Source organism: Microcaecilia unicolor, chromosome 11 (genome assembly GCF_901765095.1).
Source record: "Microcaecilia unicolor chromosome 11, aMicUni1.1, whole genome shotgun sequence".
NCBI classification, from domain to species: Eukaryota; Metazoa; Chordata; class Amphibia; order Gymnophiona; family Siphonopidae; genus Microcaecilia; species Microcaecilia unicolor.
The window spans coordinates 29,936,212-30,008,300 of NC_044041.1; the positions used below are offsets into that span (position 1 = coordinate 29,936,212).

Consider the following 72,089-nt stretch of genomic DNA (forward strand, 5'->3'; position numbering starts at 1 on the left):
TTGCTCAAAGCCCACCTCTTCAATGTTGCTTTCGGCACCTAACCTTTATACCTTTCAGGAAATCTAGACTGCCCCTATTTGACTGACTGTACATTTGTCCTTTAGATTGTAAGCTCCTTTGAGCAGGGACTGTCCTTCTATGTTAAATTGTACAGCGCTGCGTAACCCTAGTAGCGCTTTAGAAATGTCAAGTAGTAGTAGTAGTAATTGCTCTAAACGGAGGTTTTCTGACTTACGACGATTCTGCACCTGTTCCTAATAGAGCAGATGATGGTCTGCACAGGACAGGAAGCAGTCTGCTACCAAGGAAATCACAGGGTGAAAGCAGGGAATCTGAAGTCTTTCCTCCATAACTGATGAGAGCGTTCAGCTTGCTTATACTACTTAAAATCCAACAAAAGTACAGAGGAGAAGTATAAAACTGAGCAGACCCTAAAATATCAAGGATTCAAATAAACTTCTTTTTAACTAATTAAAAGAAACAACGGTATCAGATGTTCATAAAAAAAAGCTATGAGACCTTTAATAGCACACAGCTATTCCAGACCAAAGCTTTATAACTTGTGCAGCGCTGCGTATGCCTTGTAGCGCTATAGAAATGCTAAATAGTAGTAGTAGTAGTAGTAGTAGTAGTCCTCAATCACTTGCCGAGTTATCCATTCTTTATTCATCTAAATCTTTTATTTTGTAAGTGAAACAAATAAAAAGGAAAAGAAAGCGACTACTTGTCTTTGATTGGGTCAAACGTGCTCCATGCTAGTAATGGAGAAGGGTAGCAAGTGGGGTTCCCCAGGGGTCTGTGCTGGGACCGCTGCTTTTTCACATGTTTATAAATGATCTACAGATGGGAGTTACTAGTGAGGTAATTAAATTTGCTGACGACACAAAGTTATTCAAAGTTGTTAAATCGGGAGAGGATTGTGAAAAATTACAAGAGGACCTTACGAGACTGGGAGACTGGGCGTTTAAATGGCAGATGACATTTATTGTGAGCAAGTGCAAAGTGATGTATGTGGGGAAAGAGGATCCCGAACTATAGCTACGTAATGCAAGGTTCCACATTAGGAGTCACCGACCAAGAAAGGGATCTTGGCGTCGTTGTTGATTGAAACTTTCTGCTCAGTGTGCTGTGGTGGCTAAGAAAGCAAGTAGAATGTTAAGTATTATTAGGAAAGGAATGGAAAACAAAAGTGAGGATGTTATAATGCCTTTGTATTGGTCCATGGTGCGACCGCACCTCGAATATTGTGTTCAATTCTGGTCACCGCTTCTCAAAAAAGATATAGTGGAATTAGAAAAGGTACAACGAAGGGTGACAAAAATGATAAAGGGGATGGGACAACTTCCCTATGAGGAAAGGCTGAAGCGTCTAGGGCTCTTCAGCTTGGAAAAAAATGGCTGAGGGGAGATATGATAGAGGTCTATAAAATAATGAATGGAGTGGAACGGGTAGACGTGATTCATTTGTTTACTCTTTCCAAAAATACTAGGACTAGGGGGCATGTGATGAAGCTACAAGGTAGTAAATTTAATACGAATCGGAGAAAATGTTTCTTCACTTAACGTGTAATTAAACTCTGGAATTCGTTGCCAGAGAATGTGGTAAAGGCGGTTAGCTTAGCGGGGTTTAAAAAAGGTTTGGACGGCTTCCTAAAGGAGAAGTCCATAGACCATTATTAAAATGACTTGGGGAAAATCCACTGTTTATTTCTGGGATAAGCAGCATAAAATGTATTAAACTATTTCGGGATCTTGCCAGGTATTTGTGACCTGGATTGGCCACTGTTGGAAGCAGGATACTGGGCTAGATGGACTATTGTTTTGACCCAGAATGGCTATTCTTATGTTCTAAGTTGGGAGAGACATTTTGCCACTTACTTGGCTGTCAGTAGACTGAATATATCCACCAACCAGTTAAGCTCCCCCCCCCCCCCCCCCCCACCAGCTCTGCCCCTGGACAGTGCCTGGGGGAGTCACAGACAATATTCAGTGCCACCACCTACTTAACTGCTCCTTAATATTGCTGGATGGCCAGCTCTGTGTAGTTTAACAGGGCAGAAGCCGGTGCACCATAGTGTAAATGTTTCACAGTCATTTGTATCGATGAATTATGAGGCTGGTTTCTTGGTGGTATACACATCGGGCTGGAAAGCATGCCCTGTAGTTATTCAAGAAGTAGCAAATAATTTCGTTTTCTGCACAGAAAGGCTGTTTTCTTCTTGACTGACTGCTCTTTTAATTGTACAGACAGTTTATTCTTTAAGGGGACAACACAGATGCATGCTGTAGCTCCAAATACGCTATTTTGTCAGCAGATTCATTATCAGGTCTACAGGGAAATTATGATAATTGGTAATAACCATTTAGTCATTTCTTCCAGAGAAAATGTGCAGACCTCCCAGGTACTGCAGCTGCATTTCTCCATGGGCCAGCGTTTCCTCTTGCTTCTTTCAGCTTCCAGCTCAGTCAGAACTGAGCCTTCCGACCCAGATTCTTATGGATTTTTCATCTTTTATAAGTACCAAACCCTTCCCATCTATCCCACCGTTGCAGCATTAATCCATTTGCATCTTCATGAGCACCATGTGAACAGACATTGATTTTGGCCACTAGGTGCAGCTGTTTTATGAAGATGGGAAGGCGGTAGAACGAGAGGGCATGAAATGAGATTGAAGGGGGGCAGACTCAAGAAGAATGTCAGGAAGTATTTTTTCACGGAGAGGGTGGTGGATGCTTAGAATGGCCTCCCGCGGGAGGTGGTGGAGATGAAAACAGTAACGGAATTCAAACATGCGTGGGATAAACATAAAGGAATCCTGTTCAGAAGGAATGGATCCTCAGGAGCTTAGCCTAGAATGGGTGGCAGAGCCGGTGGTGGGAGGCGGGGCTAGTGCTGGGCAGACTTCTACGGTCTGTGCCGGGGCTGGTGGTTGGGAGGCGGGGCTAGTGCTGGGCAGACTTATACGGTCTGTGCCGGGGCTGGTGGTTGGGCGGCGGGGATAGTGCTGGGCAGACTTATACGGTCTGTGCCAGAGCTGGTGGTGGGAGGCGGGACTGGTAGTTGGGAGGCGAGGATAGTGCTGGGCAGACTTATACAGTCTGTGCCAGAGCTGGTGGTGGGAGTACTACTACTACTATTTAGCATTTCTATAGCGCTACAAAGCGTACGCAGCGCTTCACAAACATAGAAGAAAGACAGCCCCTGCTCAAAGAGCTTACAATCTAATAGACAAAAATAAAGCAAGCAAATCAATTAATGTGGGGGAGTGGTTACAAGTCAAAAGCAATGTTAAAGAGGTGGGCTTTCAATCTAGATTTAAAAATGGTCAAGGATGGGGCTGTAATATTCCAGTAAGATGTGTAAATAAAAAACTTAAAGCAAGACGGTCAATATATTGTATATGGATTTTCAGAAGGCACTTGGTAACATGAAAGACTCCTCGGGAAAATTTATGATGAAGCCACAACTTAAGTACTGCAAGCAGTTCTGGGTAGCTGCACCTCAAAACAGCAGAATGATGAGAAAAATGATTATAGGGCTGATCAGTCCTCTTATAAAAAGAAAGGCTCAACTGGTCATCGACTATAGAGAGACCCTGTTTTACATAAGGTTTAGGGTGGTAGTGTTTGTCATGTGATAAGATTTCGGTTTTGTATAGATCGTGTGTAGTGTTATTATTTAGTATTTAAGATGGATGTTTATGGTATGCCTTCTTGAAGAGATCTGTTTTCATTAGCCTTCGGAAGATGGTTAGGTCTTGCGTTGTTTTTATGGCCTTCAGTAGTGCGTTCCATGCCTTATATAGAATCCGGAGGTTAGGGGCTGAATATTGGCCCTTAACCAGGTAAGTGCTGGTCATCCACAGATACTTGGATAGTCAATGCTGGTGCCCGGACATGGCCTGACATTGGATATCCGGGCATAAATCTGATGGTACTGAAAAAAAACAACTGTCAGATGGATTATGGACCCTGGTGCTTTTTAGATGTCTGCTGGCTACGTCCACTTATACAGCCAATTCTGAAGTTGTCATCTAAATCAACCGGCTCACCTTTATCCACGTTGGTTTGCAACGTGAAAAACAATCTAATAAATTGGTAAAGTGAGACGTCCTTTTTCCACATTCAAATAGAAAACCGTCTAGGTTGCCAATTACATGATATAAAGTTGAATAGCATATATTTCTAAATGTTGGGATTGGGTATTGGTTAAAGATGGGGAAGCTAATGGGGGGGGGGGGGGAGAGGGAGGATAGGAATGAGAACATTATGTACATAATGAGCCTAATTTTAACTTACATTTCGGAATCAGATCAGTTCTGAGCTCTTGTAATGTTTGTTGAATGTTGATATTGTTATTTCTGTTCATTGAATTAATACCTGGAAATTTGTCAGTGGTAGTAACACAGTGTATCTGTACTTTACAATGAATAATATTAAAGAGCTTTAAACATAAATTTATCTTTACCCTTTTAACTTTAGGATAGGTATTCACCTCCACTAATGAACTTTAGCAGGATAGCACCCTATATCGATGCTATGTGGTTAAATTATAAATAGGGCGGTATATGGGGGCTTATTTTCAAAGCACTTAGACTTAAAAAAGTTCCATAGGTTACCATGGAACTTTATAAGTCTAAGTGCTTTTAAAAATAGTCCTCCACTTAACTTTGTAAGTCTAAGTGCTTTTAAAATATGCTGCCAAATGTTTTCAACTATTAAACTGTTCACTCAGCATATCCCTCACCCCTCCTCCTTTCACTTGGTTAACATTATGCCGAACATTGAATTGACTGGTCTGCAGGCCTGAGATTTGAAAAGTGGATATTTGTCTGGTTCACTCCCAATGTTACCTAGTCAAATTCTGTGAATATCGGCCCTATAAGTGTTTGGAAGGAACAGGCTGGACGTGTCTCTATTTTAACTGAGTAGTAAATGTGGTTTTGATAGGGACATCACACAGAATTCACATACTCTTTCTTTTTAAAACTCCTTTTCAAGTGCTTTGAAGTCAAGTTATAAAATATAAAACATGCCTTCCATAAATGAAAAAAGGATCAAAGATTTTGCCGAGGCACTGAAGTTTCCAGAGCACCCTACCTTTGAGTGTTCAAAGGCTGAAGACCAGATGTATGTATTAAATATTGCTAGAATCAGATAAAAATATTTAATGCCAAATCCTTGGCGAAAGCCCTATACTTTGGACTGTGCTGACAGTGGTCTATATTTATACATATATGTCTGAAAATTGGTGGAGCTTTCTCCTTCAGTAGTCATAGCTACTTTGACACATTTATTGTAACATTGCATTACAATATTCCATTATGTGCTTTGCAAGGTGTTGTCATTCCACATTGAAGATCTTTTTATGTTTCTTCAGAAATATATCTGTCACTCGGTTACCAGTACATCAAGCAGATTAACAAAGTCTTCAGGCTTTTGTAAATACTTTCCCAAGCTGCAGATACATTTCTTCATGCCGTTCAGGCACACCGTTTTAAGCAAAACCCAGCAGCAACTTTTTGAAGCTTTCATTCCCAATGATAAATTGAGTTATACAAGGAGAAATCACAAGACGTTGATACAGCAATGAACGCTTTCAAAAGCAACAAGACCAGATTCCAGAAGAACTGATGGTGGTATTGGGATGGTAATGGAACTAACAAGACTGTTGAACTCATGTAGGCAAAATAGTGGAAACTATTATCCTATATAATAATTCTCACCTCCAACAGGATGTGCCTGGGACCGTGCTTGCCAGAAGTGGTCTGCTAGGCAGGCAGGCACTGACCTCAGTGACATCAGTGACAGACAATTTGGCAAAGCAAAACAATCTGAGTGCTGGCCATTAGGACACAGGGTTGATAGGAGAGTTTTAAAAGACTGAAGGAACCGAAAGTGTTAAATGGGGGGAGGGGGGGAGTTCTGAACCACTGAAAGATATGAACATTTGGGAAAGGAAAACAATCTGAATGCTGGCCATTAGGACACAGGGTAGATAGGAGAGTTTTAAAAGACTGAAGGAACCGAAAGTGTTAAATGGGGGGAGAGGGGGAGTTCTGAACGACTGAAAGACATGAACATTTGGGAAAGGAAAACAATCTCAATGCTGGCCATTAGGACACAGGGTAGATAGGAGAGTTTTAAAAGACTGAAGGAACCGAAAGTGTTAAATGGGGGGAGGGGGGAGTTCTGAACGACTGAAAGACATGAACATTTGGGAAAGGAAAACAATCTCAATGCTGGCCATTAGGACACAGGGTAGATAGGAGAGTTTTAAAAGACTGAAGGAAACGAAAGTGTTAAACTGGAGAAGGGGGAGGGGGGAGTTGTGAATGACTGAAAGACATGCAAATTTGGGACAGGAAAACAATCTCAATGCTGGCCATTAGCACACAGGGTACATAGGAGAGTTTTAAAAGACTGAAGGAACCAAAAGTGTTCGGGGGGGGGGGGGGGCAAGTTCTGAATGAATGAAAGAAATGAAAATTTACGAGAGGAACACAATCTGAATGCCGGGCATTTGTACACAGGGTAGATAGGACACTTTTTAAAAAAAAATGAAGGACGTGAAAGTATTACATCTTGGGGGAGGGGTGAGGAGGAAAGCGGTGGGGTATCCGGATACTGGGCGTTAGGGCCACGGGGGTACATAGACTTTTGAAAGCCTTAAGGAACCCAAAGTGTGGGAAGCAGGAGGAAAAGGAGGGGAGGGAACGGGGTGAGGGGCATTAGGAACAGGGGAGGGGGCCCTGTCACAAACTCTCATTCTCACACACACACTGTCACACAGACAGTCTCACTCTGTCACACACCCGCACATTCACTCTGGCTCTCTCTCTCTCAAACATACACACTCCCAGGAAAACCTTGCTAGCGCCCGTTTCATTCGTTTCAGAAATGGGCCTTTTTTACTAGTAAAGAATAAAATTATGGCACACATAAATAAACATGGTTTAATGGGACAGAGTCGGCATGGGATTGGCCAAGGGAAGCATTGCCTCACCAATTTGCTTCATTTCTTTGAAGGCGTGAATAAACATGTGGATAAAGGTGAGCCGGTTGACGTAGTGTACCTAGATTTTCAGAAAGATTTTGACAAAGTTCCTCATGAGAGATTCCTCAGAAAATTAAAGAAAGATTGGTATGAAAGGGGAGGTGCTACTGTTGGGAGATTTCAATTTGTCTGACGTGGATTGGAATGTCCCGTCTGCGGAATCGGAAAGAAGTAGGGAGATTGTGGATGCCTGTCAAAGTGCCTTGCTCAGACAAATTGTGACGGAACCCACGAGGGAAGGGTCGATGCGGATCTAGTGCTCACTAATGGAGGTAGTGTTTCCAATATCTGAGTGGGTGCCCACCTATGTAATAGTGATCATCACACCGTATGGTTTGATATAAGGAAGAAGGTGGAGTGCGGATGCACAAAACTCAAAGTACTGGATTTCAGACGTACTGATTTTGATAAAATGGGGGAATACCTGAAGAAGGAACTATTGGCGTGGGAAGGAGTAGGAAAAGTGGAAAAACTGTGGTCCAAGCTAAAGGCTGCTATAAATATGGCAACTGATATTTACACGAGGAAAGTAAACAAAAACAAGAGGCGCAGGAAGCTTATATGGTTCTCCAAACAAGTAGCTGAAAAAATAAGAGCAAAAGAGGCTTTGTTCAAGAAATACAAAAGAACGCAACGAGAGGATCATGGAAAAGATTATCTGATTAAACTCAAAGAGCCGAAGAGGGAAATACGGCTAGCGAAAGCACGAGCGGAAGAAAAAAGGGCTAAAGATGTAAAGAGAGGTGACAAGACCTTTTTCAGATTTATTGGAGAAAGGAGAAGAGGTAGGAATGGAATTGCAAGACTGTAAGATAATAAGAATGGCTATGTGGAGAGTGATGAAGATAAAGCGAACGTGCTAAACAATTATTTCTCTCTGGTGTTAACGGAGGAAAATCCTGGAGAAGGACCGCGGTCGGCTGCCAAGGGAATGTATGGGAATGGAGTGGATACTGCGCCGTTTACGGAAGAAAGAGTTTATAAACAGCTGGAGAATCTGAAGGTGGACAAAGCTATGGGATGCATCCCAGGATACTGAAGGAGCTCAGAGAGGTCCTAGTGGGACCGCTTAAAGATTTAATAGATCTTTAGAGACTGGAGAGGTTTCACGAGATTGGAGAGGAGCGGACGTGGTCCCTCTTCACAAAAGTGGAGACAGGGAAGAAGTGTGAAACCCAGGTACACACAGTGGATCCAAAAAAGAGTCCTCTCTCATGTAATGTCTTCCCAAACAATGTCTTTATTAAATTCAATAAAAACCCGACACGAATCGTGTTTCAGCCACACCGGCCTGCATCAGGGGTTTATCAGCTTTGGTTGGAGCAGATGAAACAGCTGAATTACAATGAAATTGTAAAGAACAAGGACTTCCTTGTCCTAGGAAGCTGACCCCTAGGAACTGACCCCCAGGAACAAGACATCCTTCTTTACAATTTCTCCTGTGGAGAGATCACCTTCTGTGGTTGTTTCGCTTTATAAGAAGTGTGAAACTACAGACTGGTAAGTCTCACGTCGGTGGTAGGAAAAACAATGGAGTCGCTGCTGAAAGAAAGAATAGCTAACTTTCTAGAAGCCGACAGGATACAGGACCCGAGGCAACGTGGCTTTACCAAAGGAAAATCCTGCCAAATGAATCTTATTGACTTCTTTTACTGGGTGACCAAAGAATTTAATTTTTAATTTTTGTTACACTGGACGAGGGGCGTGTGCTAGATGTAATCTACTTGGACTTCAGCAAAGCCTTTGATACGGTCCCCCACCAAAGACTCGTGAATAAGCTGAAAGGGTTGAACTTAGGACCGAATGTGGTGAACTGGATAAGAAACTGGCTGACCGACAGGTGGCAGAGGGTGGTGGTAAATGGAATCCGCTCGTAGGAAAGGAAGGTGAGCAGTGGAGTTCCTCAGGTTGGTGCTGGGGCCTATTCTGTTTAATATATTTGTGGGAGATATTGCTGAAGGGTTGGAAGGAAAGGTGTGCCTTTTTGCGGATGACACGAAAATAGCCAATAGAGTAGATACCCTGGAGGGAGTAGAAATGATGAGAAGGGATCTCCGAACATTAGAAGAATGGTCAAGGGTCTGGCAGTTAAAATTTAATATACTGAAGAATTTGGGATCACTTGAATTTGAACTGATGTGGGATAATAGATATCATATAACAATTCCACCAGTACTACCTCTGTTAGTAAATAATATTTTTATTATATTTTATATACGCAGTGCTCAGAACTTGTTAGTGTACCCTATACCATATGCCATGGAGTGGGCCAGCAGCAAAAAACCATCATTGCACTAGTCCTGCCTGCCTCCTATCTTCTATTATTGTCTACAGCTCAATTGCAGTTACGTTGGAAAATCTCTTTAAACGAGAGAATAAATAACAGGATAAATCCCTCCTCTCAGTACCCTTCTCCACCACCGCCAACTCCAGGCTCCGCTCATTCTGCCTCGCCTCACCCTATGCTTGGAACAACCTTCCTGAGCCCTTACGCCAAGCCCCCTCCCTGCCCATCTTCAAGTCTTTGCTTAAAGCCCACCTCTTCAATGCTGCGTTCGGCACCTAACTCCTAGCGTTCAGTAAATCCAGACTGCCCCAATTTGACTGCCCCTATCGGACCGACCGTTCACTTGTCTATTAGATTGTAAGCTCTTTGAGCAGGGACTGTCTCTCTTTGTTAAATTGTACAGCGCTCTAGAAATATTAAGTAGTAGTAGTAGTAGTAGTAGTAACTTATCTTTCTGGAGGTCAGAATAGTTGTATATATCAGGGCTAGCGTTGTAGCTGCTGGTCTCCTTCACCCTCATGTGCTTCCATGATTAAAATTGTGGTTCAGTCTTTATTCCCAACATGGAGCCACGTTTCACCGTCATGGCGTTCTCAAGGGAATGTATTTCTCAAATGTTGAAAAAAGCTAAAAACACATGATATAAAGCTTTGAAATACTACCTCATCGTATTTCCAAAATTTTTTTTTTAGAAAATATCAATTTAACAATCATTTAAATAAGTTCTCAATTTCATTGTTTATAGGCTTATTGGGAGCGATCTCGAACCAGACACCTCCCAACTTCCACTGACCCCGCGCCGGTAAGGCGCTCAATTTATACGTATGGACCCAGCTGTTAGCAGTAATTGATTTGTCAGTTATGCATGCTACGTTGTCAACCATTCAATTTCTTTATTAAGACCCTTCGGTTGAACTGTATCCCATAGATAAATGAATTTTTGTTCCTGCTGTATTAAAATGGCGGAAATCTCTCCCCCCCCCTCCCCATCGTAAATGTATCTGCGTAAGAACTACATATTTCAGATCTAATTCCTGATGACCCTCTGCCTGCCAATGAGCTACTAATGGAGTCTCTTTTTTATTTAATCTAATGTTACTCAAATGTTCACCTATGAGTTGCTTGATCTTACGCTTAGTCTGCCCTATGTACCACTTGGAACATGGGCAGCATATGGCATATATAACCCGGGCACTATTACAATTTGTTTTCGATCTTAATTCAAATCGTTTCCCTTCAGTTGTTAGTGTGTCTGGATTTAAAAAAAGATTTGGATACGTTCCTGGAAGAAAAGTCCATAATCTGTTATTGAGATGGACATAGGGGAAGCCAATGCTTGCCCTGGGATTGTAGCATGGAATGTTGCTACTAACTGGATTTCTGCCAGGTACTTGTGTCCTGGTTTGGCCACTGTTGGAAGCAGGATACTGGACTGGATGGACCATTGGTCTGATCCAGTATGGCTATTCTTATGTTCCTTAAATACTGCTGTATTAAGCAGGGGCGTAGCCAGACAACAGATTTTGGCTGGGCCTGGGCAAGAAGTGGGTGGGCACCAAGTGTTTTCCCTCCCCCCCCCCCCCCCCCCCCACCACTACCACCATGAAAAAAATATCTCAGCTGGCAGGAAAACACTTCTTTCTACCTTGGCCGTCTGCAGCAGGCTTACACTGAAAACTGAGCATGTGCAGGTGCAGGTATCATGGAGAATAGCGTTTTCATTACCATCAGGGGGAAGTCTTCAGCTGACGGAGCTTGGGATCTCCACCAGCTACTGCTAAACATGTGCTACTGATGGGTGGGCCTGAGCCCTAAATGGGTGGGCCCCGGCCCACCCAGGCCCACCTGTGGCTACGCCACTGGTATTAAGTCATCTGCCTTAAGAAAAGAGTGAACTTGGTTCCAGATCACCAGTCCTGCCAATGAAAATGTTGAATTAGTAGAACCTAAAAAAATCCTTCTGTACTATATATATTTATCAATTAAATCATACCACCTATTGTATATTCAGCTTAAGAAAAATAAAACAATCAGATTCATAGATAAAATCTCTGTAAATGTGCTGTGCAATGGAAAAATGTGTGTTGAATTAGTGGAACCTGAAAAATCCTTCTGTACTATACACATTTATCAATTGGAATGAAAAGATGAATTAATTTTGTAACCCCATGAATCAGCTTGACGCGGCACCACAGACTTGCCGTGGTGATATGGTAGAATACTGTCTTTCCTGTTGTTACAAGGGCAATTAGCTGATTAATTACACTTCTGATTATGTGCATGGTGCATTCCGTGCTACTGCGTTAGGGCTGAGCCTGAGCTAGTGAAGAATTATACATTTTCAAAATCTGATCTGTTTTCATCCTCTTCGCCCTTTCTCCGCAACATGATGGAACGATCCAACATCTGGAAATAATAAATCATTATTATCGTATGCATTCCTGCTGATGTCATAGTTTGGTTAAATGTATATGTGACCATTTCTGGTGACTAGTAGACCCTTTAAGGTCACCAGAAACAAAAAAAAAAATGAGGTTTTATTGAGTTTTGTTAGAGGAATTTGTAATAAAACAGATCAAACACCATCCTTTTACGTGAAAAAACAAATTACAGAAGTTCAAACATGTAACATTTGCAGACGTATGGACCCATGAAATGAAAAATCAGTCACTCTCAATATTTCGGATCTGCTACTTTACCCCCCTGTTTACAAAGCCGTGCTAGTGGCTGCCATGCGACAATGCTGACACAACCTATTCAATTTGAATGGGCTGTCGGCATTAGCGCGCAGCTTTGTAAACGGGAGTTAGTCACCTTTTCCCAGCTGGCAGGAAACATATAATATAGACCATAATATTTTACCATTTCAGCTTTTAAAATATTACATATTTGTGCTTGAAAGGGAACCTTGCAAAAATATTATAGGGGTCCATTTAATAAGCTAAGTACATAAGTGTTGCCATACTGGGACAGACCGAAAGTCCATCAAGCCCAGTATGTTGTTTCCAACAGTGGCCAATCCAGGTCACAAGTATCTGGCAAGATCCCAAAACAGTACAATACATTTTATGCTGCTTATCCCAGAAATAAGCAGTGGATTTTTCTTTTAGGAAGCTATTCAAACCTTTTTTAAACCCCGCTAAGCTAACTGCTAGAAAATAGTCAGCTATTTTCCCTAGTGCGGCAAATGGCATGTGCTGGGCTGGAACCTACTGCCGCTGCTCACGTTGGGATGGCGGAGGTTCCAGATTAGCATGTGCTCAGCCTGCACTGGGCTTACCTCCGCTTCGTAAAAGGGACCCTACGTGCCCAAAATACAGTAGCTATGTCGATTGATTGAAAACGGCTCCGTGATTTGAATTTGCAACTAGTTCTTAGACTGCCATTGCAGTGCTGGAAGTTCACGATGTTTTGGATGTAAACCTACTTTAGAAGATAAGAGCGCGTTTGAAGCTTTATAGAGTTATTTGATTGAGATAATATGCATTTGATATTATTTGATATAACTATGGATTGAAGATTAACAGTTCTTTTTGTTTGGACTTTTGAAAGAGCACTTTTTACATTAATGTGCAAGTAAATGGTCCTAACACAGGTCTTTCCTGCACACTAAAAAAATCAGTGCTAAAATCAGTGCCGACTAAGCGTATTCTATAATCAGCAACTAGATGTAGGCACCGAATATAGAATATGCTTAGTTGATATTTCAGCACCAATATCTGTGCGCATCCATTTACGCCAAGGAAAACCTGGTGTAAATCTCAGCGTGTAGATTTAGGCGCAGTGGGCATATTGTGCAACTAGGTGCGTACATTTTGGAGCGCCCATGAAACACCCATTTCTCTGCCCATAACCACGTCCCTTTTTTGCCTGTGTGCATTTGAAGTCCGATGCACATTGTTACAGAATACGCTTAGCGAGTTGTGCGCCTAAATTCTAATCAGTGCCAATTAGTGCTCATTATTGCTTGTTAAGTGCTGTTATCAGCGCTCGTTAGCTTGTTAAGCCAATTAAGTTATGCACGGTGTTATAGAATCCATGCTGATTTTGGCGCCTAAATCTAAACGCACTGTATAGAATCCAGGGGCAAGCCCATTTCCGACATGGTAATAAAAGAGGCGCTTTTCTATTTGTTGAGCTTCTGGCCATGCGCTAATGTTAGCATTAACATGTGGCCTTTTCAAAAAAATAAGGGGCCCTTTTACTAAGCCGTGATAGGCCTATTGCACGCTAAAAGATCACTATTGTGGGAAATGTTCTGTCCTTTGACAGCCTCGCACTAGTTTATAATGTGATCCTAAAATGTGTGTAATGCTTTTACTGATATTCTCAGTTCTAAGGACTATCATTGCTGCAGTTCTCACTCTGCAAAGGTACGTGAGCAAAGCACTGTGTGTAATGTAGTTCATAAGCAATGCAACCACACTTGCTTGGCTGTGTAAGAACTGTTACCACTGGTTGTGAGGCTGCCCAGACCTCCTCTCTCTCTCTGCCAAGCTTGGCTCTTTTGTCTTCCTGCTATCATTTCCTGGTCATTCTCACTATCTCTGTCCTGGGAGGTCAGCAAGGCATGACCTTTCCCTCCAATCGAGGGCTGTCCTCTAGCACCTCCCCTGCCACCCAGTGGCAGGCTCTATCCCCATTGGTCTCTATCTGCTCCTCCCTGAGCCTGTGTGAAGCAACACCCCTTTGTCCCTTCAGTCATGAGGCATTCACCATCTTGGCCCAGACAGTCCTGCTGGAACTCCCTGCAATGAACTTGGGTTTTTACCTTGAAAATATCTCTCCCTTAAAGAGATATCGCACATTCCAGTCACCCAGCTTTGAACCACTTCTATCTACTCAACTATTTCTCAACTGCAATAAGCTACCTCTCTTCAGATCTCACCTCCAACCACTGAAACAGCTCCCAGAACTGTGGAGTCTCTGTGCCCTGGGGCAGCACTTCTGAACATCTGTGAGTAAATTATCTGTGATTTATTCAATAAAAGAGACTTCATAAAAATAATAGAGACTTCATAAAAATAATAGAGACTTCAGGTGATTGGTGTGCCAAGGTTATACTCCAAGATATTGAGGTCTCAAGTTAATAAGCCTAAAGAGTCTTGATAGGAAATGCTGAGGTGTCTCGTGGTAGTGTTCCACTTAGCATGTGCTAATCTCACACTGGAAAATATTTTTTATTTTCCTGCATGGGAGACATGTCTGGGGCGGAGAGTAGGCATGCCTATGCTAATCGGGTAGCTAATCGGGCATATTACCACCTACTACCCGATTAGCGCAGGAGTATCATGGGAGCCCTTACCTCCACCTAAATAGGCTATTAAAAAAAAAAAAAAAACCAACCGGCCATGGCCATTTTTCACTGCGCTAGAAAGTGGCTGGAGCTTAGGGCAAACCCACACACTAGTCGCAGTTCCAGCCATTTTCTAGTGTGGCTTAGTAAACGGAACCCTTAATGTGGGAGCACTTATTGTCTCCTATTTAGGAGGTGCTAAGGGCTCCTGCATTATGGATGTGCTAACCCAGCCATTCCCAATCCAACCCAGTCCTCGGGGCACACCTAGTCCTGTCAGGTTTTCAGGATATCCACAATGAATATGCATGAGATAGATTTACATGCATGGCCTCAATTACATGCAAATCTATCTCATGAATATTCATTGTGGATATCCTGAAAACCTGATGGGACTAGATGCAGGGCGGCTGAGAGACTAGGACGGGCCCAGGGCAAGGCCGCCCCGCCGTCGTTCCCCCTGCCACTGCTGCCCCCTGTTGCTCCCCTTGCCGCTGCCGTCCTCCGTCGCTGCAATCCCCGGTCTCACCTGCCTGCCTCCACGGCTCCGGGCCCCCTGCATTCGAAGCGGCAGTCGCAGATTGCCTCTCTTCTGGCCTTCCCTCCCTGTGTCCTGCCCTCGTCTGATGTAACTTCCGGTTTCCGTGAGGGTAGAACACAGGGAGGGAAGGCCCGAAGAGAGGCGATCTGTGACTGTCGTTTTGAATGCAGGGGGGCAGGTGAGACCGGGGACTGCAGCGCTGACAGCCTGACCCCGGTGCTGGGCCCCCCTTGGAGGCCCGAGGAGTTTTGTCCCCCCTGCCCCCTCCCTCTTGGCAGCCCTGACTAGATATGCTCTGAGGACTGGGTTGAGAATGGCTGCGCTAACCAGCATCTGGTCAATCACAAAACAGCGAAATTGTGAAAATTCATGTTTAGTAACACTGCAGTGTGCTGTTAAAGGGGGAACCCAGCTGTTTGCGTTTCAGGCAAGATTTGTGTTCTATCATCCGAGTATGTAATTGCCGAGTGGTTTTTCCTTATGTAGAACTTGTGCCAAGGACACTGTATCACGTAGACCACATGGTCAGAACGACAACTGATGTAAGAATTAATCAAATACCTCTTAAGATCTACTGGATTAATGAATTCTTTGGGATTCCAGAATCTTGTTACTTTTTGGGGTTCTGGAATGTTGCTACTATTTGGGTTTCTGCCAGGTACTTGTACCCTGACTTTGCCACTGTTGGAAGCAGGACACTGGGGTAGATGGACCATTGGTTTGACGCAGTATGACTATTCTTATGTTCCAATGTTCTTATGTCATGAAGGGAGGGAGGATTGTGCTGGCTGATCATGCTTGGGGACTTCATTTAGAAAACCTCATGCCTGGTTTCAGCTGCAGAATTTGTCGCTGCTTGAAAATAGTTGCAAAGTCCACTGGTACCAATATATCCATGGCTCTGAATTTTCAAAGAGAAATTCCTTGGGGAGCTTCCCTCTGAAAATGTGTTTGCCGGCCCTGCTTGGGGTTTCAGAATTGCCTCATTGATGCCTTACGTACAGGGCTTTTAATGGCCATTTCATCAAATATTCTACCTTTTAAACTACATGTCAACATATGTTAAAGAAACAGATATTTCTCCTGGGAGAAGATCCTGATCTGTGAACACTTTTGCAAGTCTGTGGTCACTGGCAGGGTGAGCATTCATTCCAGTGAATTCATCTGCTCCAACTAGACTCCCTCAACTCTTACACCTATCAAGCTAGCTTCTGATCGAGGCATCTCTCCATGGGTTGCACACATCTAAGATCCTTTTCTGAGATGCATTTTTTAAAACCTCTTTGGAGAATATCTCTGCGGCAGTTTCTGCCTCCACGGGCCTGCTTGCATATTGATATAAATGTTGTTTTTGTGTTCTGCACATTTCACTATGAGCCCACTCAACAATATTAAACAGTAATTTGTCTTTGCTGTAGCAGAGGACAAATTTTGAAGATAAAGTGCCGAACTGCCAGAGTCTGCAGGAATGAGATATGTAAAATGGGAATAGGGAAACACGATTACCCCATTTAAAATTCCTCAGGAATCTGTATACAGCATTGGAATGTGCTGTCAGACTGAATCATGGTCTTGCAGTATGAGGCATGCAGTGTGGGGGATTCGGGTAAAATAGTAGCTCAACTTTGAAATGACACTCAAGTTAATTGATGAGAAGCATAAAACTGCTGTAATCTGATTTTGATTTTGTTCGGCATGGGAGATGCTAAGCTTATACAGGAAGAAACCAGTGAATGAGGGTGTTCACAAGTCAAGTCACTTTAGCATAGCATAAAATCATTCATAGAGAGGCCCCATCATATATGTCAGACCTAATTGACTTACCAACACGAAATACCAAAAGTTCATCACATACTTTCCTAAACCTCCACTACCCCAATTGCAGAGGTGTGGCCTAGTGGTTAGGGTGGTGGACTTTGGTCCTGGGGAACTGAGGAACTGAGTTTGATTCCCACTTCAGGCACAGGCAGCTCCTTGTGACTCTGGGCAAGTCACTTAACCCTCCATTGCAAATAAGTACCTGTATATAATATGTAAGCCACATTGAGCCTGCCATGAGTGGGAAAGCGCAGGGTACAAATGTAACAAAAATAAAATAGATACTATTGGAGATTCTACATGGAATGTTGCTATTCCACTAGCAACATTCCATGTAGAAGGCTGCGCAGGCTTCTGTTTCTGACTCACAGAAGCAGAAGCCTGCGCGGCCACATTGGTGATCTGCAAGGGCCGACTTCTACGTGGAATGTTGCTAGTGAATCTCAAATAGTAGCAACAGTGGAGGAGTGGCCTAGTGGTTAGGGTGGTGGACTTTGGTCCTGGGGAACTGAGGAACTGAGTTCGATTCCCACTTCAGGCACAGGCAGCTCCTTGTGACTCTGGGCAAGTCACTCAACCCTCCATTGCCCCATGTAAGCCGCATTGAGCCTGCCATGAGTGGGAAAGTGCAGGGTACAAATGTAACAAAAATAAAATAGATACTATTGGAGATTCTACATGGAATGTTGCTAAACATTCCATGTAGAAGGCTGCGCAGGCTTCTGCTTCTGTGAGTCTGATGTCCTGCACATACGTGCAGGACGTCAGACTCACAGAAGCAGAAGCCTGCGCGGCCACATTGGTGATCTGCAAGGGCCGACTTCTACATGGAATAGCAACATTCCATGTAGAATCTCAAATAGTAGCAACAGTGGAGGAGTGGCCTAGTGGTTAGGGTGGTGGACTTTGGTCCTGGGGAACTGAGGAACTGAGTTGGATTCCCGGCACAGGCAGCTCCTTGTGACACTTAACCCTCCATTGCCCCATGTAAGCCGCATTGAGCCTGCCATGAGTGGGAAAGCACAGGGTACAAATGTAACAAAAAAAAATCAATACATGCATGTAGCTTCGCCTACCTCTGCACACAATTAATGGAATAAACTACTGAATACTATAAGAACTATGCATGACTTGACAACCTTCCAGAAGTTACTGAAGACGTACCTGTTCAAAGAGACTTACAAAAAGAATCCTCCTTAATGACTTGTTTCCTAATCTATACCAGAACCCACCAATATTGATCCCTTCTGATTTGATTATTTTATCATATTATCATTATTGAACATTACATTTTTTCCTACTCTACTACTACTACTACTACTACTGTTTAGCATTTCTATAGCGCTACAAGGCATACGCAGCGCTGCACAAACATAGAAGAAAGACAGTCCCTGCTCAAAGAGCTTACAATCTAATAGACAAAAAAAAAAAATAAAGTAAGCAAATCAAATCAATTAATGTGAATGGGAAGGAAGAGAGGAGGGTAGGTGGAGGCGAGTGGTTACAAGTGGTTACGAGTCAAAAGCAATGTTAAAGAGGTGGGCTTTCAGTCTAGATTTAAAGGTGGCCAAGGATGGGGCAAAACGTAGGGGCTCAGGAAGTTTATTCCAGGCGTAGGGTGCAGCGAGACAGAAGGCGCGAAGTCTGGAGTCGGCAGTAGTGGAGAAGGGAACAGATAAGAAGGATTTATCCATGGAGCGGAGTGCACAGGAAGGGGTGTAGGGAAGGACGAGTGTGGAGAGATACTGGGGAGCAACAGAGTGAGTACGTTTATAGGTTAGTAGAAGAAGTTTGAACAGGATGCGAAAACGGATAGGGAGCCAGTGAAGGGTCTTGAGGAGAGGGGTAGTATGAGTAAAGCGACCCTGAACCTCTTACTCTGTTAATGGTGATGCCATTGCTATATAATGTAAGCCACATTGAGCCTGCAAATAGGTGGGAAAATGTGGGATACAAATGCAGCAAAATAGATAAATAAGAGACAAGTCTCCTGCTCATATAACCTCATGGTGTCAGCCATTGAAAACACCATCCAAATGTAAGAGTTATTGTGTGCCCTTGGCAGGGCCGTGCCTTGGGTCTCTGGTGCCCCCCTGCAGACTATCAGTTGGCGCCCCCCCCCCCCTTGTGTGGCACAAGATGCAAAGGAAATAGGAGCTGAAAGATGGAGTGCATCTTTGTGGGATTGCTGAACAAATAGAGGGTTTACAACCACTTAGCTTTTCGCGCTTTCATGTTCACGAAATTAGTAATTAAATCTTTGATATCTAACTGGGCACATATATCATTCTCAATAGCAATCGTGGCAAGGCTTACAAGCCTTTCTTGTGAAATACTTGATCGCAAATAATTTTTTATGATTTTTAACCGTGAAAATGATCGCGCACCACTTGCCACACTGACAAGAATTGTCAGCAATATTCTTAGAAACAAATTGCTATACATTGCAAAATAAGATAGCAGATGTAAATTCTCAAAGTGGACATATTCCAAACACTAAAATGAAAATAAAATGATTTTTTTTCTACCTTTGTTGTCTGGTGACTTTCTTTTTCTGATCATGCTGGCCCAGTATCTGATTCTGCTGCTATCTGTCCTCTTAACTCCGTTTCCAGGGCTTCCTTTCCATTTATTTCTTTACTTTCCTCCTTTCGTCTTCATTTCTTGCTCTATATCCATAAGTAAAAGCTGGGTCCTCCGCAGACTTGACTGTCCAGTGGATCCAGCTTCTGCCTATTTTCTCCATCCATGTGCAGTTTTTCTCCTCTCTTCCTTTTCCCTCATCTCATCTCCTTCCTCTCTCTTCCCTCCCCTCCATCCATGCCCACCATTTCTTCTCTCTCCCTTCCCCTCCATCCATGTGCATCTCCTTCCTCTGTCTTCCCTTCCCTCCCCTCCATCTATATCCAGCAATTCTCCTCTCTCCCCTCCCCTCCATTTCCAGCAATTTCTCCTCTCTGCCTGGGCCCTGCCCTCCCATCCTTGTCCCTCTCTGCCCTTCCCTCCTCCATCCATATCCAGCAATTCTCCTCTCTCCCCTCCATTTCCAGCAATTTCTCCTCTCCCTGGGCCCTCCCATCCATGTCCATCTTTCATTTAAATTTACCTCCAACCTTCCCTTCGCGCTCATTCATTCCCTCAGTGTCCCGCCTTCTTCTGACGTCATTTCCTTGCGAGGGTGGGACACTGAGGGAACAAACGAGCGCGAAGGGAAGGCTGAAGACGTCAGCAGCGCTTTCACTGACACTGCTCAGCTGCTGCGATGTCGGAGGTAAATTTAGATAACAGATTTAAAGCCCCCAGGGCGGCGCGGAACTGGGGTAAGCGGCAAGGGTAAGCACCGCGGTGGCGCCCTCCAGAGGTCGGCGCCCCCCTGCGGTGCTTACCCTGCTTACTGTGTTGGCACGGCCCTGGCCCTTGGACTTTCCATTGTTTCTTGTGATTACATTTTAAAGTGTACCGAATGTTTGTACCTGTTTGTGATGAAAATAAAGATGTTTTATTTTTTTTTAAATGTGTAAAGGCACTAAAAAAAGTGACATCAAATAGGAATGTAAGCAAATATAGTAACGTGGAGGGGCATTTTCAATATGACGTCTAAGCCCAACTTTGGATGCTTTGCATTTACTAAGCCGCCATATGGGCGACTCTAGTGTTTAGCGCACATGAAAAATGCTAGCGCACCTTAGTTAACAGAGCCATTGGTGTTTAGGAGGGAGTTAATTAGATTATAAAGTTTTTAAAAGACATTTATAGACTATGCCAGCAATTAGAAATACACTGCTGCAGGCAGAGCCTGGATATCCCTACACCCTCCCCCCTAATTCTTTATATGGCGCTCAAAATTGTGCATGCAAATTTAGGTGCACACTCGATTTGCACATGTAAGTTAATTGCATAGTGAGTCAATCAGTGCCAATAATTGGGCGCTATCAATCAATTATTGGGGCAAATTTGCAACAATTTGAATTTACAAAATTGTAAGTTTTATACTTTATAGAATAAGCCTAAATTTCTATGTGGTTTATAGAATATGCTGAACGCCCATCCATGTGACTAAATTTAGTCATGGGGCAGTCGCACAAAGTAAAACTTGGTGTAAATGCTGATGCTTAAATTAGATGTGGACTGGGTGTATTCTATAATCACGCTCATAGATTATAGAAATGCCCAACACCAGCTCATTCCACGCATCATGTTATAGAATACGCTTAGACGGTTCTGTGCGTAAATTCTGTGGGGGGACCAACAAGCAGGAAACAGACCTGTGTCTAAATTTGTGGTAAATACACGCCTTGATACAGAGATTTTTTGCGAAACTGAGGCCTGAGTCGGTGTGTTTGGAACCCATGACACTTCTTCATCTATACCTGCATGCTTAAATGTTAAGTTCAACTTGTTATTATTAGTTCTTTTCATATGGATCCCCCCCTTTTTTTGGGGATTCTGTGGATTCTTTTAGTATCCTTTACCTTTTGAAACACAAGGGTTTTTCTGTCTGTGATGAGAACCCCCTCCAATGTTAGAAGAGTACTATGGCTCTCAATGTGAAGCCTTGTATATATATAGGCTGGAGGTTGGGGAATTCTGAGGCTTTCCCCTTGTATTTTCAAAATTAGAACAGATACACTCCACAGAATCTTTAGTGGGGATGATTTGAGTACTTTTTTCTGTGCCACAGCTATTATGAGAGCTTTTTTTGATTACTTTTGTGATAAATTCTAATTAATGCCAATTAGTATCAATAATTGCTTGTTAATTGGCAGTTATCAGCACTGATTGGCTTCTTAACTAATTAAGTTAAATGCACAAATACAGAATACGACTGTATTTACATGCACAACTTTAAATCACACTATATAGAATCCAGGGGTTAACGTCAGGCCAGTGGCGTAGCAAGGGCGAGGCGGTGGGGGCGGTCCGCCCTGGGTGCACGTCGCTGGGGGGGGGGTGTCAGCTCCGCGGGTTCCCTGCTTCCTCTGCCCCGGAACAGGTTACTTCCTGTTCCGGGGCAGAGGGAGCAGGGAACCAGTGGAACCGACATCCCCCCAGCGGCGTGCACAAGGCAGGCAAGAATGCACGGGGGGCATGGGTGATGCGCGGGGGGGGGGGGGGGTTGATGCGCCGAGGGGGGTGTCATGCTGCACCTGAGGGGTGTGCAATGGCAAACCGCCCCAGGTGGCAGCCGCCCTCGCTACGCCACTGCGTCAGGCATACTAACTGCATTGTGTTATCTGACAATGCAGTTCATGTGTGGTAAGGAAAATGTCTGTTTGTTAATATCATGGGAAGATGGCGGGAATATCTTCAACAATTAATGCACTGGCTTTACATTTACCACATGGCAATTCGGGCAGTTATTACATGGTAACTGCAAATCCCTAGTGAAAGTCTGCCGAAGCAGAGGAACACTAAAATCCCACGATAACAGACAGACAAAAAAGGATAGTGGGAAGTAGACCAGGCTGCCCAGGAACAAACGTGGAGACTTCTAAAGACGGTAAAATATTTATTGGCGAAGACTCGACACAGACATGTGTTTCAGGCAGTTAGCCTGCTTCAGGAGTCTTCATATAATATTTGTAAAACACCAACAGGTGAATGGTGGTTGATAAAAGTACATAAGAAAATCTAGTCTTAAAAAAGACTTTTATAGAGAAAACGGGATTTGTGGCATCAGCAAGCTATCTCTGCTCTCAAAGCTTCCTACCACACTTTAGTAAATACTGTTTCATTATTTATATGTTTATTTTATTCTTATTATATGTGCTATAACATGTATGTTACATATTGCCTGGAGCAGTTTTGGGACTTGGGCAATCTATGCATCTCAATAAATAAAAAAAATAATTTTTGGCATAAATACTGAAATATTGAATATTTTTTTCATTTGAATAAGGTGTTAATCAAGACTATGGTGTTTTCCTAATTATCAGTTCAGTGTACAGCTTCCCTTACTCTTTATGGTTTACTAGTAAAAAAGGCTCGTTTCTGTTTGAAAGGAACGGGCGCTAGCAAGGTTTTCCTCAGAGTGTGTGTGTTTTACAGAGTGTGTGTGAGAGTGAGTGTGTGATAGAGAGTGAATTTGTGAGTGTGTGTGACAGAGAGATTGAGACTGGGTGCGAGAGTGTGTGTGTGAGAATGAGAGTGTGTGCCAGGCCCTCCCCTCCCCTCCCTCCCTCCCTTCCAGTTCCAGGGTCCTCATCCTCCCTCCCTCCCTGGGTCCTCATCCTCCCTCACTCCTTGGGTCCTCAGCCCCGCTCCCTCCCAGGGTCCTCATCCCCCCTCCCAGTTCCATTCCTTCCAAGCATGGTTGCATAGCTGTACAGAGACATGCATCATCTTTCACTTTTGCTTACCCACATCGCTGTAGCGCACCCGTTTCCGATGGAAATGAAACGGGAGGCAGGCAGGCACAACTGAGGCTCCTAGGGGTGGCGGTTTTTTCGTCAGCTGGGGGGAGTTTCGGGAGGGTGGCAGCGTTTTGGGAGAGGAGAGGTAGGGAGGCGGCGGTTTTTTTAGGGCGGTTGGCAGGGAGAGGAGTAGAGAAACACGCTCCGCGTGTTTCCCTACTCCTCCCCCTGCTTGGGTCGCGGTTTGTTGCTGTGCGTTGGGCTGGTGATGTCATCCGAGACGCAGCCAATTTGTGGGATGATCTACTCCATCTACCAGACCACCTTTGAGAGATCCACGGTTCCAGGCAGCCTCAGAACATTGGAGGTGAGAATTATTATATAGGATGTGGATTTTCATACAGTGCTTTTTGAGGTCTGTAAAAAAGGTTGCTCCATCATCTGGGTCAGCTGAAGAGGCTGCTTCAGTTCTAGTTTATCGCGTTGCTTGCGTGGAAGTGTGGTCCTACTTAGTGAAACCAGAACTGCGGTTCTACAAAAGCAGTGTGGCCAAACCAGGACTGGAGCAGCTTCTTTAGGTAGACTTTAAGGTGTCAGCTCTCTCTGTGAAAAAGGTAACTTAGGGGTCCTTTTACTAAAGTGCGCTGAAAAATGGTCTGCAGTAGTGTGGACGCATGTTTTGGGGGCGCACAGAATCATTTTTCTGCACACCTGTAAAAAAAGGTCTTTTTAACATTTCTGCCAAAAATGGACATGCAGCAAAATGAAAATTGCCGTGTGTCCATTTTGGGTCTGAGACCTTATCGCCAGCCATTGACCTAGTGATAAAGACTCACACGGTAACCAGGAGGTAATGACCTACACGTGACAAATGCCACTTGGCGCGCGCCCAATACATGCGTCAGAAAATAAAAATTCTTTTTCAGACGCGTGTATTGGATGCGCGCCAAAAATGAAATTAACGCAAGAGTCATGTGGTACCCGGGCGGTAACTCCATTTTGGCGTACATTGGGCGCGCGTAGACGCTTATGCGGCTTAGTAAAAGGGCACCTTAGGATCTAGAGGTCTTTATCCATTTACACCAGGGGGCAGCTAGAGGTGCGCTTATTAAATCTGGGCTTATCACTTGTCATTCCAACTTTTTGCCTCTAGAGGATGCTAGAGTCTATTCATCCAGTGGGGTTCCTGAATTTGTATGGCTTGGTTATTTAAGCACTAACTGATTTTTCTCTCTCTAAAACTGCCTCAGACTCCCAGAAAAGGAAATTAGTATCTCTCTCAATACCTGGTACCATCCTCTGTTTGATGGTTTAGCATATAAAGCACGATTTGTCAATAGAACTTCCTAATTTCGTTCTGTTATAGCTCATGCAAACACCTGCACATGGACTGTGAAGTGTTCATCTGGGAACAAAACCTAAATTATTTTTGATAATTACGGATGCATTATTCATTCTTTGCAGACAGATTGAATGCCATATTTCTGCAGCCTTGTTTTGTTCCCAAAATGAAACAAATTAAAGCCCACCTTAGCCACTTAAGAAACGTGTCTAGCTACAGTACAATTAATGAGAGCTGGATGCCTTATGACAAATGAAAAGATGTCCATCATTCTCCTTGCACATTTGTCAAAAGTGAATATTTTTTAAAGGCAGGTTTGTGCTTTGCCACCCAAGTTCATGCTTTTTTCCCCTTTTTTGTTGCTAGGATGAGTGTATGATGTTTATTTATAGGAATGAGGACTTGATATACCACCTTTCTGTGGTTTTTGTGACTACATTCAAAGTGGTTTATATACTATTTTTATTACCTTCTTACCCCACACTTTCCCACTCATGGCAGGCTCAATGCGGTAGGCAATGGAGAGTTAAGTGACTTGCCCAGAGTCAGAAGGAGCTGCAGTGGGAATTGAACCCAGTTCCCCAGGATCAAAGTCCACTGCACTAACCACTAGGCTACTCCTCCGCTAGCAACATTCCATGTAGAAGCCTGCCCTTGCAGATCAGCAATGCGGCCGCGCAGGCTTCTACATGGAATGTTGCTAGTGGAATAGCAACATTCCATGTAGAATCTCAAACAGTAGCAACCGAATCTCCAATAGTAGCAACATTCCATGTAGAATCTCAAATAGGGAAAGGGAAATGGGACTGGGACTTGATATACCACCTTTCTGTGGTTTTTGTGACTACATTCAAAGTGGTTTATATATTATATATAGGTAATTATGTTGCACCCGGGGCAATGGAGGGTTAAGTGACTTCCCCAGAGCCACAGGGAGCTGCAGTGGGAACCGAACCCAGTTCCACAGAATCAAGGTCCATTGCACTAACCACTAGGCTACTCCTCCGTTCTGTACGGCCAGTCTTTTATTGCTGTTGTAGGCCTAGGCAATCGGTGGCTGGGCTGTTTGGGGAGGCTAAAGCGGGTGGGGCCAGGCCTGAGTCCTTAATTGCCTCAAAGCATACAGAAAGGTCTGTAAAATAGTGGCAGATAATACCTTCTGTTAAATTTAGATATTAGGATACATATCAAATGCCAGAGAATAAAGTGGTAAAGAAAATTAAACAGTGCACGCTTCAGTAGCTATATATAAAGGTCTTATAAGCAACCGAATTAAAGTGGATTTTTAAAAAAAGTGTCAGTAGCTGATACCTACATCTCTATGGAGGTCGGCAGTCCATCTGCCCCCTCTTTCTCTCTCTCACATCCCACTTTTCCACAGCCAGTCTGCCTCTCTCTCACACACATATCGCCCCGTTCCGCCTTCACAGAGCTTGTTTAATTTTATTTATTTTATTTGCTACATTTGTAGCCCACATTTTCCCACCTAATTGCAGGCTCAATGTGGCTTACAGAGTACCGTAAAGGCGATCGCCAGTTCGGTATGAACAAATACAAAGTAACATAGTAACATAGTAGATGACGGCAGAAAAAGACCTGCATGGTCCATCCAGTCTGCCCAAGACAAACTCATATGTGTATTTTTTCACGGAGAGAGTAGTGGATGCTTGGAATGCCCTCCCGCGGGAGGTGGTGGAAATGAAAACGGTAACGGAATTCAAACATGCGTGGGATAAGCATAAAGGAATCCTGTGCCAAAGGAATGGATCCTCAGGAGCTTAGTCAAGATCGGGAGGCGGGGCTGGTGGTTGGGAGGCGGGGATAGTGCTGGACAGACTTGTACGGTCTGTGCCAGAGCCGGGGTTGGGAGGCAGGGCTGGGGAGGTGAGGATAGTGCTGGGCAGACGTATACGGTCTGTGCCTGTGCCAGAGCGGGACTGGTGGTTGGGAGGCGGGGATAGTGCTGGACAGACTTGTACGGTCTGTGCCAGAGCCGGGGTTGGGAGGCAGGGCTGGGGAGGTGAGGATAGTGCTGGGCAGACTTATACGGTCTGTGCCTGTGCCAGAGCCGGTGGTTGGGAGGTGGGGCTGGTGGTTGGGAGGCGGGGATAGTGCGGGGCAGACTTATACGGTCTGTGCCCTGAAGACCATAGGTACAAATCAAAGTAGGGTATACACAAAAAGCAGCAAATATGAGTTATCTTGTTGGGCAGACTGGATGGACCGTGCAGGCCTTTTTCTGCCGTCATCTACTATGTTACTATGTTACTATACCTTACCTTGAATTTGTACCTGTCCTTTTCAGGGCACAGACCGTATAAGTCTGCCCAGCAATATTTCCCGCCTCCCAACCACCAGTCCCGTCTCCCATCACCGGCTCTGGTACAGACCGTATAAGTCTGCCCTCCCCTATCCTAGCCTCCCAACCACCAACCCCTCTTCCCCCCACCTGCTCTGCCACCCAATTTCAGCTAAGCTTCTGATGTAATGGTAGGCTACAGTTAGTGTAACAGACACATTAGGGAATCATATAGGGGAAGAGTTAATTTATGTTTGAATCAGGTCACCATTTAAGACTCTACACATCTGTTAAAACAAGGCTGGGTAGTCAACATCCTATAATTGTGTCGGAGTTCATCAAACGGATCCATTCTGACTTGGTTGATGCCATACTATATGGTAAGGGTATCTGGTCTGCGACCTTAAAGCTCACCCTAGATAAGGTACACCGAGGCTCTACCTCCTGCACGTCGCAATTTCCCAGCCATCATTCACTCCTCCTTCATTGCTGCACGTTTAGCCTTGTGGATGAAGCTAATGGTGCTGGATTTAAAATCAGAGTACCGGAGCTCAGGCTCAAGCTGCCATTTGGCTCAGCGACATCAGCGCCAGTGGCGTAGCCACGAGTGAGCCTAGGCCCACTCACTTTGGGCTCAGGCCCACCCAGATGTCGCAGACCTATGATGTGGTTGACAGGGATCGCAGCATCCCTCCTGTTGTGTACCTTTTAAAATGTCACTTCTTCGCCAGCAGCGAGCAGCGCCTGATGCACACTGCTCAGCACCAGCTCACAGCCTTCCCTCTGACGTAGGCCCGCCTATGCAGAAACAGAAGTTGCTTCAGAGGGAAGGCTGTGAGCCAGCGCCGAGCAGCCTGCATCAGACGTGCTCACTGCTGGTGAAAAAGTGACGTTCAAAAGATATGTGGGGGGTGGGAGGGGAGAGGGAATTGAGAGCCCAGAGATTGGAAGCTTCAAGGTCAACAGGTTCTTCATGAACCTCAAGATGCTCAAATATGTCTGAGAGCTCCATGGCTGCACAGTGTACTACTACTACTACTTAACATTTCTAGAGCGCTACAAGGGTTACGCAGCGCTGTACAATTTAACAAAGAAGGACGGTCCCTGCTCAGATGAGCTTACAATCTAAAGGACAAAATGTCAAGTTGGTGTAGTCTAGATTTCTGAGTATAGGTGTGGTGGTTAGGTGCCGAAGGCGACATTGAAGAGGTGGGCTTTGAGCAGTGATTTGAAGATGGGCAGGGAGGGGGCTTGGCGTATGGGCTCAGGGAGTTTGTTCCACGCTTGAGGTGAGGCGAGGCGGAAAGGGCGGAGCCTGGAGTTGGCGGTGGTGGAGAAGGGTACTGAAAGGAGGGATCTGTCTAGAGAGCGGAGGTTACGGGTAGGAACGTAAGGGGAGATGAGGGTAGAGAGGTAAGGAGGGGCTGTAGATCGAGTGCATTTGTAGGTTAGTAGGAGAAGCTTGAACTGTATGCGGTACCTGATCGGAAGCCAGTGAAGTGATTTGAGGAGAGTGGTGATATGAGTATATCGGTCCAGGCGGAAGATAAGACGTGCAGCCGAGTTCTGAATGGACTGAAGGGGGGATAGATGGCTAAGTGGGAGGCCAGTGAGGAGTAGGTTGCAGTAGTCAAGGCGAGAGGTAGTAGTTGGGAGTTGGTGGGGAGGGTAGGGAGGAAACTGCTGGACATGGGGTAGTGAAGGGAAAAGGGAAGGAATATACTGGACCAGAATGTAGAGATGCCAACACTCTGCAGTGGCGTAGCCAGAAGGCAATTTTTGGGTGGGCCCACAGGTTGGATGGGTGGGCACTAGAGTTGCCAACTTTTTTGAAAGAGAAAAAACAGCAACCTAATGCACCCATGCTCTGTCCCTACCCCACTCCCCCAGAAGGCAATTTTTGGGTGGGCTAACAGGTTGGATGGGTGGGCACTAGAGTTGCCAACTTTTTTGAAAGGGAAAAAAACAGCAACCTGATGCACCCATGCTCTGTCCCTACCCCACTCCCCATAACTTCAATGAGGGTTGCAGTGCAGGCTTCACTGGCTGCAGGCCAATTGAGACCTAAGGGAAGTACAATAGACTGAACTATTCAGCCCCATTGAGCCATGGTCCTCCAACACATATATGGTATTGAAGCCAAACACATTCTGCATCCAGAGAATCTCCTGGCCCTCCACCAACAATGGATACAGAGCACAACAAGGACAATTCTCCATAAAACTCATCATACAAAGAAATCTCGTTTTCTAGTGTAATCTCAATTACAGACATATTATAAATTAACTTTAAAAAAATCTATAAAACAAAAGTCACTCAGAACCTAGAGCAAATCTACCATGCCAACACTAACTTCCAAAAACAAAGATCCTAACTATGAAAAAGAAGTGCCTTAAATATTATAGTAGGGCCCTAAAATACAAATACATTTATCAGGAAAGCTGAACAAGCCAAAATACTACAGAATGCTACATGGAAACTTCATGCTAACAGAATACCTCAGTCACACACACAAGACACAAATGCCAAATACAGAATAAGTGACCACAAACTCTAGAAATAGAAATTAAACGGAAACCCCAAGAAACTAGACCTTGCATGTAGTACAACACCAGAGAAACAAGAAAGAAAGGCATTTGCTCCTGTGCAAAATATAAAGATGGCACATGCCAGGGATGGTGTTAGGGGATGGAACTAGGGCAATTGTGCTTGGTTCCTTGGCCAGAGAAAGCCTGCATGCTGGAAGCTGAAGGCGCAGCCTGGTAATGGACTTTGGGGTCCTTTCCTAGATTTCTGTGCTGGACCCCAGCCATGTTTAACATCAACTTTGGCAAGATGTACATTCCAAATCCAACATATTATATTCACAACATTGAAAATAAAATATTTTTTTTTATACCTTTTTGTTGTCTGGTCATTTTTTCTCAAATCATATTGGTCCCAGTCTCTGGTTTCTGCTTCCCTCTGTCTTCTCTAACTCACTTGCCAGGGTCTCCTATTTGACATTTCTTCTTTCTCCATGTCCATCATCCATCTCCCATCTCTGTTTTCCTATATTTCCTTGTCCAGTATCTCCCCTGTGTTCATATCCCCTCATCCATCATCATTCCTCTGTGCACCTATGCATCCCATGCCTAACATATCCCTTCTGTGTTCCTATTCTCCCCCTTCTCTGGTATCTCTCCCCCCCTCCGTGTCCATATACCCCTTCTCCAGTGTCCAGCATTTTATCTCTATTCCATATCCCTGTTCCCCCCCCCCCCCCCCCCCTTGTCAGGCATTACCCCTCTGTGCCCATGTGCCATCCCCATACAGTATCTCACATTTGTGTCCCTGTCCCCATGCTCCCACCTAATGCCCATCATCTCCTTTTTGTATCTGTATACTTCCCTATGTCCCCTTTCTCCCTCCTCCACACCAATGTGTCCCTCTCCTCTCTGATCCCCCCCCCCCCCCCCAACCAGCTTCTCTTCCTCTCTTTCCTTCCCCTTATGCATCTGGCTCTTTCTCCTTGCACCTCTTCCCTTCCCTACAATCTCCCCTCTGCAAATCCAAAACCTCTCCCCTTCCTTCCAACCTCCCTTCTGCAAATCCAAAACCTCTCCCCTTCCCTCCAACCTCCCCTCTGAAAATCCACAACCTCTCTCCCTTCTCTCCAACCCTCTGCCCCTGGCAAGTCCAGCACCCTTCTGTTCCCTTTAGGCCCCTCCCCTCCCAGCCTCCCCTTACTGGGCCAGCACCCCACTGACTTCCTCACCCTCTCCCACCCCTGCCGCAGTGCTTCATTTAATGCTGTCGGCGCTGCTGTTGCACCTCACAGTCTCCCACCCCCGCGGCAGCGCTTACACTTTGCTATGGCGCTGCCTGACATCAACGCTACAGATGCGGCACCGACGTCTGATGTCCTGCTCCGGGGCCTTCCGCGTCTCGCCTCAGTAAACAGGAAGTTACATCAGCGCGGCAGAGGGAAGGCCCTGGAGCAGGACATCGGTGCCGCATCTGTAGCATTGCTGTCAGGCAGCGCCATAGCAAAGTGTAAGCGCTGCTGCGGGGGTGGGAGACTGTGCAACAGCATCGCCGACAGCATTAAATGAAGCGCTGCGGCAGGGGTGGGAGAGGGTAAGGATCTGCTTCTGGGTGGGTGAGTGGGCGGGCCTGAGGCTAAACTGGGTGGGCCTGGGCCCATCTAGGGCCACCCATAGCTACGCCCCTGGTTAAGACAAATAAAGTTTTGATGCCACTTCAGTAAGGCCTTATAATAGTACTGAGATGCCTATGTGCTACCAAACTTATGTTTGAAAAAAAATATATATATTTTATTTCAAAGACCTCAATTCAACGGTGAGGTGGAGCTGTGTATTTTCTCAGCTGCCACCCTTCCTGTCTTCACCATCTTCTTTATTATAATGTTTTGCTACCTTTCAAGTGCTAATTTAGATTTTCTTCAATATGCGTTTTCCTTATATCACATTTACTTCTTTACAGTTAATATTGTATAGTTCACTTATCTTAATATTAGAAGGTGCTTTCCACGGGGAATCTTATTCGACATGGCGTCACGTTTCACCCGATGGCTTTTTCAAGAATTTTCCCCTGAAAGAAATCATCATGTTAGATGTATTCAAGTAATATCGCTCTCTATATCTATTCTTTTTGTATACATTGTTACCATGAAATAATGTTGCCATCCGTGTTGGCAATGCGTTCTCTTTTGTCCAACAAGATGGCCGTGGCTTTTTTGAACAGCTGTTTTATATTGTTATGATTGGACAGATCACCAATCAGGGTCCATGGTCAGATCAACGTCATCCACTCTATTTCGGCATTCAGCTCGTGTGGTGTGATGGTATTAAGTGTAAATATCCAAAATTGTTCTTTATAGTTTAATCATTGCTCTTGATTTCCTCCCTCCCACCCCTCGTGTGTTGTATCAATGATGCACCACTTTATTTCGTTCCATCTGTGGCCATGCTCCTTCCAATGGTTTACAAGAGGAGCTTGTAAATTCTCCGTTGTAATCCTTGACTTATGCTCATTAAGTCTTACCTTCACAGGTCTGCTACTTCGTCCTAAGTAAAACATGCCACAAGGGCACTCAATCATTTAAACTTCAGTAAGGCCAACACAATTCCTTGCAGGACGTCCAGGCGAAGGGGTGGGAAAACCATATTATCGAAATAAGATGGGCGTCCATCTTTCGTTTCGATAATACGGTCGGGGACTCCCAAATCTTGACATTTAGGTCATCCCTAGAGATGGTCATCCTTAGACTTGGTCGTTTCTGGTTTTCGGCGATAATGGAAACTAAGGATGTCCATCTCAGAAACGACCAAATGCAAGCCCTTTAGTCATGGGAGGAGCCAGAATTCGTAGTGCACTGGTCCCCCTCACATGCCAGAACACCAACTGGGCACCCTAGGGGGCACTGCAGTGGACTTCAGAAAAAGTTCCCAGGTACATAGCTCCCTTGCCTTGTGTGCTCAGCCCCCCAAAACCCACTACCCACAACTGTACACCACTACCATAGCCCTTATGGGTGAAGGGGGGCACCTAGATGTGGGTACAGTGGGTTTCTGATGGGTTTTTTGAGGGCTCACATTTACCACCACAAGTGTAACAGGTGAGGGGGGGTGGGCCTGGGTCCGCCTGCCTGAAGTGCACTGCACCCACTAAAACTGCTCCAGGGACCTGCATACTGCTGCGATGGACCTGAGTATGATATTTGAGGCTGGCATAGAGGCTGGTACAAAATATTTTTTAAGTTCTTTTTTGAGGGTGGGAGGGGGTTAGTGACCACTGGGGGAGTAAGGGGATGTCACCCCCGATTCCCTCCGGTGATCATCTGGTCAGTTCGGGCACCTTTTTGTGCCTTGATCGTAAGAAAAACTGGACCAGGTAAAGTCATCCAAATGCTCATCAGGGACGCCCTTTTTTTTCCATTATGGGTTGAGGACGCCCATGTGATAGGCATGCCCAAGTCCCGCTTTCGCTACGCCTCCAATACACCCCCAGGAACTTTGATCATCCCCGCGACGGAAAGCAGTTGGGGACGCCCAAAATCGGCTTTCGATTATGCCGATTTGGGCGACCCTGTGAGAAGGACGCCTATCTTCCAATTTGTGTCGAAAGATGGGCGTCCTTCTCTTTCGAAAATAAGCCTGATAGTGTGTGTGCATTATTAACCCCAGCTTTATTTATTACTTTTAATAATTCTTCCCAAAGTATTTAAATGTCAATCATTTTCTCTGCCTTTTCTCCCAGTGAGTAATTAGCATATTGTGACTCACTGTGCTGCTCACCTCTACCCTTAGCTCAATGATGTAACAGTTTTCAAATGGTTACATAAGTACATAAGTAATGCCATACTGGGAAAAGACCAAAGGCCCATCAAGCCCAGCATCCTGTCCCCGACAGCGGCCAATCCAGGTCAAGGGCACCTGGCAGCTTCCCAAACGTACAAACATTCTATACATGTTATTCCAGAAATTGTGGATTTTTCCCAAGTCCATTTAGTAGCGGTCTATGGACTTGTGATAAGAGCGTGGATGAGGGTTCTGGTAGTGTGCTCAGAAAGGAAAGGGCGAATTTTGCTGATATTATAGAGAAAGAAACGACAGGTTTTAGCAGTCTGCTGAATATGTGCAGAGAAGAAGAGAGAGGAATCAACGATGACTCCAAGGTTACGAGCTGAGGAGACAGGGAGGATGTGAGAGCCATTAACAGAGATAGAGAATGGGGGAAGAGGGGAGGTGGATTTAGGGGGAAAAATGAGAAGTTCAGTTTTAGTCATGTTTAGCTTCAGATGGCGTTGAGACATCCAAGCAGCAATGTCAGATAAGCAGGATTAAATTTTGTCCTGGATTACGGTTGAGATTTCAGGGGTGGAGATGTAGATCTGAGAGTCATCTGCATAAAGATGGTATTGAAAGCCATGAGATGAAATCAAGGTACCAAGGGAAGAGGTATAGATGGAGAAAAGGAGGGGTCCAAGGACAGAACCGTGGGGGACACCAACTGAAAGCGGGATGGAAGTTGAAGAGGAACCGCCAGAGTGAACACTGAAAGTGCGAAGTGAGAGGTAAGAGGAGAACCAGGAAAGAACAGGGCCCTGGAATCCAATCAAGGATAGCGTATCAAGGAGTATGGTTTGGTCAACAGTGTCAAAAGCAGCAGATAGGTCAAGAAGGATAAGGATAGAATAGAGACCTCTGGATTTAGCCAGAAGCAGGTCATTAGAGACTTTGGTAAGTGTAGTTTCAGTAGAGTGAAGAGGGAGGAAACCAGATTGGAGTGGATCAAGAATAGGTTGAGAAGAAAGGAAGTCAAGACAGCGGCAGTGAACAGCGTGTTCAAGTAATTTGGAGAGGAAAGGAAGAAGGGAGATGGGGCGATAGTTGGAGGGACAGGTAGGATCAAATGAGGGTTTTTTTTAAGGAGTACAGTGACAACAGCATGTTTGAAGGCCATAGGAACAGTTGCAGTGGAGAGTGAGAGATTAAGGATGTGACGGATGACAGGGATGACAGTAGGAGAGATAGTGCTAAGTAGATGAGTGGGGATGGGGTCAGATGAACAGGTAGTACATTTAGAGGAGGAAAGAAGAAGGGCAGTTTCCTCAGTAGAAACTTTAGAGAAGGAAGAAAAAGAAGGAGAGGAAGGAGAGTAGGGGGTGCGGATTAAGGGAGAGAGAGGTGGGGAGGGTTTGGATGAAAATTCAAGGTTAATCTCACGGATTTTATCATGGAAGTACTCAGCTAGGGTCTGAGGAGAAAGAGAAGGGGGAATTGGGGATGGAGGCACTTTGAGAAGAGAGTTCAGTGTGGCGAAGAGAAGTCGAGGGTTAGAACCAAGGGAATTTGTCAATTGGGCGAAGTAATCTTGTTTGGCCTGCGAAAGGGCAGACTGGAAAGAGTTAAGCATGAATTTGAAATGAATGAAGTCAGCAAGGGTGGGGGATTTAAGCCAAGAACGTTCAGCAGAGCGGGCACAGGAACGAAAGTAGCGGATTTTAGAGGTTAGCCAAGGTTGGGGTTTGGTACACCTAGTAGGACGGGGCATGGGAGAGGCAAGAGTGTCCAGAGCAGAGGAGAGAACAGAACAGTATCATAGGAAGAAACGGCTTCATTAACAGATTTAGATAGAGTGGTGGAAGAGAAAAGGTTAGAGACACAAGAGGACAGAGTAAGGGGGTCAATAGCTTGAAGATTCCTAGATGTGACATTGACACTTAAGAGGAAAAAGAGATTCCTCTTAAAATAGAAATGCTATATATCCAATCCTCCAGTTATCGCTCTGATTTTGCATGTACTGCCAGAACTATTCTTGTCCTACTGGCGTAAATATGACAGTGCCTGAGTGTGCATTTTTTGTAGGAGAAAGGGGAGGGGAGGAGGGTGCGGGGCAGGGGGTTGGGAAAGCAGGTTTAGTATGATTTTGTACTTATATGTATAGAGTGTCCATAAGAATCCAGGACCCCTGTTTTAGTGCGTTGGGATACCGATGGAGGTGTGGGTCTGGGGAAGAATAAATGGAATGTTGATATATATATATTTTTTTTATAATTCTGTTGTTATTTGCAGTTTGGAATTGCATTTGTTTCAATAATAAAAAAAAAGATTTTATGTAAAGCAATTCTGAAAAGAGTGGGCTAAGATTTCTCCACAGTGATGTGAAGTACTAATATCAAATTATAGGATGTGTTTGATAGCAATGAATGCTATTCAAGGGTCCATCCAGTTATTAAATTTATGGGGGCAGTTTCACATGGGTAATATGGGTGTTGGATAACTTTATTCTTTAAATAAATGATGTAATGATTTAAAAAAAAAAAAAGGCTTGGACAAATTCCTGGAAGAAAAGTTCACAAACTGTTATTAAGGTTAGAATGGGGGAAATCCACTGCTTATCCCTGGGGGTTAGTAGCATGGAGCCTTTGCTCTTTTTAGGGATCCTGCCAGGTACATGTGACTTAGATTGGCCACTGTTGGAAGCAGGATGCTGGGCTAGATGGACCTTTGGTCTGACCTAGTACCAGGATTCCTATGTTCTTAGAGATATGCCAAATTAAAGCCACAGAGAATCAATAGCAGCAGTACAGGAGCTGACTCAAGAGGGATGAGTCAATGCTGTTGTTTTCAGTTTTTTCTTTTCTTTGCTGTAGATTTGTTAACACAGGGGGTAATATTCAGAACAGTTGCTGGATTAAGTTAAAAACTGGCCATGGCATTTAACTTCATCCAGATATTCTGTGCTAATATTCACAGAGCTACCAAGTTACCCATTCCAGGAGGAAGACTGTTTGGCCAGTCCTAGATGTCTGCCAATCTCATCCTGGTGCATTATGGGACCTGCAGCACTGATTTCAATGGATAGAATCGTGGACTACAAGTCCCACACTGCTTTGGGATGTAAGTTTAAAACCAGGACCGGCCAAAACGTCTCCCTCCTGGAATGGGTAACTTGGCAGCTCTGTATTCATCTAGGTAGCAGTGCTAAATATATAAATAGTGTTATCACGGGGCTGGCATTATCCATGTAGTTAAGGTCTGCTATAATATTCCCTCAAGTCTGTCTTTTCATGTCTCACTATTGTCCTCTGTAGCTCATACTTGACCTAAAGATGAAGGTTGTGTCTTTGAAAGCTTGTCCAAAAACAAATTGTTAGACCAATAAAAAAAGATATCATCTTATTTTATTTTGTTATATTTCTGTGTGTTGCTATAACACTCTCACCGTCCTTTATGTTTTAATTCCTGGGTGACACCCAGTGTAGCAGACTGAATTAGAGAGCTGCGTGGGGACAGAAATATCACCCATCCCCAATAGAATCTAATCCATACCCACCTGTACCAACTTAGATCCATTCCATCTCCACCCATCCCCACAATTAATCTCCTCCATCCAAACTTGTACCCGCAGAATTCGATGCTATTATTTTATTGCTCACAGCCCTCTGTTTCCTCCCAACCCCAACAGCCTCCTGTGGTTTTTTTTTGGATGGCATTCACTAGTGAACCACCGAGTGTTCCAAGCCTCAGTCTGGTGTTCCAGCTGCCTCTCTGGGCATTCCAAGCCTCATTCCGGTGCTCCACCTGCCTCTCTCTGTATATTCCAAGCCTCATTCTGGTGCTCCAATTGCCTCAATCAGTGCATTCCAAGCCTCATTCTGGAGTCACCAGAGATTTTGACTACACTCCTGTGGGAATCCCACAGCAGCTTCTTCCACCCCTGTGGGAATCTCTTGCAACTTCTCTAGATTGAATAGTGTCTCCTCTTAACATAGAAATTAATTGCAGACTCCTTGTCCTTTTCTTGAGGTCTGAACCCTGAAGATTTACTGCTCCAAACATAGGGAAACACTCCCCTCTCGGTGTCACAAAAGGAACAATAAAGAAGTTACAGTGGCCTATCAAATGTACCATCGCAGAACAATATGTGTTGCACCACCTGCAAGTCAATGTTAGGAACACATGAGACTGGCTTCCACCTTCTCCAGAACACCACATGTTCTACGTCCTGTTGTTATTGGTTCTATTGTTACCACCCCTCTCGGCCGGACTGAAGTGATGTGGTCCCAGATACCTGATTGTTGTAGTCGTGGCGAATATCCAGGGAACACACACTCACAGCCGAGGGAGTGGAACAAATAAACTAACCTCGTCCTTTACTCAAAGAATAAAGGAGGAAAAGAAGCTAAATTTAGGATTTGTTCCTGAACTGGAAGAACCGCACCTCCAGATTTGCAAATTATCTTTTTCTCTATTGAATACAAATGCAAACACATTTTCATTCAAATAAACTCAAATTCACAATTAGTGTGTGGCTTAATAGAACTGCAATAACATATTCAACATTCAAATGTAGTTTTACATGGATACCCTTAACTTTTTATGTTTCTTTCAACAAAATCACCTAAAAAGGCAGAAAAGAACCTTTACAGATAAATACTTAAATTGTCTTTTAATCAAAATCAGATATTTGTTATTATTCTCTTTCCTGATGTAAAAATTGGAGTCTTTGTGTGCACTATTGGTGTTTTTGCAGGGATCTCATGGATTTTTAATATCTGATGTTCTGTTCCTTGGTTTTCCCTTAAGATATTGTAAACCAAAAAAAAAAAACTATATGTCCTTCAACACCCTTTGCCAATGTCACTTAGCTGTGGTTGAATTTATTTAGGTGAGGTCTTTCTTGCGTTGGAGCTCAGCTGGAACCCTTCAGTGGATAATTCACCGATCTCTTCTTCCTAAACCTCACTTATAAAGAAAATAATCAGGGAAACAAAATCTTAAACTCCCTGCTTGTCCAGGAACTGACTCCACTCTGGTGACAATTAATCAGTTCTCAATACTGTGGCCACACTCTCTAATTGAAATAAAGTAAGTTAAAGGCTTTCTCACTACAAAACCTATTTCTCACTGTTGATTCCCTGTTCTAAACGCTCCAGCAGGCTTCAGCACTGCATTCAGAACCATCACACAGTACCCAGTCCCTATTCCAATGATGTTTCAACATTTCATCTCACAAGACCCACTCAAATACATAACATTACTCTGCATAGCTATCAGATCAATCTGGAGCATACAGCACACTCGTACAAAAGCAGAGCTTAATCTGCCACCTCAAACCTTGTTCTGCAATCAGATCATGTGCACAAAACACACCTTCCACACAGACATTGCCTACTAGCAACTTTCTCCAAATATCAGATTTACCTCTCAGTCCTTCCAAAATCCTTACACATTTTTTTCCTGACACCCTTATAGGCTTTCTCGTGTAGTACAATTCCCACCACAAATCAAAGCCTCTCTCACCCTAAAATGGTAAATCACTTATCTCTGGAAATTCAGTGCTATACTGGAACATTCACACTCACCTCAGCTCACTTTCAATATCAAAGTGCCCTTTTTCAATGTCACTTATTTCACTTTAAACTCATAAAATATACTTTTATTTCTTACATTTCACACACTCAGCATACGTTTCTCTCCCAGTCATTCCCTGCTCTCGTCTTCAGTTCACTCAGCAGTCTCCCAACTCACCCCCCTAGAGGAACATCTGACATCCCTCAACCAATCAGCTTGTCAGCTAAAGACTGGTTTTTTTCTTAGATGTATGGTTTAGAATCTTGGCTGTCCCTTCCCCCCATAAAAGTTACTGCAAAACTTCCTACACAGAGAATTTCAAAGTCAATTTTAACCTGACTTGTACCCAAAACAGCAAGGAACATTTTATAGTACAATCCCCACTTAATCATGGTTTATTCCTTGAAAAATAAAACCAAATTTAAGAAACATCTCACACTTCACCTAACTCCATTAATAATTTCCAAACTAACTTTAAACCTTTTCCAGCCAGCATAGTAACATAGTAGATGACGGCAGAAAAAGACCTGCACGGTCCATCCAGTCTGCCCAAGATAAACTCATGTGTATACCTTACCTTGATTTGTACCTGTCTTTCTCAGGGCACAGACCGTATAAGTCTGCCCAGCAGTTTTTCCTGCCTCCCAACCACCTGTCCCGCCTTCCATCACCGGCTCCGGCACAGACCGTATAAAAGTCTGCCCTCCCCTATCCTCGCCTCCCAACCACCAACCCCTCTTACCCCCACCTGCTCTGCCACCCAATTGTAGCTAAGCTTCCGAGGATCCATTCCTTCTGCATAGGATTCCTTTATGCACATCCCATGCATGTTTGAATTCCGTTACTGTTTTCATTGCCACCACCTCCCGCGGGAGGGCATTCCAAGCATCCACCACCCTCTCTGTGAAAAAATACTTCCTGACATCTTTTCTGAGTCTGCTCCCCTTCAATCTCATTTCATGTCCTCTCGTTCTACCGCCTTCCCATCTCCGGAAAAGATTCGTTTGCGGATTAATACCTTTCAAATATTTGAACGTCTGCATCATATCACCCCTGTTCCTCCTTTCCTCCAGGGTATACATGTTCAGGTCAGCAAGTCTCTCTTCATACATTTTGGAACGCAAATCCCATACCATCCTCGTAGCTTTTCTTTGCACCGCTTCTATTTTTTTGACATCCTTCGCAAGGTACGGCCTCCAAAACTGAACACAGTACTCCAGGTGGGGCCTCACCAACGTCTTATACAGGGGCATTAAAACCTCCCTTCTTCTGCTGGTCACACCTCTCCCTATACAGCCTAGCAATCTTCTCGCTACGGCCACCGCCTTGTCACACTGTTTTGTCGCCTTCAGGTCCTCTGATACTATCACCCCAAGATCCCTCTCCCCGTCCGTGCCAATCAGACTCTCCCCGCCTAACACATACGTCTCCCTTGGATTTCTACTCCCTAAGTGCATCACTTTGCATTTCTTCACATTGAATTTTAATTGCCAAACGTTAGACCATTCTTCTAGCTTCCTCAGATCTTTTTTCATGTTTTCCACTCCCTCCGGGGTGTCCACTCTGTTGCAAATCTTGGTGTCATCCGCAAAAAGGCAAACTTTACCTCGTAACCCTTCGGCAATGTCACTCACAAATATATTGAACAGAATCGGCCCCAGCACCGATCCCTGAGGCACTCCACTACTCACCTTTCCCTCCGCCGAGCAAACTCCATTCACCACCACCCTCTGGCGTCTGCCCGTCAACCAGTTCCTAATCCAGTTCACCACTTCGGGTCCTATCTTCAGCCCATCTAGTTTATTCAAGAGCCTCCTGTGGGGAACCATGTCGAAAGCTTTGCTGAAATCTAAATAGATTAATAGATAAATAGCAGCATCCACCCAAACCCTGGAACAGCCTCCCCAGAGCCCCAGGAGAAAACATTTAATATATGTTACCATATATTACACTATGATATCTCTGTCTGGGAGGGTTGATGGAACTAACTGATCTTTCAAATTTTTGCCCCTTGAAAATGCTATCTCTGTCTGGGAGGGTTGATGGAACTAACTGATCTTTCAAATTTTTGCCCCTTGAAAATGCTATTGTGGGTTTGATGTTCTTAAAGCAGGGGTGAGTTTCTAGGACGTGCCAATTTTTGTAAATAATTTTTTTGAATTCTCTAGCATATTGGGAGTAGCGGAGAGTACAGACAAGGTCTGGTGCTTTTCTCACTCCTTGGTTAGTCAACAAGGTATCTCTATTCTGCATACTTGCTTTTGCGAAACATTTCTTGATGCAATTCCTTGGGTAGCCTCTTTGTAAGAAACGTTTTGAAAGTGTGTTGACCTGTGATTCATAATCACTGAAGTTGGTACATATTCTTTTAAGTCTTAAAAACTGTGAGTATGGGAGGTTATTCTTCAGGCTACGTGTGTGGAAGCTGGTATAGTGAAGAAAAGTATTTCTGTCCATTGGTTTCCTGTATACCTTCGTGGTAAATGAGTAGTCAGACTTAGTGATTAGTATGTCCAAAAAAGGTATCTGGTAAGGGTCATAATGCATCTTAAACTTTAAGTTCTCATCACTGGTGTTTAGCCAATTATAGAAATCATTCAGTCTATCAGTCCCACCTTTCCATATTATGAGCACATCATCTATATATCTCTTGTAAAGTATAATCTTAGATTGATATTGATGGTCTTGAAGGAATTTTTTCTCAAACTCTGCCACGTATAAGTTTGCGACGTCAGGAGCCATGGCAGAGCCCATGACTGTGCCGCGTATCTGCTGGTAAAATGTTTTCTGGAATGAGAAGTAATTTTTGGTAACTGCTAGTGTCGCAAAGATGATTATCAGATAATTGGGTGTCCGCCACCCAATCTCGGCTAAGCTCCTTAGGATCCATTCCTTCTGAACAGGATTCCTTTATGTTTATCCCACGCATGTTTGAATTCCGTTACCGTTTTCATTTCCACCACCTCCCGCGGGAGGGCATTCCAAGCATCCACTACTCTCTCTGTGAAAAAATAACATAGTAAATGACAGCAGATAAAGATCTGTACAGTCCATCCAGTCTGCCCAACAAGATAAATTCGTTTTACATGGTATGTGATACTTTATATGTATACCTGAGTTTGATTTGTCCTTGCCTTTCTCAGGGTACAGACCGTAGAAGTCTGCCCAGTACTGTTCTTGTACTAAGTTCTGAAGCTAACGCCGAAGCCCCTTAAAATTTACACTCCAGCCCATCCCTATCTATTCAGTCACGAGCAGGGCATAGACCATAGAAGTCTGCCCAGCTCCCGTTTTGTTTCCCAATTACCGGCATTGCCACCCAATCTCCGCTAAGATTCCATGGAACCATTCCTTCTAAACAGGATTCCTTTGTGTTTATCCCACGCATGTTTGAATTCCATTACCGTTTTCATCTCCACCACCTCCCGCAGGAGGGCATTCCACATGTCCACCACCCACTCCATGAAAAAATACTTCCCGACACTCCTAAGTCTGCCCCCCTTCAACCTTAATTCATGTCCGCTACTTCTACCGCCTTCCCATCTCCAAAAAAGGTTCATTTGCGGATTAATACCTTTCAAATATTTGAACTTCTGTATCATGTCACCCCCATTTCTCCTTTCCTCCAAGGTATACATGTTCAGGTCAGCAAGTCTCTCTTCGTACGGTTTGCAACGCAAATCCCACGTAAGGGCACACTAAGGCTTTTTGCTGCAGCTTAGTAAAAGGACCCCTAATTTTGCTGTTGAGCCAATGAAAGATTTTGCTACGTGAAAAGAATCCAGTAGACATTTTAAAGCAGTTTGGGGGATACTTTGTTACAAAACAACATCTTACATTGGCCTCAATATAATTAAGTGGAAAGAAAAATAGATTTGGGCTGTCTGCTATATAATGTCCCCGAGATTTACTATTGCCATCAATAACGGGCAGATGATATGAGTCCTCCAAATTCCCCCCAGGGTTAGATTATCCTGTCTGCAAAGGAACCTAATTGATTCTTTAGGTTCAATCCTTTCCATCCGTGCAAAAGAGCGGCTGCATTAATTCTGTATAATGTGACACACAGTATTTGCATACTGCTCTCGAGCACAGATTTTTTTTTTCTTCTTTTCACTTTTACGTTTGATTTGTTTTCTCAGTAAATGAAATCTGAGCTTGATTTTTTTTTTTCGTCAACAAAATTAGATTTTGTTAAATATTTTGCTTCTGTAAAACTGCAGGTAATAGCTAGAGTGATTCATGGGAGTTTTCTTCATGCCAGCGATGGAGCTGGAGGGGGCCCTCGGGCTTCTTTCAAGTTTGAAATTATTTGATGCAATAAAGAGTGTCTCATTCTCACTGAGGGGAGAAGAACTGGGAAGAGCCTTTGGATAAGAAACGAGTGGCATAGCATCACTTGCTGCACTTGAAAGAGAATACCTAGGAGACTCTGGATTTGAAACCAAGAAGCCTGTGAAATTTTAGAACAGAACATAGCTGGAAATTCCCCCCTCCCCCCCCCCCTGCATTCTCTATAGAAACAGAGAAAATGACAGCAGATAAACACCATATGGCCTATCCAGTCTGTCCGATCATATCATCCACTATCTCTGCCTCCCTCTAAGAGGTCCCACATGCCTGTCCCGTGCTTTCTTGAATTCAGATACAGTGCTTATCTCCACCACTTCCATTGGTAGGTCATTCCACGCATCTATCACCCTTTCCGTAACGAAGTATTTCCTTAGATTACGTCTGAGTCTACCTTCCTTCAACTTCATCTTATACCCTCTTGTTCCAGAGCTTCCTTTCAGAGATCTGCCTCCTGTGCTTTTATGGTATGGAGATATTTAAATGTCTCAGTCATATTTCCCCTCTCTTGTCTTTCTTCTAAGGTATACATATTGAGGCCTACGAGTCTGTCTCTATATGCTTTATGATGAAGACCACTGACCATTTTAGTAGCCACCCTCTGGATTGACTCCATCCAGGTTATATCTTCTTGAAGGTGCAGTCTCCAGAACACAGTAATTTAAATGGGGCCTCACCAGAGACTTATACAGAGACACTATCACCTCCTTTTTCCTGCTGGTTATTCTTCTTCCTATGCAGCTAAGCATCCTTCTGGCTTTGGCCATTGCCCTTTCTATCTGTTTGGCCACCTTAAGATCATCAGAAGTGATCACCCCCCAGTCTCGCTGTTCTCTTCTTAAATGGTACTGCTCCCTCGGGTTTCTGTAGCCCAAGTGCATGACCCTCCATGTTTTAGCATTAAATCTTAGTTGTGAATCTCTGGAGCAGTCTTCTATCTTCTCTAGATATCATCCGCAAAGAGGAAAATTTTACCCAACAGCCCTTCTGCAATATTTTAAAAGAGCCGGGCCAAGGGCCAGACCCTGCGATACGCCATTGGTAACATCCTTTTCCTCTGAGTGAATTCCATTTACCACCACCCTCTGTCTTCTTCTGCTTAACCAGTTTCTAACCTAGTTAGTGACTTTCCGGTCCAGACTCAGTTTATTTATCAGTTCCCTATGTGAAACCGTGTCCAGTGGCGTTCCTAGCCTGGATGGCACCCGGGGCGGATCGCCGATGCGCCCCCCCCGGGTGCAGCGCGCCCCCCCGGCGAAATGACACCCCCCCTGGTGCACGCCGCTGGGGGGGGGGGGGTGCCGTGGCACGCGCCTGTCGGCTCTGAAAAGTTCGCAAACTTCGCTCATTCGCTGCAGCTCCCTCTGCCCCGGAACAGGAAGTAACCTGTTCTGGGGCAGAGGGAGCTGCAGCGAACGAGTGAAGATAGCGAACTCGGAGCCAGGCGTGCGCCGCGGCACCCCCCAGCGGCGTGCACCCGGGGCGGACCGCCCCCACCCCTTGGTACGCCACTGACCGTGTCAAAGGCTTTACTGAAATCTAAGTGTTCCGTTTAAATCTAACTGGTTGGTCACCCAATCAAAGAAGTTAATTAGATTAGTCTGACATGACCTTCCTCTAGTAAAACCATGCTGCCTCAGGTCCTGCAATCCATTTGAGTCCAAAAACTTTAGCCAGCAGGGGCCATCATGGATCCAGCACTCATCTTCCCTTCCTCCTGAGTTGCATGTGTAAGCTAGGGTTTCCATTTAGCCACAGGTTTTGGTTTTTTTTTTGTTACATTTGTACCCCGCGCTTTCTCACTCATGGCAGGCTCAATGCGGCTTACATGGGGCAATGGAGGGTTAAGTGACTTGCCCAGAGTCACAAGGAGCTGCCTGTGTCTGAAGTGGGAATTGAACTCAGTTCCTCAGGACCAAAGTCCACCACCCTAACCACTAGGCCACTCCTCCACTGTTGCTACTATTTGAGATTCTACATAGAATGTTGCTATTCCACTAGCAACATTCCATGTAGAAGTTGGCCCTTGCAGATCACCAATGTGGCCGCACAGGCTTCTACATGGAATGTTGCTAGCAACATTCCATGTAGAATCTCCAATAGTAGCAACATTCCATGTAGAATCTCCAATAGTAGCAACAGAATCTCATATAGTAGCAACATTCCATGTAGAATCTCCAATAGAAGCAACATTCCATGTAGAATCTCCAATAGTATCTATTTTATTTTTGTTACATTTGTACCCCACACTTTCCCACTCATGGCAGGCTCAATGCGGCTTACATGGGGCAATGGAGGGTTAAGTGACTTGCCCAGAGTCACAAGGAGCTGCCTGTGTCTGAAGTGGGAATTGAACTCAGTTCCTCAGGACCAAAGTCCACCACCCTAACCACTAGGCCACTCCTCCACTGTTGCTACTATTTGAGATTCTACATGGAATGTTGCTATTCCACTAGCAACATTCCATGTAGAAGTTGGCCCTTGCAGATCACCAATGTGGCCGCACAGGCTTCTACATGGAATGTTGCTAGCAACATTCCATGTAGAATCTCCAATAGTAGCAACATTCCATGTAGAATCTCCAATAGTAGCAACAGAATCTCATATAGTAGCAACATTCCATGTAGAATCTCCAATAGTAGCAACAGAATCTCATATATTAGCAACATTCCATGTAGAATCTCTAATAGTAGCAACATTCCATGTAGAATCTCCAATAGTATCTATTTTATTTTTGTTACATTTGTACCCTGCGCTTTCCCACTCATGGCAGGCTCAATGCGGCTTACATGGGGCAATGGAGGGTTAAGTGACTTGCCCAGAGTCACAAGGAGCTGCCTGTGCCTGAAGTGGGAATCGAACTCAGTTCCTCAGTACCAAAGTCCACCACTGTAACCACTAGGCCACTCCTCCACTCAGTTCTGCTAACAGATTTATAATTCTGATTGATTTACCTATGAAAATTAGAACAATATACCCACGCTCGCAGTGGAGAACAACCGGGACTTCCTCAGCCTGTCCGATTGACCTGGAAACTCTAGTGCAGGCCCAGCCAGAGTTTATGGATGGTGGATCTGAAGCAGATTGTCTGATATTTGGGATTTTTGTTGTTATGGTTGAAGTAGCAGCACCTCACATTAGCTGGAAGTATTTCTATGCAAACCAATGGGTGAACTTTTGAGTAAAGGGTAAACTGTAACGGAATAACCCTGCATATATTGTTTGCAAAGCCATGGAAAATTAACATTGAGATGGGTCACTATAAAATGAGTGGTCCCTAAAATGTGCTCTGCATAGCACCTGATTAGCAGCCCACTCTTGAGGTTTTGTGATCATACCCTTAAATACCCGTGGCATAAATGCACAAGGATGTGAATGTCTTTCAATGGAAAGGAAGCTCTAAAATGAAGGGGTATAGGATAAAGGGACAGACTCAGGAGTAACCTAAGGAAATATCCCTTTGTAGAAAGGGTGGTAGGAATGTGGAACGGCCTCCTAGTGGAAGTGGTAGAGACAGAGACTGTATCTGAATTCCAGAAATAAAGTGAAATTAAACCATATATTTTTAAGCGTCAACTACTATAGGGACTTCAGCTTTACATAAGGCTATAAATTAACATCAAAGGTTGTGTGCTAAACTTGGAAGGAAATTCTCTATTTCTGTGGATAATACTCTCATCCTTCCTGTCTCATCAGCTCGTAACCTTGGGGTCATCTTCGACTCCTCCCTCTCCTTCTCTGCACATATTCAGCAGACTGCTAAAACCTGTCGTTTCTTTCTCTATATCACCAAACTTCGCCCTTTCCTTTCTGAGCACACTACCAGAATCCTCACCCACACTCTTATCACCTCTCGCTTAGACTATTGCAACTTGCTTCTCAAAGGTCTCCCACTTAGCCATCTCTCTCCTCTTCAATCTGTTCAAACTTCTGCTGCACGACTAATATTCCACCAGTGTCGTTATGCTCATATTAGCCCTCTCCTCAAGTCACTTCATTGGCTCCCTCTCCGTTTCCACATACAGTTCAAACTCCTCTTATTGACCTATAAGTGCATTCACTCTGCAGCTCCTCAGTACTTCTCCACTCTCATCTCTCCCTACACTCCTCCCCGGGAACTCCATTCACTGGGTAAATCTCTCTTATCTGCACCCTTCTCCTCCACTGCTAACTCGAGACTCCGTTCCTTTTATCTTGCTGCACCATATGCCTGGAATAGACTTCATGAGCCGGTACGTCAAGCTCCATCTCTGGCCATCTTCAAATCTAAGCTAAAAGCCCACCTTTTTGATGCTGCTTTTAACTCCTAACCCTTATTCACTTGTTCAGAGCCCTTATTTTATCATCCTCACTTTAATATTCCCTTATCTCTTATTTGTCCTGTTTGTCTGTCCTAATTAGATTGTAAGCTCTGTCGAGCAGGGACTGTCTCTTCATGTTCAAGTGTACAGCGCTGCGTACGTCTAGTAGCGCTATAGAAATGATTAGTAGTAGTAATAGTAGTTGTTGGGTTTAATGCATGATACTGCTGAAGTACAAGGCTTTGTTCTAAAGGTTTCAGTGGCTGTTGAATAATTCAGGCTGTTGTGTTGTTAGTTTTCTCATGCTTTGGTGGTTGTGCAGACAGATTGATAGATGAAGCCAGTAAAACACTTGGAGGCCTGGAAGAAATTCTTAATCATAACTCACTGGCACAATGGGATGTTTTCCTGTATTGGCAGCTCCTGCTCTGGTCTGAACGACGACAACGATCGGAGCCTCAGCCTTACATGTGCTAATGATGCGAAAAATGACTGGTGCCCACGGCTTGTCACTTGTTTTCAACGTCAGTGTGTTAACAAAGTGACCTTAAACTGTTGAGGAATATCTATTTCCAGTTTTGATCTCAACGCAACAAAAAGCTTCCCCTGCCTGAAAGGCATCCAATGTCTTTGCTAGAACCTTTTTTGGCTACTAAAGGTAGCCCACCTCACTCCAGAACGGCCGATCCAGGCCTGGTATTGCCCCGTTGCATGCATGGAGTTGTAGTTCTACAATTGCCATTGCTCAGGGGCGTAGCCAGACTACAGATTTTGGGTGGGCCTAGGCAAGAAGTGGGTGGGCACCAAGTGTTCTCCCCCCCCCCCCCCCCCCCCCCCCAAAAACAAAATCTCAGCAGGTGAGAAAATGCTTCTTTCCACCTTTTCAGTCTGCAGCAGGGCATGTGCAGGAAACAGAGCATGAGCAGGTGCCGGTATCGTGGAGAGTACTGTTTTCATTACCATCAAGGGGAAGTCTTCAGCTGGCTGAGCTTGGGATCCCCACCAACTACCACCAAATGTGTGCTACTGTTAGAGTTACCATTTTTTGTCCTAAAAAAAAAGAGGACACTTGCCCCGCCCATGCCCCGCCCCATTTCACACCCTCGCCCCACCCCTTTCACACCCTCTCCCCGTCCCTTGTTGCACCTCGCCCCGCCCCCCTGTCACATTTTCCCCTCCTCCTGGTCACCCCCTCACCTCCCCTCCCTCCCCGCGGCCCGGTCACCACCTCTCCTCTTACTCACTATCTTCCCTGGTGGCCATTTTGAATCTCACCGAGACCGTCACAGGCAGCATACAGGATGCAGAGCAGTGCGCCGGGCAGGAAAGAGGGGGCTCTTTCCTGCTCCGAAGTCACTAGACCACCAGGGAAGATTGTAAAGGGAGGGGAGGTCCACCGCCCGCCCACACATCAGCCCACCCATTTGTCTAGAAATCCGGACAAATGGGCAGGCTGGCCAAAACCTATCCGGATGCCCGGACATGTCCTCAAAAAGAGGACATGTCCGGGTAAATCCGGATGTATGGGTTAGCTACTGCTGGTGGGCCTGAGCCCTAAGTGGGTGGGCCCTGGCCCACCCAGGCCCACCTGTGGCTACGCCACTGCCAGGACTGGATTAGTTTGTTTGGATGACCTGGGCTGAGATGTCAGGTTTGGGACAGTGGTTCTCAACCCAGTCCTTGGGGGCACACCAAGCCAGTCAGGCTTTCAGGATATCCACAATGAATATATATGAGGTATATTTGCATGCACTGCCTCCTTGATATGCAGATCTATTTTATGCATATTTAGTGCGGATATCCTGAAAACCTGACTGGCTGTGTGTGCCCCGGGGACTGGGTTGAAACTCTCTGCTCTAGGTAAGGTGGGAGAAAGCACAGACGCAAAGTTACCCAATTTCAAGCTGGAGATTTTGAGACAGTCCTAGATTTCTGACCACCCCGTCCTGGTGCCATTATAGGACTTGCAGCACTGATTTCAATGAGCAGGATCAGGCACTACAAATCCCACACTGCTTTCGGATGTAAGGTCCAAACCAGGACTATCCCAAAATCTCCAGCCTGGAATTAGATAATTTGGTATCCTTCTGAAAGAGCTTGCCCTGGTCAATTAGAATTTTGTGTTAAATTAAACCTAATCTGATGCATTATGGGACTAGCAGCACTGACTTCAGTGGACAGAGTCAGGGTTACAAATATCACACTGCTTTGGAATGCAAGCTGAAAACCAGGACTGGGCCAAAATGTCTTACTGGGATTGGGTAAGTTGGCAGCTAAGATATTTAAACCCTTCTGCTTCGGGAACTACTCTGCTTTTAATTTACAGAATCATTTTATTGTAAATTGGTTACGATGCCTTTGATAATCCCAGTGAACCACACATTGACGTAAAGAAATGTTTCCAGTTAGTGCCATCGATACATGGAAAATGGAGTGCATCTTTTTCCAGGCGTTTGGTTAATCGTATTGCACTGGGAGTTGAGCAGTTTCAGGGGCTGTGTGAGAAAGCTGCTTTTAACTCCTAACCCTTATTCACATGTTCAGAACACTTATTTTATCATCCTCACCTTAATATTCCCTTATCTCTTGTTTGTCCTGTTTGTCTGTCCTAATTAGATTGTAAGCTCTGTTGAGCAGGGACTGTCTCTTCATGTTCAAATGTACAGCGCTGCGTACTTCTAGTAGCGCTTTAGAAATGATAAGTAGTAGTAGTAGTCTTGGGATTCCGGAATCTTGCTACTCTTTGGGATTCCAGAATCTTGCTACTCTTTGTCCTTATCCCTTATTTGTCCTGTTTGTCTGTCCTAATTAGATTGTAAGCTCTGTCGAGCAGGGGCTGTCTCTTCATGTTCAAGTGTACAGCGCTGCGTACTTCTAGTAGCGCTTTAGAAATGATAAGTAGTAGTAGTAAAGCTGTATGGTTTTGTTATGTTCAACAGTTAACACCAGATGGCTCCAGCTCCTCAAGGGCAGGCTGAACCACTCCTGGTTTTTCCTCCTACTGCATGCAGTGGGGGTAGAACTAGGACTGGCTCTGCCTGTCCTTGATCACCTGGAGCCATCTGTAAGGCTTCTGTTAAATTAAGGCTGCCAACTGGATCTAGTTTTGCAGAATAGGGTTGATCTTTGCATGCAGGGACTTACAGTTCTGATTTCCCCATTGCATTCCCTAAGAAAAGCAAAACTACAAGACCCAGCATGCACTGGAGTAAACCCAGATCTGGATCTATACTGCAAATTTGGATCCAGTTGGCAGCCTTATGTTAAATCCAGTTAGACACATAGAAATAAAGGGGATCAAACAAACTGTGAGACCTTTCAGTGGATCACTTGATAAATTTGTGATTTGCTTTAGCTGGGTCAGTGCACATCTTCCTTAGACTTGGATATTTCAGAGCTGCCAAGTTGTCCGGTTCCAGGAAGAAGATTTTGAGCCAATCCTGGGTTTCTGGCAATCCCATCCTGATGCATTATGGGACTGCATTGATTTCAATGAGTAGAAAGAGGGTTTGCAAATACCACTAGTGGCATAGCGAGGATAGACAAAATATTTAAGGGGGCCCTCTTACTATTATGTCGGGGGCTATTAAGTCGGGGGTTTTATGTTAGGTTTTTTTTGTCGGGGCTATTTTGACCCTGTACCCTCTAAAAGACACTGCTTAGTTATTATTGAGCCCCTGACTCAGCCCAGAAGTGAGAGAAACATGGCCGTGTCAGGCTTTTAATGTGTTTTATTTATATGGTGAATAAATGTTTCTAGTGATGGACAATCTTCTGTGCCCTGCTGATTTTTGGTGATGGATATCTTCTATCAATCTGCTTTCATTCTTGGAAGAATGTCTTGCTTCTTGCTTGCGAATCACAGGGAACCTGATAAGGTATATACAAAATATAAGAATGTATGCTATGCCATGGAGTCAATTCTGTAACTGGGTGTGTGGGAAGGGCCTATCTATAAAGGAGCCTAGGTGCTTAAGTTCTGTTATAGAATACGAGGTAACCCGGTAAACATGCGTCTAACATTTAGACGCTCGCAGTTATGCCAGCCATAGAGTGAGTACATAAATGCAAACAGGAACCCACGGAACTTAGTGTACTCTGTAAATTACTTGTGTAAGTGGGAGTCCTGCCTATGTCCTATGCAGGGCTTTTTTTTAGGGGGTACTTGGGGGTACTGAGTACCGGCACCTATTCCATTGTCTGCTAAAATTGACCCATGGTCCCCAAGTTTTAATGAAACAGCTCAGGCTTTACACACCAATTCTGCCTTGTCATAGATTCTGTGACTGTTTGCAAGGGGCCTGGCTATTGTGGGGTGGGTCCCTCAGTGATCACCCCACCCCTGAAGGGTGGCCTAGCATTTGAGTATTGGCACCTTTTTTACTAGAAAAAATGCACTGGTCCTATGCATACTCTACCCCTGTGTGCATTCGCCTTGCACGCGCTATGTAAGTTAAGTAGGTATTTACAAAATAGGGCTTAGGTAGACTTTTGCATTTATGCGTGTTATATGTGTACCCACATGTGCATATGCCATTATTCTCAACTTTTACACACATAGGACTAGATTCAGTAAATGACACTCCAAAAATAGTGCCGAAAAAATCCGCATGGAGCACTGTTCGACAAACGGCGCTCTGAGTTGCATGCCGTTTATAGAATAGTACATAGTGCCAGGATCTACGCCCAACTTTGGGGGCGAGGATTTACACCAAATGAAACCTGGCATAAATCCTGGTTTGTAAGTTAGGCACGGATCCCTGGTATTCAATAATACTGCTTGAATCTTTATTGAACGCCCCTGACCTGCCCATGCCCCTCCCATGGCCACGCCCCCTTTTCAGTAGCATGCTAAAAGATTTATGTGCAGATCTTTGTAGAATGGCGCTTAGCAAGATGCATGTGCAAATCCTAATTAGAGACATTAAACTGTAATAATTGGTTGTTAGTGCCCGATTATTGCTATTTGTCAGATCGTTACGCAATTAAAACGTGCACACAATTTTGGGTGCCATATGTAGAATCTGGGGGGAAATGTGTGTGCAAATGCTGGCATTTAGGCTACAGAATAGCCCTTCATTGCCCTCGTTCAATAATCTTGCGCACACAATTTTACACTTACCTCCTAATTCTATAAAAGCCACCAAAAATATGCATGTACAAATTTGTTAGTGGACCCAATTTGTGCATGCAATTTAATTGAATAACAAGCCAATTAGTGCCAATAACTGGCTTTTTAAATAGCAATTATTGGCACTAATTGAAATCAATTAATATGTACCTTCATAAATTTAGGCGTGTGATCCACACCTAAATTTTACGTGCATTCCAGAAATTGGGGCGCAGAAATGAGAGGGTAATAGGCGTTTCAGGGCAGAGCATGGGTGTGGATTCCTGTTATGTGTGTAGTTATAAAATAAAGGATTTCCATGTGTAAATTTAGGTGATAGCATTTGCACCACATTTTCGTTGGTGCAAATAGATGTGCCTAAATTTACACGTAAACCCTGTGCTTAAGTGTTACTCTATGAACCACACCTAACTTTAGGCATGACTTATAAAATAGAGTTTAAGCGTTTTTTTTTCCATGCCAGTTTTGTTAGCCCCAATTTATTGAATTCACCCCTTAGTGCACAAAAGTATACCAAGGAGACAAGTTGACAGGCGACTCACAAGATCCAGCACAGAGTAAAAAAAGAAGTGAATGGTCAAAACACTTTCATAAAAAGAATCCGAATTGCTGCTGCTCTTTCTCAAGAGAGGAGATGTTTTAAGTCCAGTAGGTGGAATTGTTTAGACTGCACCATGGGTTGGTATAACAAGCCCCTGACGCAACCCTTTAGGAGGGCGAAACGCGGCCGTGTCAGGCTCATGACTTTATGTATTCAAAGATTTTGTGCTGCATAAATTCAACTTTTTATGAAAGTTTATTCGCGATTTGCTTTTTTTTTTTTTTTACTTGGTTACGGAATACCTACAGTTGAACGCGTAACTTCATGGACAAATTAACAGCTAATATAACCAATTATTGATGATAATTGGAGTTAATCGGCACTGATTTGCAGTTACACGTGTAATTGCATGTAGTCGGTATTCTCTCACCATAGCACACAAATTCTATAGTGCATAAGTGCAAGGGAATGTGGACGTGGATGGGTCAGGGGCTTACATAAGTACATAAGTAATGCCATACTGGGAAAAGACCAAGGGTCCATCGAGCCCAGCATCCCGTCCACGACAGCGGCCAATCCAGGCCAAGGGCACCTGGCAAGCTTCCCAAACGTACAAACATTCTATACATTTTATTCCTGGAATTTTGGATTTTTCCAAGTCCATTTAGTAGCGGTTTATGGACTTGTCCCACACTTAAACGCTAAGGTTAGAGAACGCCAACAGCTAAGCTTGCAAATGTAACATTTAGGCATGGAAATTTACACCAATCATTGACATTATGTAAGCAGCCATGCCTAAATATTGGCGCATAAATGCCAACGTATGCTATTATTCTATAATTGCAATTACATGTGTAATTACTGATATAGAATTCACACTGAGTGCACAGCATTCCGGTGCCTAACAGCTGGAAAAGAGACGGCTGAAGGGGCATATGAATGAGGTCTAAAATTCCTCAGTGCTGTAGAACAGGTAAAAGTGAATAGATATTTTACTCTTTCAAAAAGCAAAAGACCAGGGGACACTCAATGAAGTTACATGGAAATACTTTTAAAATAAACAGGAGGAATATTTTTTCACTCAAAGAATAGTTAAGATCTGGAACGTTGCCAGAGGATGTGGTAACAGCAGTTAGCGTATCTGGGTTTAAAAAGATTTGGACAAGTTCCTGGAGGAAAAGTCCATAGTCTGCTATTGAGATAGACTTGCGGGAAGCCACTGCTTGCCATGAGATTGGTAGAATGGAATCTTCCTACTCTTTGAGATTCTGGAATCTTGCAACTCTTTGAGATTCCGGAATCTTGCTACTCCTTGGGATTCTGGAATCTTTCTATTCTTTGGGGTTCTGACTGATACTTATGAGCTGGATTGGCCACTGTTGGAAGCAGGATACTGAGCTAGATGGCTATTCTTATGTTCTTAGAATATAAGAACACTAGTTATAAAGGCCCGTTTCTGACACATATGAAACGGGCGCTAGCAAGGTTTTCGTTGGAGTGTTCTCCGCGCGAGGCACCCTCCGCCGCCGCGTGATGCCGCCCCCGCCCCGCCGCCATCCCACCCTACTGTTTTGTAGTTTTGCTGGCGGAGGACCCGAAATCCCGCCAGAAGAATTCCTCTGTTGTGTGCTGTGCTGACTCCGACGTGATCTTCAGCATTGCTAGCCTGTGCAGGGCAGGGTTGTGTGCGTCTGACGTCCTGCACGTGCAGGACGTCAGACGCACAGAAGCCCTGCTTGCAGAGGCTAGTGATGCTGAAGATCACGCCGGAGTCAGAAGACAGGACTTGTTCTTGCGGGGTTTCGGGTTCCCTGGCGGCAAAGCTACACGTCGGTGGGTGGGTGGGTTTTGCTTTGCTTTTTTTGTTTCCTTGTTTTTCATGGGTGGGTTGGTGGAGGGGCGGCGCGGGGGTGGGTGTTGCACCTCCAGCATGTTGGAGCAGGGCTTCTTGTTTTTTGTGTTTTTTCGTGCTTGTCTTTGGATGGGGGGCGGCGCGTGGGGTGGGTGTTGGACATCCAGGGGGAGGAGTAGGTACTCCTCCCCCTGCTTGTTTGCGATTCGTTCGTTGTCACCCTTAACGTTCTGTGGGCCAAGTTTCTGAAGTCACAGCACAACGTTAAAGGGTTCGTTTGTCGTCATGACGTTTGACGCGAGGGCGGGGCACAAAGTCATAGTGGGATGACTTCACCACCATGAAGTTACGAACCCTTTATCGTTGTGCTTTGAGTTCAGAACCTTTGTCCTCAGAACGTTGAGGGTGCGTTTTATTATAGTAGATAATGCTATGGAAATGATTATTCGTAGTAGTAGAAATAAGTGGTAGTGATGACCAATTCTAAGAACTAAGGATCTTGGTCTCTGATTTCCTGTTAGTGTGAATGCCTTGAAAGTCTCTTTGCTACAGCTTTTGTAACACAGTAATAACCAAGCAGGATGAGGCTCAATGGTTTTTAAAATAGTAGAACCGGGTGTCTGCAGTATCTTGCATCTGTACTGACTGGCTTGAATTTGAAACAGTTCATTAGCATCTAATGATGCCCTCCTCAGAGCTTTCTACGTTCATTGCATATAAGACAGTGATGGAGTTAGACTGATTACTTATTTCCTTGCAAGACTGTCTTTTGGAGCCTTAGCCATGTGAAGCGCAATTCTAAAACCTGGGCGCTCGCATTTCTATGCACGCTAAGAGATTAAATGTTTAGAATAATAGCAAAATATGCCTATGTGCACACATACAAGTCTATATATGTTGTGCAAACTTCCGTGTGCAAAATTGCATGCTATTCTGAGATGCATGTGGAACTAAATTGGCTAACAAGTCAATTAGTGCTAATAATTGGGCGGTAACAATCAATTATTGGCGTTAATTGGCAACAATTTGGATTTGCACGTCCATCTTGCTAAGCGCTATCTATAAAAATCCATGCGCAAATCTTATAGCGTTCAACTCAAAAGGGGAGGAAGCATGGCGGGTCAGGGGGTTCACTAAAGATGTGCGAAGATTACACCAGGTTTCAATTGGTGTAAATCCTCACAGCTAAACCCGGTGCTACGCGCTATTCTATAAAGGGGGCCCATCCTGGAACACCCGTTAGAATACTGCTCAGCGTCAAATTTTGAGTGCCATTTGCTGGATCCAGCCCATAGAGAGCAGACCAAATACATCAAATGTGAAACAGTGTGGAGCAGGGGCATAGCCAGTATGGGGCCACGGGGGCCTGGGCCCCCATAGATTTGCCCCTGGACCCCCCATGTCAATGACCCAATGACCCCCCTCACGCCGCCGCCTACCTTTGCTGGCGGGGGATCCCAACCCCCGCCAGCCGAGCCGAGGTCCTCCTCTTCCTAATCCCGCACAAGGCTTCGTTCTAGTCCGATGTCCTGCACATTGTACATGCAGGATGTCAGACTAGAACGAAGCCTTGCGTGGGATTAGGAAGAAGAGGACCTCGGCTCGGCTGGCGGGGGTTGGGGTCCCCCGCCAGCAAGGGTAGGCGGCGGTGAGAGGGGGGTCATCGGGTCGTTGTTGGGGGTGTGTAGCAATGGCGCGGGGGGGGTCAAAGTTGGTGGCGGGGGGGTTCGGCAATGGCAGGGGGGTCGAAGTTGGTGGTGGGGTGGGTTAGCAATGGTGGGGGGGTTCAGCAATGGCAGGGGGGTCGGCGGTGCCAGGGGGGGCTAAAATGTATCCCCTCACCTTGGGCTCTGGACCTTCCTCCCGCCGAAGTCTGGCTACGCCACTAGTGTGGAGCACTGCTGTGACTGGGTTGGCTATTTGCCATTTTTGTTAGTTCTAGAGGGACGTGTTTCCCATTGGTTCCCTCTAATCATCTGCCCCTGACACAGCCTTGCTTAGATGAGAAGTGGCCACTTCAGTCACTGTTTTTTTAAAACTCTTCTATTCCCAATAAACTGCCCACTGCTTTCACCATTTGGTGTATATAATGAGGCTCATTTTCAAAGCCCCTAAGTTTGGCCACTGGAAATGGCCTGGCGTTGAATATTCAATCTAGTCGCCAACTGCAGGACCGACCCGCGGTGTGAATATCGGCCCCTAGGTTCCTAGTGCACACTCAGTTATACAACTGATCCCATAACGAGTAATCCTATAGCAGTTCACCTATATATATAGGCACCTATGTAGCACCTACTTCGCTTTATAACAGGGTTGTCCAACCTCGATCATCAAGAGCTGCAATCCAGTCGGGTTTCAGGATTTCCCCAATGAATATGCATGAGATCCATTTGCATTTGCCTATTCATTGTGGAAATCCTGAAAACCTGACCTGGCGAGGGCCAAGGTTGGACACCCCTGCTTTGTAGAATACTAGCTTAACAGTTGAGATACATGCCTATAATTTAGGTGTTCGACTTCTTAGACTTACAGCCATAGAACTGGTGGAAATTACTTGTGCCTAAATTGTTAAAACATGCAGGTAAATTATAATATTCTATCATTTGCACGAATAACTGTGCCCCACCCATTTTCTGCCAAGAATACACTCATGTGTACATCCACCTTCAAACTAGCACCATCACATTTATGCACCTTTTTATAGAATAGCACATAGCCAGATTTTTGGCATGTAGGTGGATTATGTGCACCAGAGCCACAGCTAGAAGTCAATTATTGAGGAGGCTATCCAGCTCATTTTCCAAAGAGAAGGGCGCCCATCTTCTGACACAAATCAGGAGATGGGCGTCCTTCTCTCAGGGGCACCAGAATTGGCATAATCGAAAGCTGATTTTGGGCGCCCCCCCCCCCAACCGTATTCTCAAAACGAAAGATGGATGCCCATCTCGTTCAAAAATACGGTTGGCCCCGCTCCTTCATGGCGCCGTCCTCGGAGATGGGCGCCCTTAGACATGGGCGTCCCCAGTCGAAAATGCCCCTCCACGTATTTCCTTTCTGCTGTCCCCCCTCCATTTAAATCATACCTTTGCTGATGGGGATGCTCAAGCCTCGTCAACCAAAGAGATCCACTGCCCAAGTCCCTGCCCCAAGCATGTGGAAGTTGCTGCATGCTTCAGCGGGCACTCTCACAGATTTGCAGTTCAATGACTGAACTGCGCATTTGAGGGAGTGTCGTTGGTGGCATATTTATCTTCAGCCTAGTAGGTTCCTGGGCTGTTTGGACTCTCAGCTCAATCAGAACCAGCCTCTTCTATGGCTATCCGTGCAAGCCTTCATGCAGAATTATCTGGGATTTTCCCCCCCTAATTTTACAACCCTCTCCCAACTCCAGCCATCACATTGACAGTCATTAGAGACCAAAAGCATTTGTTCATTCTGGAACCCAGCTAACCTGGATCTACTTTGGCCGCTAGATGTCACCCTTGGGCGATGACTAAGGCTTCTGGCCTGTAAAGATTGTGAATACTGTTTTTCACAGCATCTCCATCATCAGCTCGTCCAAGATCCAGAAGCTTGGGCTGAGAGACAAACCCAGAATTTCTTGCTTCAGTCCCATATAAGGCATACAGAATATCTATCTGGGGACAACGTAACTTAGGGGTGAAGAAAAAACAATTCAAAGAAATATTCAGTTCAAAAATGGGCTAGATCAGATGGGGGGGAAGAGGGCCCAGAGAAAGAAGTGGCACTTCCAGCTTCTGCAGCATAGAAACATTGAGTCACTGAAATATAGGAACTAGGAAATTAACATAGGCAACCGAGACCCCTCGGGCCCACCGTTCTTCTCTTTACCCCCATGACCCCAATAAAGACTTCACACATAGTATTTTTTTAAGTGGCACAACTAGGCCGCAGCTTTATTTCAAATACAAACATATCTTAACCCTGGGCATACCCAAGCCGCTTCAGCCTCTGGCTCAATAACCCCCAAGCCAAGTCCGCCGCACTAGCAAGACTGGCTAAGCATGTACAGAGCCCCCCGCCGCACAGCAAGGGGGCCGTACCGTAATCGGCAGCTGCTAGTTGCCTATTTAACCCCATCCGGCTTGGGTACCCCGCCACCAGGCCGGGGTAGCCCCCCACCCATGCCGTCCGCTGCCCTGGCCACCGAAGAGGCCGTTCCAACCCTCTTCCGGGGCTTTTAACCCCTTTTGGGTAGCCCCTCCTATGGCCAGCAGGGAGCCATGAGCGTCGAGGTCCTGCCCCTTCCCCCGCCTCGCTCGCTCCCGGCTGGCCTCGTAGCGCATGCTCGTCGGGGCACGGCGCCATGTTATGTTTGGCTCCGTGCACCCTGCGGGGCACTGCGCCTTGCTTGACTCCTTGTAACACATAAACGCAGACATACATAAACAAAAACACACATACACACAAACAATACAATCACAGATATACAGAGAGATTGGAAATAATTCCATAAAGCAATGCTTCACATGTTTTCCTACATAGACCCTCCACTGTTGTCACACCCTTATCCGTACTGGACTGGTTCTTAGTGATTCAAATGCACATTTCATTTTCTTTGTTGCAAATTCTACTGGGAAACCTAAGGGTTTTTTTTTTAACATACATTAAGGAAGAAGAGATGATTTTTGCCATATAATCTACATCAAGGAGGGAAGTTAGCCACGGTTAAGTCGTGTTATTTTACCATAAGCTGGGATATTTTTGGACAGGGTCACATTTTATGCAACAAGAAGGGAAATTCTCAACGTGGTGGGGTACTGTTCAGACGGGTTATTTTACTACAGTAGTAAGACTTGCTATTTTAGCACAGGGTCTCTTTGCATAAAATAGGACCCTGGACTAAAATAACACCACTTGTGGTAACCTATATTGATAGCTTCCCCCATACATGACAAAATTGTGCATTATTTTACTGTAATGCAATCTACAAAATAATGAGATGTAAAGCATACAAATGCATTGAAAGTACCTCATTATTATGCAAATCGAATAAGTTGTGTTTTACTTCTCAAGCTGTGTTATTCCTGGAAAACGAACACCAGCTTGGAGCAGAAGTTATTTTTCCTCCCTAGGAACATCAGATCACTAAGGTGCAGCATGATTGTTCCAGAGCAGCTACTTAAAAGGGCAAATGGAGAAAAGAGTCTCCCATTCTCGATCTTCCCCAGCAGATCCAGCTCACACCTGATGTCTCTATAGCCAGATCCCCTGGGCACATGACCCACTAGGGCAGAGCTTCCCAAACTGTGGGTCAGGAACCCAAATGGGATCACTAAACCCACATTTGGGGACAAAACTTAGGTGGGCTTTCTATAGGTGCATCATCATTCATCAGGAGGGTCACACAATTTTTATTTGGCCACAATCATGTGGTCACAGCTATAGAAAGATTTGGAAACACTGCATTAGTGGTTCAAGCTGCCAAGTAGGGAACTACTACTACTATTTATCATTTCTATAGCGCTACAAGGCATACGCAGCACTGTACACTATACACAAAAAGACAGTCCCTGCTCAAAGAGCTTACAATCTAGATAAGACAGGTAAACAGACAGAACGATTAAGGGTAAGAGAATAAATAGATGAGGATAAAGGACAGGGCAAGTGAGTAGTGGTTAGGAGTCAAAAGCAGTGGTAAAGAGGTGGGCTTTAAGTTTGGACTTGAAAACGGCCAAGGACGGGGCTAGACGCACAGGCTCGGGAAGTCTATTCCAGGCGTGAGGTGCAGCGAGACAAAAGGAACGGAGTCTAGAATTGGCAGTAGAGGAGAAGGGGACGGATAAGAGAGATTTATCTACAGAACGGAGTATTCGGGGGGGGGGGGCGTAGGGAGAGACGAGAGTGGAGAGGTACTGGGGAGCGGCAGAGTGAATACACTTGTAGGTCAATAAGAGAAGCTTGAACTGAATACGGAAACGGATAGGGAGCCAGTGAAGTGAGTTAAGGAGATGGCTAATATGAGCATAGCGACTTTGGCGGAAATTCCTGCTCTTGGTAACTTGGGGATTCTTTTACTGAGCTGTGGCACAAACTGGCCTTAGTGCAGCCTTGTAGGTTTTTCCCACACGCTAAGGCCATTTTTACTGCAGCAGTAAAATGGCCGATTTTCCATTTTTTTATATCAATGGCCATGCACTAATGTTAACACAGGATGAAGGGAGTGAAGTACACAATAATCAAACATACAAACAATCCCTCACTGAAAAAATAGTGTATGGAAATTGCACGGATGAAAAAGCCTCTGCAAGCCTTAACCATTCAGAACTCAGTCATTTCAAAGCTTAGTTACAATCATAGGTATAAAAAACCTCCCGTGTCTATGTATGTGAATAATAAGTACATAAGTACATAAGTAATGCCACACTGGGAAAAGACCAAGGGTCCATCGAGCCCAGCATCTTGTCCACGACAGCGGCCAATCCAGGCCAAGGGCACCTGGCAAGCTTCCCAAACGTACAAACATTCTATACATGTTATTCCTGGAACTGTGGATTTTCCCCAAGTCCATTTAGTAGCGATTTATGGACTTGTCCTTTAGGAAACCATGTAACCCTTTTTAAACTCTGCCAAGCTAATCGCCTTCACCATATTCTCCGGCAATGAATTCCAGAGTTTAATTATGCGTTGGGTGAAGAAACATTTTCTCCGATTTGTTTTAAATTTACTACACTGTAGTTTCATCGCATGCCCCCTAGTCCTAGTATTTTTGGAAAGCGTGAACAGATGCTTCACATCCACCTGTTCCACTCCACTCATTATTTTATATACCTCTATCATGTCTCCCCTTAGCTGTCTCTTCTCTAAGCTGAAAAGCCCTAGCCTCCTTAGTCTTTCTTCATAGGGAAGTCATTCCATCCCCGCTATCATTTTAGTCGCCCTTCGCTGCAACTTTTCCAATTCTACTATATCTTTCTTGAGATGCGGTGACCAGAATTGAACACAATATTCAAGGTGCGGTCGCACCATGGAGGGATACAACGGCATTATAACATCCTCACACCTGTTTAGAAGCTTAGCCAAAATTGGGTGGCGGAGCAGGTGGGGGAAGAGAGGTTGGTGGTTGGGAGGCGAGGATAGTGGAGGGCAGACTTATACGGTCTATGCCAGAGCCAGTGATGGGAGGCGGGACTGGTGGTTGGGAGGCAGGAAATACTGCTGGGCAGACTTGTACAGTCTGTGCCCTGAAAAAGGCAGGTACAAATCAAGGTAAGGTATACACATACAGTGGGGGAAATAAGTATTTGATCCCTTGCTGATTTTGTAAGTTTGCCCACTGACAAAGACATGAGCAGCCCATAATTGAAGGGTAGGTTATTGGTAACAGTGAGAGATAGCACATCACAAATTAAATCCGGAAAATCACATTGTGGAAAGTATATGAATTTATTTGCATTCTGCAGAGGGAAATAAGTATTTGATCCCCCACCAACCAGTAAGAGATCTGGCCCCTACAGACCAGGTAGATGCTCCAAATCAACTCGTTACCTGCATGACAGACAGCTGTCGGCAATGGTCACCTGTATGAAAGACACCTGTCCACAGACTCAGTGAATCAGTCAGACTCTAACCTCTACAAAATGGCCAAGAGCAAGGAGCTGTCTAAGGATGTCAGGGACAAGATCATACACCTGCACAAGGCTGGAATGGGCTACAAAACCATCAGTAAGACGCTGGGCGAGAAGGAGACAACTGTTGGTGCCATAGTAAGAAAATGGAAGAAGTACAAAATGACTGTCAATCGACAAAGATCTGGGGTTCCACGCAAAATCTCACCTCGTGGGGTATCCTTGATCATGAGGAAGGTTAGAAATCAGCCTACAACTACAAGGGGGGAACTTGTCAATGATCTCAAGGCAGCTGGGACCACTGTCACCACGAAAACCATTGGTAACACATTACGACATAACGGATTGCAATCCTGCAGTGCCCGCAAGGTCCCCCTGCTCCGGAAGGCACATGTGACGGCCCGTCTGAAGTTTGCCAGTGAACACCTGGATGATGCCGAGAGTGATTGGGAGAAGGTGCTGTGGTCAGATGAGACAAAAATTGAGCTCTTTGGCATGAACTCAACTCGCCGTGTTTGGAGGAAGAGAAATGCTGCCTATGACCCAAAGAACACCGTCCCCACTGTCAAGCATGGAGGTGGAAATGTTATGTTTTGGGGGTGTTTCTCTGCTAAGGGCACAGGACTACTTCACCGCATCAATGGGAGAATGGATGGGGCCATGTACCGTACAATTCTGAGTGACAACCTCCTTCCCTCCGCCAGGGCCTTAAAAATGGGTCGTGGCTGGGTCTTCCAGCACGACAATGACCCAAAACATACAGCCAAGGCAACAAAGGAGTGGCTCAGGAAGAAGCACATTAGGGTCATGGAGTGGCCTAGCCAGTCACCAGACCTTAATCCCATTGAAAACTTATGGAGGGAGCTGAAGCTGCGAGTTGCCAAGCGACAGCCCAGAACTCTTAATGATTTAGAGATGATCTGCAAAGAGGAGTGGACCAAAATTCCTCCTGACATGTGTGCAAACCTCATCATCAACTACAGAAGACGTCTGACCGCTGTGCTTGCCAACAAGGGTTTTGCCACCAAGTATTAGGTCTTGTTTGCCAGAGGGATTAAATACTTATTTCCCTCTGCAGAATGCAAATAAATTCATATACTTTCCACAATGTGATTTTCCGGATTTAATTTGTGATGTGCTATCTCTCACTGTTACCAATAACCTACCCTTCAATTATGGGCTGCTCATGTCTTTGTCAGTGGGCAAACTTACAAAATCAGCAAGGGATCAAATACTTATTTCCCCCACTGTATGAGTTTATCTTGTTGGGCAGACTGGATGGACCATGCAGGTCTTTTTCTGCCGTCATCTACTATGTTACTATCCAGCTTATAATCGAACGAGAAAAACGCCCAAGTTCCGACCTAAATCGGGAGATGGGCGTTTATCTCACAAAACCGAATAAAGCGGTATAATCGAAAGCCGATTTTTGGACGTTTTCAACTGCACTCCGTCGCGGATGCGGACAAAGTTGATGGGGGCGTGTCAGAGGTGTGGCGAAGGCGGAACTGGGGCGTGGTTATCTGCCGAACAGAGATGGGCGCATTTCACAGATAATGGGACAAAAGTATGCGTTTTTAGCTAGAATTTAGGGCACTTTTCCTGGACCCTGTTTTTTCACGAATAAGGCCCCAAAAAGTGCCCTAAATGACCAGATGACCACTGGAGGGAATCGGGGATGACCTCCCCTGACTCCCCCAGTGGTCATAAACCCCCTCCCACCACAAAAAATGATGTTTCACAACTTTTTATTTTGACCCTCAAATGTCATACCCACCTCCCTGGCAGCAGTATGCAGGTCCCTGGAGCAGTTGTTAGGGGGTGCAGTGGACTTCAGGCAGGTGGACCCAGGCCCATCCCCCCCTACCTGTTACAATTGTGCTGCTTAATGCTTAGTCGTCCAACCCCCCCCCCGAACCCACTGTACCCACATGTAGGTGCCCCCCTTCACTCCTTAGGGCTATAGTAATGGTGTAGACTTGTGGGCAGTGGGTTTTGAGGGGGATTTGGGGGGCTCTACACACAAGGGAAGGGTGCTATGCACCTGGGAGCTCTTTTACCTTTTGTTCTGTTTTTGTAAAAGTGCCCTCTAGGGTGCCTGGTTGGTGTCCTGGCATGTTAGGGGGACCAGTGCACTACGACTCCTGGCCCCTCCCACGAACAAATGCCTTGGATTTATTCGTTTTTGAGCTGGGCGATTTCATTGTCCATTATCGCTGAAAGCAAAAACGCCCAGCTCATAACTTGGCGAATAAAACATGGACGTCTAATTTTTTCGAAAATACGCTTGGGTCCGCCCCTTCACGGACCCGTTCTCGGAGATAAACGCCCATGGAGATAGGCGTTTCTGTTCGATTATGCCCCTCTATGTATGTTACTATGTTACTATGTTCCTATGTTTTCCATACCTTTCTTAATAATACCCAACATTCTATTCACTTTCCTAGCCGCAGCAGCAAACTGAGTAGAAGGTTTCAGTGTATTATCGACGACGACACCCAGATCCCTTTCTTGGTCTGTAACTCCTAACGCGGAACATTGCATGACGTAGCTATAATTCAGATTCTTTTTTCCCACATGCATCACCTTGCACTTGCTCACATTAAACGTCATCTGCCATTTAGCCGCCCAGTCTCCCAGTCTCAAAAGGTCCTTCTGTAATTTTTCACAATCCTGTCACAAGTTAACGACTTTGAATAACTTTGTGTCATCAGCAAATTTAATTACCTCACTAGTTACTCCCATCTCTAAATCATTTATAAATATATTAAAACGCAGCGATCCTAGCACAGACCCCTGAGGAACCCCACTAACTACCCTTCTCCATTGTGAACACTGCCCATTTAACCCCACTCTCTGTTTCCTATCCTTCAACCAGTTTTTAATCCACAATAGCACATTTCCTCCTATCCCATGACCCTCCAATTTCCTCTGTAGCCTTTCATGAGGTACCTTGTCAAACGCCTTTTGAAAATCCAGATACACAATATCAACCAGCATCCCTTTGTCCACATGTTTGTTTACTCCTCCAAAGAATTGAAGTAAATTGGTCAGGCAAGATTTCCCCACACAAAAGCCATGCTGACTTGGTCTCAGTAATCCATGTCCTCGGATGTGCTCTGTAATTTTGTTTTTGATAATAGCCTCTACCATTTTCCCCGGCACCGACGTCAGACTCACAGGTCTATAATTTCCCGGATCTCCCCTGGAACCTTTTTAAAAAATTGGCGTTATTTATTTTTGTTACACTTGTACCCTACACTTTCCCACTCATGGCAGGCTCAATGCAGCTTACATGGGGCAATGGAGGGTTAAGTGACTTGCCCAGAGTCACAAGGAGCTGTCTGTGCCTGAGGTGGGAATTGAACGCGGTTCCTCAGGACCAAAGTCCACCACCCTAACCACTAGGCCACTCCGCCACCCTCCAATCTTCTGGTACCACACTCGATTTTAAGGATAAATTGCATATCACTAACAGTAGCTCCGCAAGCTCATTTTCAGTTCTATCAGTATTCTAGGATGAATACCATCCGGTCCAGGAGATTTGCTACTCTTCAGTTTGCTGAACTGCCCCATTACGTCCTCCAGGTTTACCGTGAAGTCAGTAAGTTTCTCCGACTCGTCCACTTGAAATACCATTTCCGACACCGGTATCCCACCCAAATCTTCCTCGGTGAAGACCGAAGCAAAGAATTCATTCAATCTCTCCGCTACGTCTTTATCTTCCTTGATCGCCCCTTTTACTCCTCGGTCATGCAGCGGCCCAACCGATTCTTTTGCCGGCTTCCTGCTTTTAATATACCGAAAAATTTTTACTATGTGTTTTTGCCTCCAACGCAATCTTTTTTTCATTATTAGACTCCCAATTTTATCAATGGTTGCAAATTAGCTCAATGTTGAAAAACAATAATTTACAAATTCAACATATGTCTCAAACCCCAGAGCTTATTGATATAAGTATGCGACTTCAGCATACAGGTCATGTTGCTTCCCACATATATAAACATATTCTAAGCAAAAGTCCTATTAAATGTATAGGTTTGCGTAAATGTTGGGAGGAAGATATTCAACAATCTATTTCAGATAATTTATGGGGGCAGATTTGGAGTTCCTTATTTAAATGTCCCAAATCTTCATCAACATTGCAATCATTATACTTCTTCCTACATAGGTCCATGTGGACGCCTATTAAACTACATACAATTAATCCCTCTAATTCTAATTTATGCTGATCCTGCCAAACTCAGCTAAGTAATATTAAACACCTTATATCTGATTGTGTATGTATTCAAAAATATTGGAAAGATATATGGTTGCTAATGGTTGATGCATTCCGTCTTCCTGGTTCAATAACTTATAAATATGTGGTACTTAAAGACCAATGTTTTAAAAATACTCTAAAATCTAATGAATGTATCCTGGTTAATACCATGTTTACCTTAGCTCTGAAAGTAATGTTTTCACATTGGAAGACCTTATACCAAGTTACCTATCAGGAATGGTAGAATTTATTGTTTCAAACTTATAAATATGAAACATATCTTACTAAAAAATCATTTCGCTTTGCTTTACATGAGGAAAAATGGTTACCACTTTTATCTTACTTTAAACGTGTTTAATGTATATTGTTGCGCTTACCTATTTGATATATTTCATGTACCTTATGGCTTATGCATGAATCACATTTTGTTATAAATCCTCCTTTTTTTCCCCTTTTCTCTCTCTCTCCTGGACTCTCAGTCAGAATTCCGTGGAGGGGCATCATCGAACGGGGCGCCCAGGTTTTCCTGGGGCCGTCCTCGCAGGATGTCCCCGCGAAGGGGCGGGGAAACCCGTATTATCGAAACAAGATGGGCGGCCATCTTTCGTTTCAATAATACGGTCGGGGACGCCCAAATCTCCACATTTAGGTCGACCTTAGAGATGGTCGTCCCTAGAGATGGTCGTCCCCGATTCTTGGCGATAATGGAAACCGAGGATGCCCATCTCAGAAAAGACCATTTACCGACACCTATTTTGTAGGCAGTAAGGGCTCATACAGTAATCCTGTGCTAACTAGTAAGCACACAGTAATGTAGCTGTGCTAACTGATTAACGCAGGAATGCACACTCTCCACCCCCTTGACACACCCCCTCCAAGAAAAAAAATATATTTTTAACATGCGTTTAGCACCAGCACATTTTGGATTTACTGCAGGATGCCTGAGTACACACCTTGGTATGCCATTTTAAGCTATGTTAGGTGTGCATTAGCTTAGTAAAAGGACTTCCTGGTAAGCCTTTTCTTAAGAACTTAAGAATGTAAGAATAACTATATTGGGTCAGATTAATGGTCCATCTAGCCCAGTATCCTGCTTCCAACAGTGGCCAATCCAGGTCACAAGTACCTGACAGAATCCCAGAGTAGCAAGATCAATACTACCAATCCCAATGCAAGCAGTGGTTTCCTCCATGTCCATCTCAATAACAGACTATAGGCTTTTCCTCCAGGAACTTGTCCAAACCTTTTTTAAACCCAGATACACTAACTGCTGTTACCACATCCTCCGGCAGCGAGTTTCAGAGCTTAACTATTCTTTGAGTGAAAAATATTTCCTCCTATTTGTTTTAAAAGTATTTTCATGCAATTTCATGGAGTGTCCCCTGGTCTTTGTACTTTTTGAAAGAGCGAAAAATCAATTCATTTCTATTCGTTCTACACCACTCAGGATTTTATAGACCTCAATCATATCCTCCCTCAGCCATCTCTTTTCCAAGCTGAAGAGCCCTAACCACTTTAGCCTTTCCTCATATGGGAGGAGTTCCATCCCCTTTATCATTTTGTTCACTTTTCTTTGATTCTTTTCAAATTCTGCTATATCTTTTTTGAGATAGGGCGACCAGAATTGAATGCAGTACTCAAGGTGAGGTCGCACCATGGAGCGATACAGAGGCATTATAATATTCTTGGTCTTATTTTACATCCCTTTCCTAGTAATTCCTTTCGTCCTGTTTGGTTTTTTGACCGTCGCTGCACAATGAGCAGAAGATCGCTGCACAATGAGCAGAAGATTTCAATATATTGTCTACAAAAACACCTCGATCTTTTTCTTGAGTGCTGACTCCAAAGGTGGACCCTAGGATCAGGTAACTATGATTCAGATTACTCTTCCCAAAGTGCATCACTCTGCATTTGTCCACATTGAATTTCATCTGCCATTTGGATGCCCAGTCTTTCAGTTTCCTAAGGTCTTCCTGCGATTTTTCACAACCCACATGTGTTTTGACAACTTTGAATAGTTTTGTGTCATCTGCAAATTTAATCACCTCACTCCTCGTTCTGTTTTTCCAAATCATTTATAAATATGTTAAATAGCATTGGTACTAATGAAAAATATCTGGAATTCAATTGACACGTCTTTTAAATGATAGTGGAATATTCTATTTTTTTTCAGCTTGTAAAAAAAGAATTAAATCCATCTGCTGTATTATGTCCCTTGTAAATCTTTGCTGCTATAAATGTCAAATTTTTAGTGGCACCTGAAAGATTTGTCATGTCATGTATTGCCTTAAATGTAATGTAAGTTTGAAGCTTTAATTTGGTAGGTGTTGAGTTACTGATTGTGAATCGCCTAATGTATGTTCAACAGCTTTTATCCCCCTCACATTGGGCCACACTGTGGGCTGTCTATCTAGGGAGATACTTAAGTGTGCATCAGGAAGAACTAAACTACTCCCGTGGAAGAAGAAGGTCCTCCCCGTGAACGCCATACAGGGGTGTGCACACTGGGGGGCCCTTTTACTAAGCCGCTTAAGTGTCTACGCGTGCCCAATGCGTGTCAGAATGGAGTTACCACCCGGTTACCGAGTGGCTGTTACGATCATTTCATTTTTGGCGCGCATCTGATACGTTACGTCCGAAAAATATTTTTTATTTTTGGCCATGCGTATCGGACGCACGCCAAGTGGCATTTGACAGAAGTAGGTCATTACAGCCTGGTTACCACGTGAGTCTTTACCCCTAGGTCAATGGCTGGTGGTAAGGTCTCAGACCCAAAATGGACGCGCTGCAATTTTCATTTTGCCGCACATCTATTTTCGGTAAAGATTTTAAAAAGGCATTTTTCACATTGGCACTGAAAAATGATTCTGTGTGCACCCGAAACACATGTCTACACTACCGCAGGCCATTTTTCAGCGTGCCTTTGTAAAAGGACCCCTGAATTTCTCATGGCATTTTTCAGGTTTTTCATGTTGTTTTGATTTTTAGTGCCCCCTAACTGAAAATAACATGCAGTGACTGGGAAAAGTACGTATAAAATGATATAAACAAACACATTTTGTATTGTTTTCTTCTTTCATTTCATGTTGAAATGAAATAAAACAAGCTGGTTTCATTCTGACTTTTAGGTGTCTATATGGCTCCAAACATGTCAGTTTGTTTTTGGAATTTTCAGAAACTTCCTTGATTTTCTGGTGTTTTTTCAAATATTTGGGGCCCGGTTTACTAAGCTGTGCTATAGGCACACTAATGTTTTTAAATTAGTGCGTGCTAACGCTAGAGACACCTATAGGAATATATGGGTGTCTGTAGCGTTAGCTCATACTACTTTTTAGCACGTGCTAAAAACGCTAGCGCACCTTAGTAAACAGGGCCCTTGGTTTCATAAAATGTATTAATGCACATTAGCAAATTTTAATGCATGAAACTTGATAGGCTAATGCCAGTTAAATTAATTTCATGTGCAATACATTTTGTAAAGTGCTCTAACAAACCGAATGAATACTGTCTAATGGACATCCCTAGTGCTTTTCGCTTTGCTTCAGACTAAATGCATATCCCTGTCTCTGCATACACTCTCAACCAGGGCCAGTCCTAGGGTCTCTGGCGCCCCCCTGCAGACTATCAGTTGGGGCCCCCCCATCTCCTTTCTCTCTTCTCCCACCCTGCCCCTGTCCAGAGATTCTCCTTCGCCACCATCCCCCTCCCATATCTGGCCACCTGCCCACCCTCTTCTCCCCCCAACATCCCCCTTTTTCTTCTTGCCACCATGCGTGGTTTGTCTTTTTAAATTTACCTCCGTCCCAGCGGCTGCGTCATTTCAAAGCCCTGCCTGTCTCTAGCCTTTCCTCCCTTCATGAGTTCGCTCCCGCAGAGTCCTGCCCTTGAAGAAATGACGTCAGAAGGTGGGACTCTGCGGGAACGAATTCACAAAGGGAGGGAAGGCTAGAGAAGAGCAGGTCTTTGAAATGACGTGGCCACTGGGACGGAGGTAAATAAAAGATTTAAACCCCCAAGGGCGGCGCGGTATGGCGGCGCAGCGCCGCCCTTGAAGGCAGGCGCCCCCCTGTGGTGCTTACCCCGCTTACCAGGTTTGACCGGCCCTGCTCTCAACCTCTTCCTGCTGTGGGATTTCAGATGTAAAATTTAAAATCATATGAAACCAAGTATTCCCTCAGTGATCTGAGAAACCCAGATCATGAGATCTTCAGCTCGATGGCTTTACTGCATCAACCAGCTCAAGGAGAAATAGCTTTCTTGAGTATACCTAATTTGATCTCCTTGAATCATCCCGTTATCGCTATGTACAAGACAGATTGTGCAGTGTTCTATAATAACATAACTGTTTTCTCATGCAGGGCTCATGTGATTTGAATTTGCAGCCGTAGAGCTCTGAACCAAGAAATCTACAGCTGTTCATGTCTTTTCGAAAGTGCGATCTTCAGAACTGGATATAGGGGTACTTTTACTCAGGTGCACAGAAAAATGGGCTGCACTAGTGTAGTCGCGTGTTTTGGACGCGCACAGATCCATTTTTCAGTGTGCCTGTAAAAAAGACCTTTTATAAAAAAATTTTGCCGTAAATGGACGTGCGCCAAAATCAAAATTGGTGTGCATCCATTTTAGGTCTGAGACCTTACCACCACCCATTCACTTAGCCGTAAAGTCTCACGCATTAACCGGGCGGTAATGGTCAGCGCACGTGCAATGCCGATTACCTCCCGGTTTTTGCCGCTCGCCAGAAAATAAAATATATTTTCCGATGCACATAAAAAACGGAATTACTGCCCAGACCACGCGATAGCCAGGCGGTATCTCTGAATTGATGTGCATTGGGCACGCATAGGCGCTTACATAGCTTTAGTAAAAGGACCCCATAGTGCTCTAAGTGGAATCTCACCATAGACTTACATGAAGGCACTATCACCTCCTTTTTTCTGTTGTCCATTCCTCTCCGCAGTGGCGTAGCTAAGTGGGGCCATGGGGGCCTGGGTCCCCGTAGATTTGGCCCTGGACCCCCCTGCCGATGACCCTCTCAACCCCCCCCTCCTGCCTCCAACCCGCTGTCGCCGTCACCTACCTTTGCTGGCTGGGGACCCCAACCCCCGCCAGCCGAGGTCCTCTTCTTCCGGCGCAAGGCTTCGTTCTGTTTCTGACGTCCTGCATGTTGTATGTGCAGGACGACAGAAACAGAACGAAGCCTTGCG

At 44.7% G+C, this 72,089-nt stretch overlaps 1 long non-coding RNA gene across 1 annotated transcript; it reads left to right on the top strand.

The window, feature by feature from the left end:
• The first annotated feature begins 21,186 nt into the window (after positions 1-21,186).
• On the top strand, positions 21,187-36,923 carry LOC115480122. The gene is made up of 5 exons (XR_003943785.1): positions 21,187-21,196; positions 31,779-31,786; positions 33,769-33,772; positions 34,542-34,545; positions 36,819-36,923. It is a non-coding gene; the product is annotated as an uncharacterized LOC115480122 (long non-coding RNA).
• The last annotated feature ends 35,166 nt before the right edge of the window (positions 36,924-72,089 follow it).